The sequence below is a fragment of the Manacus vitellinus genome, unplaced genomic scaffold (assembly GCF_001715985.3).
Source record: "Manacus vitellinus isolate BGI_N305 unplaced genomic scaffold, ASM171598v3 scaffold_36_pilon, whole genome shotgun sequence".
Classification (NCBI taxonomy): domain Eukaryota; kingdom Metazoa; phylum Chordata; class Aves; order Passeriformes; family Pipridae; genus Manacus; species Manacus vitellinus.
This window is the reverse complement of record NW_021940508.1, coordinates 5,944,758-6,011,527: the sequence shown is the minus strand read 5'-3', so window position 1 is coordinate 6,011,527 and position 66,770 is coordinate 5,944,758. Positions and strand designations below refer to the sequence as shown.

Genomic DNA, 66,770 nt, shown 5'->3' with positions numbered 1-66,770 from the left:
CCCACATCCCTGCATTCTCCAGCAGAATAAAGTCCTTTTCAGGCACAGTGTCTGTGCTGCATCATGCAGAGACCTCCCTTCCCTTCCCTTGTGTGCACCGTGTTACTTTGGGGCGCTGGGCATCGAGGGTGCTGGGGATGCTCCAGTGTCACAGATATAGGCACAGGAGAAGCTGTTTAGGGCAGATGGGCCCTGGTGCGTAGGGGGTGGCTCGAGACAGACTGCCCTGCTGCCAGTGTTAACTCATGCCTCCCTGTGCCAGCATGCAGCCAAGCAGGCCGCCGCCTCCGCCACCCAGACCATCGCTGCCGCGCAGCACGCCTCCTCCTCCAACAAGAACCCTGCTGCCCAGCAGCAGCTGGTGCAGAGCTGCAAGGTAAGGACTGGGCCTGTGCTCCTCCCCATCCCATCTCCCATCAGCCACAGTGGACAGACAGGACCTTGGGGTCCTCACTCAGGCCCCCCAGGAGCTGATCCTTTGATTGCCAGTCCTGGGTTGGATCCATCTTCTTCTGACCATGGTTCTCTGGTGACCGTTTTTCTCTGGCAGGTGGTGGCAGAGCAGATCCCAATGCTGGTGCAGGGTGTGCGAGGAAGCCAGTCCCAGCCAGACAGCCCCAGCGCCCAGCTGGCTCTCATTGCTGCCAGTCAGAACTTCCTGCAGGTACCCACGCTGCCCAGAGCTTCCCATGCCAGCTCTGGCATTACAGCTTTCCTACCATGCCTGGCCCTCCTAAGATACTGGAAGACCTTCTGTATATGTTCAACTGACATGCTGCATGTTCATCCCCTTTTCACTGCTTTTTGTTTTGGCCTGACAGCCTGGTGGGAAGATGGTAGCTGCAGCCAAGGCCACTGTCCCCACCATCACGGACCAAGCCTCTGCGATGCAGCTCAGCCAGTGTGCCAAGAACTTGGCTGCAGCTCTGGCTGAGCTCCGCACAGCAGCCCAGAAGGTGAGAGGCTGGGTCTCCCATCCCACAGCAGGAGAGTGCAGCTGGCTGTGCAGAGCAGGAGAGGACAGTGGGGATAGCCCGGTGGCAGGTCGTGTTATCTGCCGCAGCCAGGTGGGCTCAGTGGTCACCTTCTCACCTTCCCTTCTGCCCCATCACAGGCTCAGGAGGCGTGTGGACCCCTGGAGATAGACTCTGCACTGGGTCTGGTGCAGAGCCTGGAGAGGGACTTGCAGGAAGCCAAGGCAGCTGCCCGCGATGGCAAGCTCAAGCCTCTGCCAGGAGAGACGGTGAGGGCACAGGAAAGGGTAGCTCAGGGTGATGCAGGGTGGACTCTGGGGGAGCTCACCAACATGTCCCAACTCATCCTCCTGCAGATGGAGAAGTGTGCCCAGGACCTGGGGAACAGCACCAAAGCCGTCAGCTCCGCCATCGCTCACCTCCTGGGAGAGGTGGCCCAGGGCAATGAGAACTACACAGGTACTGGCCTCAGCAGCAGGGCTGGAAGAGGGGGCACTGAGCTGACGGGCACTGACCTCTCCATCCCCACAGGAATCGCTGCCCGGGAAGTGGCCCAGGCCCTGCGCTCGCTCAGCCAGGCTGCCCGTGGTGTGGCGGCCAACACCTCCAACCCTCAGGCACAGAATGCCATGCTGGAGTGTGCCAGCGACGTCATGGATAAAGCCAACAACCTCATCGAGGAGGCGCGAAAGGCAGTGGCCAAGCCTGGTGACCCAGAGAGCCAGCAGCGCCTGGCCCAGGTGGGGAGAGCGGGTGCCCCAGTGTGCCCTGTCAGGCTGTGGAAAGGATGTGAGGCTGGCTGGGAGATGGTGACCACTCTTTGCTTCTCTGCAGGTGGCCAAGGCAGTGTCACAGGCCCTGAACCGCTGCGTTAACTGCCTGCCAGGGCAGCGTGACGTGGATGCTGCCATCCGCATGGTGGGAGAGGCCAGCAAGAGGCTGCTCGCGGATTCGGTGAGCCAAAGGGGGAAGTCTTGTGATGCAAGGCAGTCCAACTGCATCAGATTCCTCTAAGCATATCCCCAAGCATGTGCCATATATATTTTCAGCCTCCACCTCCATTCACCTTGCTGCCCCTCCTAACCGTTTGCCTCCTTCCAGTTTCCTCCCAGCACCAAGAGCTTCCAGGAGGCACAGAGCCAGCTGAACCAGGCAGCTGCGGGGCTCAACCAGTCTGCCAACGAGCTGGTACAGGCATCACGTGGCACCCCTCAAGACCTGGCCAAGTCCTCTGGCAAATTTGGGCAGGACTTCAATGAGTTCCTGCAGGCAGGAGTGGAGATGGCCGGCCAGTCCCCGGTGAGAGTAAATGCCTGTTGTGGTGTCCTGGGTATAGTGAGAGGTTTGGGATGCCTGAGGAGGTGGCTGACCACAGGCAGGGAGGCCAGGCAGTGGTGGTTAGTGTGGCTGTGGCCAACGCAGTTGGTGGGATGGGGTCTGGAGCTGTGCAAAACCACAGCAGCAGGGAGAAGGTGGCTTGAGTTGGTTCAGTGAGAATTGCTGTCGGTGAAGAAGTTGGGTGAAAGGAACTGGCTCAGCTTGAAAATCACCAGAGAAGATCCAGGGTGGGTATGGACTTTGGAAACCTGCTGCAGATAACACTTCTTGGCTCCTTGCAGAATAAGGAAGACCAGGCACAGGTGGTGTCGAACTTGAAGAGCATCTCCATGTCCTCCAGCAAGCTGCTGCTGGCTGCAAAGGCTCTCTCTGCTGACCCTGCAGCCCCCAACCTCAAGAATCAGCTGGCAGCAGCGGCACGGTAGGAGGAACTGCTGGTCATAGCAGTGAGCCTAGGTGGTGAGGCAGGCATTGATCCATGTGTCTTTTTCTCATGTCCCTGGCAGGGCTGTGACCGACAGCATTAACCAGCTGATCACCATGTGCACCCAGCAGGCCCCAGGCCAGAAGGAGTGTGACAATGCCCTGCGGGAGCTGGAGGTGAGAAACCACGTCTTGACAAGACAGTGGAGAGGCTGAGATGGGGGGAGGGAGGAGCGCTGCAAGGGGCAGGAGGGAGCAAAGAGGAGTGCAAGTGAAGGATGCAGAACCTTCCTCTGGATGTGACACCCTTATCCCTGCAGACGGTGAAGGAGCTGCTGGAGAACCCCACCCAGACTGTCAATGACATGTCCTACTTCAACTGCCTCGACAGCGTCATGGAGAACTCCAAGGTGAGCCCTGATGTAGGAATGGAAGTTTGAGGAAAGACAAGAGGATTTGGGAAGGATGTGGGCGCAAAGGGAAGGTGGTTCCTCCTCCACTGACAAAGCACAGTGAGCTCTGATCCTGGGAGCACCGTGGTAGCAGTGGATGGTGTCCATAACCAGTGTGTGGTGTGTCCTGCAGGTGCTGGGTGAGTCCATGGCTGGCATCTCCCAGAATGCCAAGAACAGCAAACTGCCTGAGTTTGGGGATTCCATCAGTGCCGCCTCCAAAGCTCTTTGTGGGCTGACAGAGGCAGCTGCCCAGGTAAGACACACTCAGTCCTGAGCATTACCCCAGGTGCACAGTTGCTGTATGCACCCCACCCCTGCCCTTCCAAGCCTGTCCCCATGGGACAGTGCTGCCAGGCTCCTCTGCAGCCTATGCCTGCTCTGAGCTCCCCTGCTCTGTGCAGGCTCTCTCTCACCACCTCTGTCATGCTCTTAGGCTGCCTACCTTGTGGGAGTGTCAGACCCCAATAGCCAGGCTGGACAGCAGGGCTTGGTAGACCCCACTCAGTTTGCCAGAGCTAACCAAGCCATCCAAATGGCCTGCCAGAACCTGGTGGACCCTGCCTGCACCCAGTCCCAGGTGAGTGTGGGGTGGGGCACAATTACAGGCATTTTCTTGCACGAAAAGAAATTGTATGTCTAGTTGGAAGAGCTGCATCCCAAGAGTTAGCCAAGGTGGTGGCTGGTGTCTCATCAGGCCCCATCAACTGCACTAGGAACCAGCTGGCAACTTCAGTGCAATGGTGACAGTCCAAATGCAGGGCTCTGTGGGCGTGCAGGACCTTGGTGATCCTTCTTGAGTCTCAGGAGAGACTCCTGTCATCACTAGTGCCCCATATAGGGTGGGCGGGAACAAAGAATTGTGGGGGTAGGGGGTCATGGTGGATCCTGCCTTACTCTGCTTTCCCCTGCAGGTGCTGTCAGCAGCCACCATCGTAGCAAAACACACCTCAGCCCTGTGCAACACGTGCCGCCTGGCCTCCTCCCGCACCGCCAACCCCGTGGCCAAGCGCCAGTTCGTCCAGTCGGCCAAGGAGGTGGCCAACAGCACAGCTAACCTGGTGAAAACCATCAAGGTGCGGTTTCCCTTCTGAGGCACTATGGTGGGGATGGGAGTTAGGGCGCAGTGGGGGTTGGATAACTGCTCTCGTCTCTCCACACCAGGCCCTGGATGGCGAGTTCAATGAGGAGAACCGGGAGCGGTGCCGTGCTGCCACTGCCCCTCTCATAGAGGCTGTGGATAACCTGACAGCCTTCGCCTCCAACCCGGAGTTCGCCACCGTTCCTGCCCAGATCAGCCCAGAGGTGGGATACTGCAGGGAAAGGGAGGATATGGCCTGCCTGTGACAGGCTGCTGTAGGGTAGAGAGGAGTTGTGCCTTCCCCAAACTTGGGATGGAGTCCCAGTGTGGGGCTGGTGCACTGAGGGGTTGCAATTGGGAAGGTTTTCAGCAAGCCTTGGCCTTCAAGGAGCTGGTCCAGGGTAAGAGTCACAGGAGACTTCCCATGCACGGTCCCTTACCTCACCATCCCATTGTCTCCCTGTGCAGGGGCGCAGAGCCATGGAGCCCATTGTGTCTTCAGCCAAGACCATGCTAGAGAGCTCCGCCGGCCTCATCCAGACTGCCCGTTCTCTGGCTGTCAATCCCAAGGACCCACCGCAGTGGTCAGTGCTGGCTGGACACTCACGCACTGTCTCAGACTCCATCAAGAAGCTGATCACCAACATGAGGTGAGCAGAGTCGTGAGTGAGCATTCCTGAGGATGTTTTGGCTCATCATCTCCTTGGCCACTGCTGGTGGGGGGAGGCCAAGGGATGGGATTTTGTCCTGCCTGGGAGCTGCTCCTCCAATTCTCACACACGTTGATGGGAACACATGCTGCTGTGCCCAGGCTATTATCACAGTGGGTTGCCCCAAAGCCCAGGAGAGGGGTCCTGCCCCTCAGCAGCACCAGCTGAGGCTTGGGGCAAAGGTATGGCATAGCACCTGCAGCACTTGCCTGATCCATCTGTCACACAGGGACAAAGCTCCAGGACAGCGCGAGTGTGACGAGGCCATTGAGGTCCTGAACAGATGCATGCGGGAGGTGGACCAGGCCTCCCTTGCTGCCATCAGCCAGCAGCTGGCCCCCCGAGAAGATATCTCCCAGGAGGTGGGTCAGGGACATGCTGTAGCAAACCTAATGCGGTGGGCGCCCTTTCCCCGCCTCTCAGCAGCATGCAGACCGCAGCCCTGCTGCAGCCTCACACAACACCCTCTCTTTGCACAGGCTTTGCACAACCAGATGATCACAGCTGTCCAGGAGATCAGCAACCTGATCGAGCCTGTGGCCAGTGCAGCGCGAGCCGAGGCATCGCAGCTGGGGCACAAGGTAACCGGGGTGTGGAGGCTGACAAGGCACTTGGTGCATGGGGAGGGGAGGTACGAGGCAGCTGGGGCTTGAAACTGCTGTTGCTAAAGCTACTCTTCTCTATAGGTATCTCAGATGGCTCAATATTTTGAGCCTCTCATTATGGCAGCCATTGGCGCTGCCTCCAAAACGCCCAACCACCAGCAGCAGATGAACCTCCTGGACCAGACCAAAACACTGGCTGAATCCGCCCTGCAGATGCTGTACACAGCCAAGGAGGCTGGTGGGAACCCCAAGGTGAGCATGGGCCTGTGAGGGACATGTCTTAGTGGTGAGGGATCCTTTTGGGGCACATGGTGCACATGCATGTACCAGACGTGAAAACCCCAGGGTGAGTGTGCAGCATCCCTGTTGGGAGGGGAGCCTTACCTTACCTCACTCTGGCTCATCCTTGCAGCAAGCTGCTCACACCCAGGAGGCTCTGGAAGAGGCTGTGCAGATGATGAAGGAAGCAGTGGAGGACCTGACCACCACCCTGAATGAGGCAGCCAGTGCTGCAGGTGTTGTAGGAGGCATGGTGGACTCCATTACCCAAGCCATCAACCAGGTGAGGGGAGCATAGAGAGGACCTGGCCAAGGCTGGGGTGGGGGAGAGAGGAAGAGTAAGGGTCAAACCTTACAAGGCAAAGACCTTGTAAGCCAGAGCTGGAGTCAGAATCTCCTGATGGTCTCTTGCAGCTGGACGAGGGGCCCATGGGTGAGCCAGAGGGCACCTTTGTGGACTACCAGACCACAATGGTGAAGACAGCCAAGGCCATCGCTGTGACTGTGCAGGAGATGGTGGGTGCAAACAAGCCTGTCACCGCAGAATGCACTGCCTGCCACCCAGACAGGCAACCACCCTCCTTACCTTGTCCAACTCTTGCTCTGCTTCCATCAACAGGTCACCAAATCCACCACCAACCCAGATGAGCTGGGCACACTGGCCAATCAACTCACCAATGACTATGGGCAGCTGGCACAAGAGGCCAAGCCGGCTGCTCTCACTGCTGAGAACGAGGAGGTGCGAGCATGGGGGGTTGCTGGAATGTGGTGTGAGGCAGAGCAGGAGCTGCTGGGGTGTGAGAACAGAGGATAGAGACACTTGAACCTCCCATCAGAGCTGGGGGCGGCAGCATTCACACCTCCCCTGAAACATAGTGTGGAAACATGGAGCAAAGCCGTGTTTCCGTTTTCTGACTCCTGAGTGGGAGGATTGGGAAAGAGGAGCTGGGTGGCTGGTGGTTCCCAGCGGGTATCACAGATGCAGGGATAAGTTCCCTGCTTACTCTGTCATGCACACGTTCCTCCCAGATTGGCTCCCACATCAAGCGCCGGGTGCAGGAGCTGGGCCACGGCTGTGCCGCCCTGGTCACCAAGGCTGGAGCCCTGCAGTGCAGCCCCAGCGACGCCTACACCAAGAAGGAGCTGATAGAGAGTGCACGCAAGGTTTCCGAGAAGGTAGGTGGTCCAGAGGGAGGGGTGGCAGCGTGGTGAGTTGGGAGGGATGCTAGATTGAGCCCTGTGGCCTTGGAGCCACCATGCTAGGTTCTCCCATGGTCCTGTTGGCTTCTGCTGGCTCTCAGCCATGCTTGCCCTGCCCAGCTGATGGGGTGAAGGATGGATCCCCCTCTGCAGGCACCATAAAAGCAGCTGGTGCTTGTGATGGGTGAGGTGTCCAGGTGCTGCTGACGTGCTGATGGCTGCCTGCCAGGAGAGTCTGATCTACACACTGGTGACAGCCCAGGGCTCTCCAAATCAGTGTTGGACAAAGCGTTTGTTGTGTCTCCAGCCAAGCTTGCAGCTTGTGCATTGTGTCCAGCAGTCAATCTAAAGAGCACTCTTCTGAATAACAGATGAAAACGTAGCTTAAAATCTCTAGTTGATAGAGTAGCAGTGCTTGTAAGCAAAATCACAAAAGCAAAACAAACACTTGTCTATCATGCCTGGCACATGTCTGCATGCTCAGGGCATCCTGCAGGTCCTTCCTCTCCACAACTGCTTTCCATTAGGAAGCTTGTTCTCCTGTGAGTGCTTGCCCAAGTACAGAAAATGAGTTTAACAGCTAAAGAAGAAACAAGTTGTGTTGTTCTGATGCCTGTTATGCAAATTTTACTCGTTTGAAAGCTACCAGAGTCCAGTATCTCCTGGACCAGCAAACACGATAGGTGCAAGGTAAAAATAAATAACTGGAAGCTAAGAAGGGGTGCCCAGATCAAACATTCCCAGTTTTTCTCCTTGGTATGGAGTGACTCCGTCCTGGGAGGTGTTGAAGGTGTGTGTGGTGAGGGTTCCCTGAACCTGCTCTGCTCCCCCAGTCACTCTACTCGTACCCCACAGGTTTCTCACGTGCTGGCAGCTCTTCAGGCTGGGAACCGTGGGACACAAGCCTGCATCACAGCAGCCAGTGCTGTCTCTGGCATCATTGCTGACCTTGACACCACCATCATGTTTGCTACAGCAGGAACCCTCAACCGGGAGAACTCAGAGACCTTCGCTGACCACAGGTACGTGAGCGCCTTGTTCAGCCTCTGCTCAGCCAGAGACCTCCCATCAGGCTCTGTCCTGTGATCTCCTGTATTTCTGAGTTGTGGACCAGCCCCAAGGAGAGCTCCAAGCTCAGGTCATGCTGGCTCTGTTTCCCCTCCAGTTTGTACATATAAAATGCAAGATCCACAGTCTCTCTGTCCCCAAGGACCATGTGTGCAGTTGTTCTCCCTGACTCCCTTCTTCACCCCAGGGAGGGCATCTTGAAGACAGCCAAGGCGCTTGTGGAGGACACCAAGGTGTTGGTGCAGAACGCCACAGCCAGCCAGGAGAAGCTAGCCCAGGCTGCCCAGTCCTCTGTGACCACCATCACCCGCCTGGCAGAGGTGGTGAAGCTGGGTGCTGCCAGCCTGGGATCTGAAGACCCAGAAACTCAGGTAAGGAGGGGGTGTGTGGGCTGAGTTCCAGCTTGCTTGGAGGTGTTGAGGGTTGCAGGTGTCATGTGGTGATCTGGGCTGGATCCCGTGTGTTGTGGAGAGGATGGGCTGGACTTTGACTGGTGCTGGCTGAGCTGGACTCCCTCTGTGCCTTGTGGTGCCTAAATCTCACTGCTGAGCCACCTGAGTGTGACTGTAGCTAAGCCATTCCCCTGGTCTTGCTCTCCCCAGGTGGTCTTGATCAATGCTGTGAAGGATGTGGCCAAGGCACTTGGAGACCTGATTGGTGCCACCAAGGCAGCTGCTGGCAAAGCTGGGGATGACCCTGCTGTCTACCAGCTGAAGAACTCTGCTAAGGTCTGTGCTGGGTGTGATGAGAGGGAGGGGAAGAAGCAGGAGGGCTGGAGAAAAAGCAGAAGAGTTTTCTGCCTGTCTGGGGGCAGAAGCACAACTTGGGGGCAGTCAGGACTAAAGAGGAGGAAGGGGCACATAAAAGGTGGGATACAACATGCAGAGCAGACATTGGTGGGAAAACAAGATGAGACAATGTGAGTGGAGTATGGAGACAGAACCATTTTGGACCAAACCACGAGAAAAGGACAGGTAGTGGCAGCAGGCCAGAGCTTGTGTGAGGATTCACCCGGTTCTCCTTTTTTCTTCCACAGGTTATGGTGACAAACGTCACTTCCTTGCTGAAAACAGTGAAGGCTGTTGAGGACGAGGCCACGAAGGGGACACGGGCGCTGGAGGCCACGATAGAGCACATACGCCAGGAGCTGGCCGTGAGTAACAGCCAGAGGTGGCCGTGAGTAACAGCCAGAGGTGGCTGTGAGTAACAGCCAGAGGTGGCCGTGAGTAACAGCCGCGGCACTGTGGCTGCCACCCCACTCTGCTGCTGCCCTGTGCCTCACTGCCACCTCTCCCCTCGCAGGTATTCTCCTCCCCTGTGCCTCCTGCCAAGGTCTCCACCCCAGAGGACTTCATCCGCATGACAAAAGGCATCACGATGGCCACGGCCAAAGCGGTGGCCGCTGGCAACTCCTGTCGGCAGGAGGACGTCATTGCCACGGCTAACCTGAGCCGCCGCGCCATCGCGGACATGCTGCGCGCCTGCAAGGTGGGGCAGGCAGGGGATGTGTGTCTAGCGCGAGTTTGTGGGTGGCTGTGGGTGCCAGCAGGGATGGTGCTGGATGTGTCCCTGTCTCCGGGTTTCAGGAAGCAGCCTACCACCCGGAGGTGAGTGGGGACGTGCGGCAGCGGGCGCTGCGCTTTGGCAAGGAGTGTGCCGACGGTTACCTGGAGCTGCTGGAGCACGTGCTGGTGGTGAGTGTCCCCATCCCGGTTCCCAGGGTGGGCAGAGGCTGACCAGGTATTCCCCAGATCCCCAAGGTTCTCTGGGCTCTTCACCCCCTCCCCCTGACATCTTTGCACAGCTCCCTTCACTGCTTGTGCTGGCACAGCATGTGGCTGAGCCCCTGCCATGGAAGCAGATGTCAGAGAGCTCAACAGGCTCTGAAGAAAGGTATTTGTGTAACAACAGATGGAGATTAACTGGCCATAAACAGATGGAGGCTGGAAATTCAACAACACGGTAGCAAAATCCTGTAAAAGTGCAGCTTCCAGTAAAAGTGGTGGGAGTAAAAGATTTCAGGCAGTGAGAAAATAAAGCTTATTAAGGTCACAGCAGTGTGGGAGATGGGCACGTGTGGGAGATGGGCAGGCACGTGTGGGACACAGGCAGTGCCTGCAGTGGCAGCTATTATGACTGCAAGCACCCGCTGCACTGTTGATCCAGTCTTCCTCTGACTGAGTCCTCCCAAGGACTTCAGCTGCAAGATTAGTTTACAAGAAGCAAATTAAAACTAGCAGAAAAGAAAGGTAGAAAAGATCCAGTGAGATCCTTCCAGCAGTTTGCATTCTTGGCAAGATCACAGAAGTGGAGTTGGGCACTGTGGGGATACACATACCCAGCCCATGGAGCTGTCAGATCCCTCCCTTTGTCCAGGGTCAGGACAAAGATAGAGGGCGAGTCAGCTCTGTGTCAAGGTTTCACTAAGCTGGTTAGTGAGAGTCCAGGATCACTAGATGCAAGGTGGTGGAGCCCAGACTCTGGTTTTCTGCAGGGAAAGCCCCTTTAGGCAGAGGATAACCAGCACTGGCAGCAGCAGGAGGAGGTGGGCAGGAATCAATGGCTAGAAATGGAAGCTGAGGCAGAGGAGAAGTCAAAGGGTGGTTTTATTCAAGGGAGGTAACCACTGGGGTACAGTTCCAAGGGGAGCAGTGAGTTTTCCGTCCCCTGCATCTAGATCAAATATCTATCTGGAAGATGCTTCAGGCACATGTGAATCATGGCAGCCAAGGCTGGAGTGCTGAGCAGAAATTCTCTGGCTGACCTGTTGTTAACAGATGATTAGGCTAATGACTTAGTGTGGCAGTGCCTAAGGTCAGTCTACTTGCAGGAGCACGCCATTTCCCTGTATTTTGGGTGTTGCCATCCTGCTACCATGCAACGTTTTGAGTATCATACATTGGTACATCTCTTAAAATGGTCACTGGAGGTGCATCTTAGCTCATAGCCTCCGGGGTGCCTTCAGCTCCAGACAGAGACCATTTAGCAGTTTTAAACACGTTGTCAGAGCAGACAGCAGACTTAATAATCTGGTATTTAGGCTGGATGTGCTTATGAGGACAAAGTGGCCCTCACCATGTGTCATCATCTCAGGTACTCCGAGCCACATGCAGCTGTAAAGACTGCTGGAAGGGCTTCATGCAAGTCCAGGATAAAGCCATGACTCCCCCAGCCTCCAGAGCACTCTGGTCTGTGAAGGCAGGAATGGAGCTCATGGGCCCTGTTTATCAGAGGGCAGCAGGTTCCTGGAAAGCCACAAGCAGGAAGGATCTAGGGGAGTGGGAGGGGAAGTGGCAGATGGGGTGCTGCCTCATTCCCCAGCAGCAGCAAGTTCATTGCTGTACATTGTGTCCCCAAGGGAACCAGTATCTTCCATGGAGCATGAACAAGCATGGTTAAGGTTCAAGAATGAGGGATATTTGGCTCAGGCTGGGAAATGTGGCTCCCGGCAGAGGAGTGGGAAAGCCTGCATGTTTCACTGGGGAGGGGAAGGAATTTGAACCTCCATGGGGACTTGGTATTTGGTAACAATGGGTCTCTCCCTCAGAAAGCAGAGAGATCCAGTGGCTGAAAACTGCAGTGAAGCAACTGAGAGTGGGGAGAAATGAGGTGTAAAGGGGGTGAGGAGGAGAGCTCTGAGTGTATTTGGCTCCTCCAGCCATGAGAGCCTCATCCAGGTGCCTGGTCTTGCCCTGCCCTGTAAGGCTGAAGTATGAGCTGACGATGGCAGCACAGCTCCCCACCCAGAATCTCTGATCCTTCGTTGGCATCTCTCCTTTTGGCTGCCCTTCATCCCTCACCGAAAAACACCCACCTTCCCCTGCCCTCCCCATGCCCCAGCCCCAAGCGCCCGCGTGTCCTGGCTGGGCTGTTCACTGCTTTCTTTTCTCTCTTCTCCCTCCCTCCCTGTCAGCCGGTGAGTAAGGCAACGTTGGGGTGCCTGCTGGTCTCTAACCTCAGCATGAGCCTTGCTCACGGCTTGTCTGTGTGCCCAGCCCAGTGCTGGGGTGGCACTTGGTGTGTGTCCACAGGGACCCCGTGTCCATGTGTTTGTGTGTGTGTACTCACACCTGCTCTAGCTGGTGGGCAGCTGCTGCCTGTGGGGTGCGAGTTGGGCCAGCAGTGAGCTCTGCTTGTTCGTACAGACCCCATGTGTGTGCACACATGTGCTGTGGTGTGTGCATGTGTCCCCCTGAGCTGGGTGAAGGACCCTTAAGGCACTGCCTGCCACCTTGTCCCAATGGGGCCAGTCTTCCCAGGCTGGGACGTGGCTCCAGGGTATCCCCCTTTGCCCAGCTTGTGTTTGCAGACAAATCTCCAAAATGGCAGGGTGGGGGGAAATGCTTCTGGAGCTTGAAATGATTTGCAGGAGAGAAATATTGGAGTGGGTAACTGCTGAATGCAGGAAGGCTTGTGCTGAGGGTCTTGTGTCTGCGAGATGTCCCAAAAGCTGTGGATGTGGGAAGGCCGTGGGGAAGCTCATCCCGTCGTGGGGCAGGAAGATAATAGCCAGGGTCACTCGACAAAGCATCTCAGACAGTGCCTGATGTGTACAGATGTGGGAGGGTGATGGGGGATCCCACCCTCCTGCTCTGAGGAGCACACCCCAAACAGCCCTAGGAAGTCTCCCCGTTTTCCAGGTGCTTACATCTGCTCCTTCCCCGCAGATCCTGCAGAAGCCGACTCACGAGCTGAAGCAGCAGCTGGCAGGCTACTCCAAGCGCGTGGCTAGCTCTGTCACCGAGCTCATCCAGGCAGCCGAGGCCATGAAAGGTAAGGAAAGATCCTGCTCAGAGGGGCAGGACCAGGGGCTGGGATTAGGGTGGAGGGCTCAGCAGCTGATGGAGGAGGTAGGGCGAGTCAGAAATGAGGCTGCGCACAGGGGTAACCTGCCTCGCTTCCCGGTGTTCCTAGGGACGGAGTGGGTTGACCCAGAAGACCCCACTGTCATTGCTGAGAACGAGTTGCTGGGGGCAGCAGCTGCCATTGAGGCTGCAGCCAAGAAGCTGGAGCAGCTGAAGCCAAGAGCCAAGCCCAAGGTAACAGTGCTGAGCCTTGTCTGACCCTGCTCAGCTTGAGGTGGGCTGGGGCTCTCCTGCCTGTGCTTTAGCCAGGTTTGAAGTCCCATCTGACGGCTGGCCCCTCTCTCAGTACTCCCACTGCCTCCCACATCCCCAGCTGGACCTTCCTCAGGCAGCCCACGCCCTGCTGCACCCCACAGGCCTTAATCCAGCTTTGTATGTGCCCACTCAGCCCCCTGCAGCCATCATCCTGCTCTGCTCCGTCTGTCCCAGCACCCCTGCCTAGGGCTCACACTCTGCTTTTGCCTACAGCAAGCAGACGAGAGCCTGAACTTCGAGGAACAGATCCTGGAAGCTGCCAAATCCATTGCTGCAGCCACAAGCGCCCTGGTGAAGGCAGCCTCAGCAGCCCAGCGGGAATTAGTGGCCCAAGGAAAAGTAAGGCCATAAGAGGGGAAGAAATAAGAAAATGTAGGGCTGTGGTGGGCTCTCTCTTCTCCAGGGGCTGCCTGTAACCCTCATGCCCCATGACAAGAGGTGCACAGGGTGCTAAGCCTCAATCCTCTCCTTCCTTACAGGTGGGTGCCATCCCAGCCAATGCAGTGGATGATGGACAGTGGTCCCAGGGTCTCATTTCAGCTGTGAGTATCAAGGTCACACTCAGGAGTAGAGGGGGACCTTCCTCTTGGCTCCTGCTGCAAGGATGAGGATGCTCTGCCCTTGTGCTTTTCCTCTGGAGAAGCAACCATGCTTCTTGCTCCCTCTCCCCCGTGCTGAGACATGGCATGGATGCTGGTTCTTGCCATCCCATGCCACACAACCTCCTTGGGGCCGATTAGGGCTCCTGTACCCCCCCTGACAGCCTCTCTCCCCACAGGCACGCATGGTGGCTGCTGCCACCAACAACCTGTGTGAGGCTGCCAACGCAGCGGTGCAGGGCCATGCCAGCGAGGAGAAGCTCATCTCGTCCGCCAAGCAGGTGGCTGCCTCCACAGCCCAGCTCCTGGTGGCCTGCAAGGTGAAGGCTGACCATGACTCAGAGGCCATGAAGCGGCTCCAGGTGAGTCCCAGGGCTGCCCCTCCAGCCCCACCTGCCTCCTCCCAGTTGCTTGAGGGATGGATGTGAGTGGACTGTGGGTGCTCTCCAGGGCTCGTGCTCCCTGCCTGTGTGCCATCAGCAGGGAGTTCATAGGCTCCAGGTTGCTTGGACTTGACTGCTGGCTGCATACTAGGTGTGTGAGTGGTGCTGGGCTGCTCGACCTGGCAGCATTCAGGGATGATGAACTGGCACAGGAATGCCTGAAGTGGGTGCACTGCATCACTGGCATTTGAGAGGTTAATGTTTGGGGGGCATGTTTTGTAGCACCCTTAATTGTCAGAGGCCATGGCACAAAAGAGGTTAATGCCCATCCATTTTGGGGTTAACATGGGGTCTCAGCACCTCTGGGGCCAAAGGCTGGGGAGAGTCAGCAGGGCTGCCTACCAGTCCCTGCCCCACTGCTCGGACAAGAGCCAGAGCCTGGCTGGGAGCAGCAGAGCCTGAAATGGTCATGAGCGGGTGGCAAGGCAGAGAGCCATGTAAAGGAATCCCTGCCTGCAGCTCCCAGCACTCTTGGCTGCCTGTCCTGCCTGTTGGCCCAGCCTGGGGCAGGGGTTCCTTCACACCCCCGGGCAGCAGTCATACCCTGGGGCTGTGATTTATGCTGACACTCCCCACTTCCCTGCTGCAGGCCGCCGGCAATGCTGTCAAGAGAGCGTCGGACAATCTGGTGAAGGCAGCTCAGAAGGCAGCTGCCTTCCAGGACCACGATGAAACGGTGGTGGTGAAGGAGAAGATGGTTGGGGGAATTGCACAGGTGAGGAACAGGGCTGCTCCAGTGGGGCAGGAGCAGCTCTGGGTGCCACCACAAGCTGTGTGTGCCTGTCTCAGGAGTGTGTCCTGCCATGGGTCACATCTCCAGAGAGCCTCACAAAGATGCTGTGGATGTACCCATCCCGCCCAGCACCCAAACAATATGACTTCACCTTGTCCTGCCACAAGTAGCAGTGGGGGATGGTGCACACTCCTTGGAGTGTAATGCCCTGGGTTCTCCTTGTGCAGCACTGACACTATCCCAGTGTCTGTGACACACATGTGAAAGACAGAGCATTGAGTAAGGAATGAGACCTGCCTGGTACTGGGTGCCACAGGTCCCAGTGCTGCCTCTGTGCAGCTGAGATCCGCTACAGGGCACATGGGGCTGAGCCCTGGAAGCCGTGCTTTTTTGTTTATCTCTGGAGTACCATGCTCCCACCCCAGGGACAACAGCCCTCATGCCCAAGGAGGCTGTGGCTGTGACGGGAGGGAAGCAGCAGCCAGAGAACCTGGCTCAGGGGTTGGCATGGCTGGAGCAGAAGCTCCAACCATCCCTGTGGGAGGGCAGCTGTGACCCCAGGGCTCTCTCCCGTCAGATCATCGCTGCCCAGGAGGAGATGCTGCGCAAGGAGCGGGAGCTGGAGGAAGCGCGGAAGAAGCTGGCGATGATCCGGCAGCAGCAGTACAAGTTCCTGCCCTCGGAGCTGCGGGACGAGGAGCAGAACTGAGCCGCACGCCCTCCCGCCCACTGCACAGACTGCTGCCCGCCCGCCTGCCCGCTCCTATTTAAGACGACCCGCCTCAAGCGGAGGGCTGCTCGGGCTAGACCAGAAGCTCTGCCCACACCCACAGTTGCATGGGACTAACCAAGCTGCCCCTCAAGCTAGGCCGCCCGCACCAGCAACTCCGCTTTTGCCTGCCCAGCCCAGCCTTCCTATGCACACCCAAGGCACAATCAGAGCGCTCGGAGGGACTCGGTTGGGGTGGGAGCCGGGGCTGCACTGGCTCAGGGCTCACCTGCCAGCCCCGGGGTTTGGGCCCACAGAGCTCTCCACTGCAAGGGGATATTTACTTGTGCCTTCCTCATTCCCACTCGTGCCCCTTTCCTCTCTCTCCTCCGCGCGGGACGGGGAGCGGCAGGGGGCTGGCCCTCTCCTGTGCGATGGTGCAGGGAGCAGCATGGTCCCTCGCTGAGCTCTCGTGCGGAGCTGCCTTTCACCTCCAATGCCTTATTGTTGGCTGAACCTTCCTCTTCAGTTTCCCTGGGAGGCACGGAGGCTCCCCCACGAGCATCCTCTTCGGCCCGGGCCCCTCTGGGGTGCAGCAGGGCTGGAAGCCACAGTGCCTCTGCTCAGGATGGGGGGTGATGCGATGAGTTCACCCCCAGAGCTGTTCTCTGCCTTCCCGCGGAGCTTCTCCCCGCCCGCGGCCCCAGCCAGCTCTGCCTTCCTTCTTCCCAAGTGCCTGCATTGTTTTCCAAGATCTACAGTATTTTTGTAACTTTTCCATTTCTCTAGTATTGAGCCTGCAGCTTTCAAAGTTCATATATTTCCCTGCCAGCTTGTGCCCTGCCCACTAACACCAGCTCTTGCCGGGGTCCTGTAGCCCAGTATCCCACCCCTCCTCGGCTCTGGGACCCCCGTCCCTTTCCCTTTGCACTTGCTGAGGCTTCTCTCACTATTTTGATACTTTAAGCATCCCATATTAAACACTGAAGGAAACCAGCTCCCCCCAAGCCTCCGGGGTGGGGTGGGGGATGCCGATGTCTCCTCGGAAAGATGCATTCATCAATAAAATCTGGTTTTCCTGCATTATTGCCAGCTGGGTATGAACGAGACCCCCCAGGAGACGGGAAGAGCAGGGGGGCCACGGGCGCTTGCCCTCATAGCAAAGGCAGGGGGGAGTGTACCACGGGTGCTTATACAGCATGGAAAATATTTGAGGCACGTCCAGCCCCAGGCACCCGGCAGGCTGGACCCCCGCTGCCAGCCATGTGCCGGCCTCGCAGGTGCTGCCGGGGGGCCACCACCACAGGAGGGGGCCCTGGGGATTTTGTTTCTGGGGGATTTGGGCTTCAGGGAAGGCAGGGGGGTGGGGGAAGTATGTGTGAGTGGAGCTGGGCTTCTGGCCCCATTCCTGCTGCCAGCCGAGTATACCCCTGGGTAGGGTGCTACAGGGGTGCAGGTGGGGGACCCCCAGCCCCCAGTCACTAGTGGACCAGTCTTTGGGCCTCCACTGGCAAGGCAGAAGTCTTTGGGCCTCCACTGGCAAGGCAGCGGTCTTTGGCATGGTGTGGATCTGGGAATGTGGCTGGAGCCCTCCCGGCTGCCGGCGCTGAGCTCACGCCCCGAAATAGCCCCCCGGGGCCAACCTGTGCTGGCAGCAGCTGCCCCAGCGTGTCCCCACCTGTTCCCACCCCATCACTCAGCAGAGATTTGGGGGGCCTGTGTGGTGGCGGGGCAGGCAGGGATGCTGTGGGGTGCAGGGGGGATGTGGGCAGGGTGGCACATGTCCCCTGCCTCTGGGACCTGTTCCTGGCAGTGTGAGCCACAGGCATCATCAGTGGCAAGGGCAGCATCCTGCAGTATCTCAGCCAGTGACCCCTGTCTCCTTGTGGGCACGTCCCTGGGGGTGTGGAGGGGCTGTTCCCCACCGAGACACTCAACCCTGGCCAGGCTCCAAGGTGGATTTGTGGCTCTCACAGGCATCCCAGTCCTCCCAGCTGTCCCCTGACAATCTGTGATGGCCTGACCCGGCAACAGGCTCTCACCCAGGTACTAGCTGGGCATGGGGCCCTTCTGAGCAGCCAGCAAGGACACGGGGCACAGCATGGCAGCAGCCCCAGCCTCATCCTCACATCCTGGGGTCAAGGGAGCTCCAGCACCACCAGCACAGGGCTGCAAGGACATCCTCTGCCTTTTCCTCCAGTTTGGGTGCAAGCAAGGGGTGGTGGCACAAACACCAGGGGAGGGACATGGGGTGTGATTAACCCCCCATCCTCTAAATCTCACACATCAGTTAAGGGGTTATTTTGGTAGGCAGGTTAAGGCAAGGACATGCAGAAGTTTGGAGCTGGGATGACAGTCATGAGGTGCCAGAGCCTCTGCAGGAACCCAAATCCAGCTAAGTTGAAGGTGAATGGGGAAGCCATGTCCCAACTTCCTGGGGAGCCCAGGAATGGGGTGAGAGGCTGCAGCATGGATTGCACCTGGGAAGGTCCCATTAGTTTTCAGGACAAGCCTTTCCTTGGGAGTAAGGTCAGACTGTAGAGTGAGAAACGGAGGGTATCATCATCCTTGGAGACCTTAGCCCAGGCCAAGCCTGGGCATGGGGCAGCAATGGAAGGGATGTGCACCCACACCCCTCTGCACATTCTTGTCCCAGAGGTTACCCCAGAAGATGGGCTTAAGGGCCTCTACACCTGGATGGTTCCAGTTGTGCCATCAGACACCTGGAGCAAAAGGAAGGGGGCAGCAAGGGAAAACAGCATCCTTTGGGGGCACATCTGAGGGCTGGCCTGGCTCCAGGGCAACTTCCTGGCTGCTTGCACCATGCCCATCATTGTCTTTCTCCCATGGGCTGAGCCCACGGAGTTGCCCCAGGCTGAAACATCTCGCAGAAAACCAATTATTCTCTCCCGGGAATGATGGGAGACGGCTCTTCCTCCTCCCCTTAGAAGCCGCATGCTGGCAGTTACAGATTCTCCTTGTCCAAATATGTGCCTAATTCGTCAGTACTAATTGTTGCTCTCCAGAGTCCAGCAGTGGCTCTTCTGCTTTCCCCATGAAGCCAGCAGCCCCTTGGTCCTTAGCTGCTCCCATCCCTCCTACACCCCCTACCACCTGGGCCTGAGGGCTCCTAGAGAGCCACTTTCTCCAGCTCAAAAAATTTCTGCTCCTCTCTGCTTGGAGCACTGGTGCCGAAAAGTTGCGTCAGTCAAGGGCTGGCTGAGGCCCAGGGGCAATGGGCTGGGGGAGCCCGTGCACCCCTCATGTCCCCATCCCATCCCAGCCTCCCCACGTGCCACACAGCTCTCGTGGCCCCTCCGCCAGTTCCTTCCAGCCCCCCCCCTCCGACCCAGAGCCCACCCTGCAGCTGGGAATGTGCCAGAAGCATTTACGATCGTTATTAAAGCACAGGTTATTTTTGGAGGAGCTGGGATTTGAACGGTTTGCATTTTTTTGCCTGTGGAATACAGTTTATTTAGAGCAGAAAGACGAAGAGGGGCAGCGAGCTGCCCACATGCTCTGTGTCACCCTAAAATGCCACCCTCTGGGCTGTGCATGTGCCAGGTGTCCCTGAGAGTGCCAGGGACAGTGGCACTAAGGTGCAAGGCAGCAGGGAGGTGGGTGCCGAGAAGTCTACACAGAGCTGGGGCCCCCTTGCCCCATCAGCAGCTGGATGGGGATGTCAGGGGTTCCATTCACTTCTCTCCTGGGGGATTTTCCCCATGTGGGCAGTGCCAGTCCACTGTGTCCCTCAGTGCAATCATAGCCCATGGTTGCCCCTGAGTGCAATGACAACCTAAATATGTCCCCAAGACTTCAGTGCCTGACATTCCCAAGTGCCATGCCAGCCCTTGAGATGCCCCTAAACCGGTGCCAGCAAGCAGGATCCCTCAGGCCCCACGTTGCAGTGACCGGGCATGTGGTTACCTGTGGCAGTGTCAGCCACGTCATGTCCTCTCGCGTGGGGACTGCTTTGACCTTTGACTGGAGTCAGTGCCACCGGCATACCCCTAGCTCAGTGCCCCAGGATGTCCTTTGCCCAATGCCACTGGGGTTCCCCTGGCACAGCGCTACGGAGTGTCCCTCAGCCAGTGTCCCTGGGGTAGCACTAGGGCATCGCCCCGAAGTGTGCATCGCCCAGTGCCACCGGGGTACCCGCAGCACAGTGACCGGGGTGCCCGGCGCCGGGGCCGTGGCAATGCCCTCCGGGGGTGCTGCCCCCCCGTCCCGCTCGGTTCGAGGGCCAGTGGCGAGCCTGTCCCTAAAAGGTGCTGGCGTGAAACGGCGGGGGAGGCGCCGGGGCCGACCCTGCCAGCTCGGCCCCCTCCCCAGCTTTTAGACGGCGCGGCGTGGGCGCGGAGCGCAGCTGCCGGTGCTGCCCGCCGCTCCCGGTGCTCCCGCCGCTCCGGCTGCTCCGCGTCCCGCGCCGTCCCCGCGCCCGCCGCCGACCCACCGCCCACACCATGGAGGCCATCAAGAAGAAGATGCAGATGCTGAAACTGGACAAGGAGAACGCCATCGACCGCGCCGAGCAAGCGGAGGCTGACAAGAAGCAGGCGGAGGACCGCTGCAAGCAGGTGAGTGTCCCGCGAACTTCTCTGGCATTGCCTCGGGACCCTCTGCTCTAGGGGTGGCCAGCCCAGGGGACCCCATTCTGCTGGGTGTCCAGCCCAGAGACTCTCTGCCCTAGGGGTGTCCAGCCCTGGAGCCCCTGTCCTGCTGGATGCCCAGCCATGGGGACCCCATCCCTCTGATTGTCCAGCCTTGGGATCCTCCACCCAGCCCCAGGGACTTCCTCACAACGGTTGTCCAGCCTGGAGTCCCCTGTCCTAAGGATGTCCTGCCCCAAGCACTGTGCCCCACTGGGTGTCCTGCTTGTGGATCCCAATCTAGGGATTGCCAGCCCCAGAGACCTTACTTCACTGGGACCCCATCCCAAGGGGCCTCACCCCCTATAGGCCTGTCCCTGGGGTGCAGCACTTCAGTCCATTTTCCCTGAGCCCTCGCACTGGTCCCCCCAAACATGGCTTATCTCAGCAGGACATCCCAGTGCCACCTCCCTATTCCTGTGCCAGGGAGAACCCTGGGGACTGCAATACTCCCACCCCACTGACACGGATATAGGGACCCAGACTGGCGTTCCCCAGAGCTGTGTCCCCAAGTCAGGAGCTCTCCAGTCCCTTCACAGGGAGGGAGACCACCCCCCCTTACACCCACCAGGCTCAGGCGTGCTGGGGGGGACAAGAGCATCCCAAAGAGATGTAGATCCAAAGCTGACAGAAGGAGCATGTTCATGTTCTCCTGCTGTGCCCCCACACCCTGGGTGTCCCCAGGAGGAGGGTGGCCATCCCCTTCCAGCCTTGCAGACACCACCATCCGTCCTGACCCTTGTCCTCTGTCCTTTCCCCAGCTGGAGGAGGAACAGCAGGGCCTGCAGAAGAAACTGAAGGGCACTGAGGATGAGGTGGAGAAGTATTCCGAGTCTGTCAAGGAGGCCCAGGAGAAGTTAGAGCAGGCAGAGAAGAAAGCCACAGACGTAAGTAGGCACGCCAGCAACTCCTCCCCCGTGCGGGCGGGCGCTGGACCTCGGCGGAGGGGGCGGCGGTTAAAGAAAGAGGGGGCCCTTATATGGAAAGCGTCCGAGGGGAAGACTGTCAGGATCCCATTCCTGCGATGCTGACACCGAACCGGGCTGATGGGTCCTGTGAGGGGTGCAGGGGCCAGGCCAGCTGTGGTGGGCAGCGCTGGAGGGGCTGATCCTGTCTGGAGCTTTGTGGGCAGCTGACAGCCTGGCTCCCCGAAGCTAATGGGGACAAGTGTCCAGAGCTGTGTCACAGGTCCCCAGGCACGCACCTCCACAATGCTCTTAGGAGAACTGTGGGGCTTAACAGGCAGTGGCAGAGCAGGGAAATGGTCAAATCTCTTACTGTGCTTAGCTGCTGAGTGCTGGCTGCAAGGAAAAATGTTTGGAGTGCATGGAAGGGGACTTTGGGTGGGATGCGGGTGCGTGGATTTGGGGTCCAACGTGCCACCTTGTACCCTGGGAAGGGCAAGGCCAGGAAGAGTTTTATTTAGTGCCATGACTGATGTCTCTCCTGGGAAATAGATCCCTCTGGGGAGATGTTAGGAAGGTGTTGAAATTGGCTTGTGCCTGGCCAGGATGAAGGGTGGAACAGCTGTGTGCGGCCACGGGGCCGCTCAGGAATGGGGTATAACGACCTGTGGTGCCACACAGGGTATTTGACACCCTATAAATAAATCCTCCTTTTGATAGTCAGCCCTTCTTTGATGAAAACTAACCCTGGAAACTGGAGGAGAAGCTAAAGGAGAGCCATTTGGAGCACAGCCAGCAGGGCATGGCCAGGCTTTTTAGGATTGAGAAAAAAAAATTCAATCCCAACTGGTTTATGGAGCTAAATGAGGGAGATGTGTCAAATCTCTGAGGGGGACACTGAGGATAGGGTTGACCAGACAAGGACAAGCAGCGGCAACATAAATCCCTGTGGCAGCCCAGAGCCCCTGGGCAGTGGCCAGGGGGTCCCCCAGACTTGTTTACTGATCCAACAGACCTGCCCTGGTTTAATTAGATACTTAACAAAGTAGTTAAAACATCAAAAATCCTCTGAAAGGGCACATTTATCCTGGAATGGGGCAGGCATGCCAAGCTGGTCAGGGTGGCTGCTGTGTGCAGTGGGGTTCACACTGGTCTGATTGGATCTGTGCTGATGTGGGACAGGGCAAACTCAGTGTGGCTGAGAGTGGATGGGACGTTTCCAGTGTGAAACTCCGAGGAAGGGGCAAACGGTGGCACTGGGCAGATGTCAGCTATGGGATGCAGAGTGATTTGCTGCTGACAATGCCATCCTGGGTGGGGAAGGTGTGTTTCCCTGCTCTTGGTCCACAGTGGCTGGGCAAGTCTGTGGGCTTTGACATGGAGAATCCCATACCAGCAGATACAGCAGACAGAAGCCACCAAACACTTCAGGGAAGGGCCAGAGCAGGAGCCATGGTGAAGGAACAGTGTCAGGCTGCAGGCTGGCTGCAGCAGGACTGAGGCTCTATCACCAGCACAGCCACCCCAGGTCCATGCCAAAGCCTAGACTGGCTGTACCATGTGTGGGGCTCTGGGAGTTACCAGGTCCACGTGCCAGGGACCTGGATGTGCTGACAGCCCTTAAGTGCCAAGGCTGGTGTCATCTCCTCCCTGGTGCGAGGTGCAGAACAGCTCCTGGCTTCAGCAAGGAAGCACCCCGTGGCTGCTAGGATAGTGCTTGCCTGTGTCTCCATCGCTTGGCCAGGTCAGGGCCCACACCAGTGATCCAGACAGCCTCCTGCCCTTGGCTAAAAGGTCAATGCCTTAAAAGAATAAACACCTGCCCCATTCCAGCACTGTCCTGGCACTGGATGACAGCGCATAAAGGCCATGGGGATTGCACTAAGGAGTGCAAATATGATGCCCCAGGCACTTGAAGAGGGGGCAGATGGTGCCACAGAGCAGGGAGTGCCTGACTCCTGATCAGCGACTCCACAGTGCTGACAGCGCCTTCCCAGCAGCTCTGCAAGGCCACTGTGGTCCCATCACCTCTTGTACCCAAGAGGGACAGCCCATGGTGCCCAGGTCAAGATGTGGGCAAGGGCTGTTGGACACAGTACAGCTGAGACAGCGGGTTTAGCCAAAACAGCTCCCTCCATCCCCCCACATCCCCGGCAGTGGCCTGTCCCCAGCCACCTCAGAGGAGCCTAGGGAAACTCCAGCGTTCCCAGGCCATGATCCCAAAAGCTTCATCCATGTTCCCGCCCCAGCTGCACTCCCCGGCCAAGACTTTGCTCTTATTTGGTGATTCCCCGAGCTGGTGGGAGGGAACGGGACTCTGCTGGGAAGTGACTGCATCTCGGGGTGGGGCCACAGCAGGAGGCACCTAGCCTGGCCACTGCGGGACCAGAATGGCCGCCCCCCAGTCTGTCCCCCACATGCCTGCAGCCAGCTCATCCCTGCCCCACTGCTGCCAGGAATCCTTGTTTCTGCTCTGGGCCCCATGCCCCAGCTTGGGAGCACTCTTGGCACCCAGGCATCAGACTGGGAATGGGGCAGGATCAGCTGGGCCCAAGGCCAAACCCATGGCCAAGCCCAAGGCCTTGTGCTCCTAGGGGACCCACAGCATTGCCTCTTCCAGTGCTGGTTGGCAAGGGGACACAGAGCTGCAGAACACAGACAGCAGTGTGGCTGGGTCACCCCCAGGACCCCTGGCCCTGGAGCTGATGGCAGCTGGTGGGGTCATCCTGGGAACTGACATCCCTGGAGGCAGGTGTGAAGTGCAGTAAGGGCTGCCTGGGAGCTGTCAGAGCTTCTTAAGGGAGGATTGAGTGCCAGCCAGGCTTTTCCTGATGGATCAAGACATGTGCCCCAGCCGGGATGGAATGTCAGGAGCTGGGGGACTGGCCTGACCTAGAGGACACAGCCCCTAGGGCAGCTGGGTTGTGCAGGGGGCTCCATGTGCCCCATGGAACTCTGTAGGGTTGCCAGCCAGGTCCTCACTTGAAGAAGCAGATGCCAAGGGACTGAATGAGATGGATGTTGGGGACCTGGCTGCAGCCCCAGGTACTGCTGGAGGACACCCTGGAGCAGGCTCTGCTTCATACCTCTTATTGACTTTCTACAGGGAAAAGTCTATGACCCTCCTCAGCTCTGCAGCAAGAAGTGCAGAGGGCAGCACTTTGGGAGCACTCATGGATACGCTGCTCCTGTGGCTGCGTGGCCTCGAGGATCAGGCTCCAGCACCCACAGACTCTCTGGACTCTTGGAAATATTTGAATCCATTTTCCTGGGGTCCTCTCCATCGCTCTGGGGGATTTCAGTGGGACTGTACATCCCTGACAGGGGAGCACCATACACCCGGGGCACGGAGGGGACTGCGTACCTGCCTTGGGGGCCACTGTGTGCCCTCCCTGGGTGTACCATGTGTCCTGCCAGTGGGAATTATGCATCTGCCTGGGAGGATGTGTGCTGACTCCGGCTGAGGGGACAGTGCGCTCTGTGTAGAAGCCGCTGTGCATCTCGCCTGGGTGAGGGGCGTGACCCCTGCTGGGGAGGACCACGCGTCCTGCCTGAGGGTCCTCCTTATGTCCTGCTTGGGATGAGGGGCCCTGCGCACCCCTCCCGTTGTGGGAACTGTCCCCTGCCGGGGGTGGGCACTGCGCGTCCTGCCCGGGGGAGCGGCACTGCAGGTCGGTCGGAGACAGCAGCAGGAGAACGAGGAGGAGGAGGAGCAGGAAGGGATGGAGGCAGGGCGGGCGGCGGGAGCGGCCGCTGCCTGAGCGCTTCCTGCCCGAGAAGGGCGGATCCCACAAAGGGCTCGGCGGTGTGGCCTCCCCGCCGGCAGCCCCCGCCATGGCCAGCGCCAGCTCTATCGATGCCGTCAAGAAGAAGATCCAGAGCCTGCAGCAGGTGGCCGACGAGGCGGAGGAACGCGCCGAGCACCTGCAGCGGGAGTACCATATCGAGCGGCAGGCCCGGGAGCGGGTAAGGGCCGCCGGGATGAAAAGGGGGCGCGGCGGAGCGGGGGGCGCCCCGGCGGCTCCCCGGGATGCCCCGGCGGCTCCGGMCCCGCTGCCAGCATCCCTCCCGGCGGGCTGGCCCTGGCCCCCCGCGCCCCTCGCCCCGGTAGCCGGGCTGGCTGCCCGCGGAGCGGAGCGGAGCGCAGGGCGGTTTCGGGGGAGCCGACGGGAGCTGCAACCCAGCTGGCGAGAGCCCCCGGGGCAGGGGGCTTGGGGCAGCCTCCTCCAGCCGCCTCCCTCCTCCGTGGTTCTTGCGCCAGAGAGATGCTGCTTGCCGGGTTCCCCGGGGCTTCCCGGCTGGCGGGGCGCTGGGAGCGGCAGCGGCAAGCCCTGCCTTGGCTCTTCCTGGGATCGGGCGCATCCTGGGAAAGGATCCACTCCCTCGCAGGCTGGCGTGCACAGCTCAGAATCCCATGCCCAGGATCTTGTCTAGCTTCCAGCGGGCTTTGCGGTCCGGGCCGCGGCAGTCGGAGAGCCTTTATCTCTCTAGCCTGTCCCTTCGTGGGGACAAACCATCCCTTCACACAACCACTCTGGCAACGGGATGACATTCCCAAAAGTCAGCTTGTTCGTGGTTTGGCTTTTTAGTTGTTGAGGCTTTTTATTTTCTTCCTTTCTTTCTGTTTCCTATGCCCACTCTTTCTACATTCTCACCATATCAGGAGCGGCAGAGCTGGGTGCGGTACCCAGGTTGTTGTCACTCGGGCTGTGTGCGGAGGAAATGGCCCCTTCCTGCAGCCACAGATCGGGTTCCCCGGTCTAGGAGCTGCTGGAGAGCTCATGTTCCCCAGTGTCCATCCGGGCAGCTCTGACCCACTTTGGGGGTGATTCCCTGGGAAAAAAAGGCTCCCGACGAGGTGAGGCTGATGATGCAGGCAGAGCATCGCCCTGCGGGGGCCAGTCCCAGTTCCCCAATGGGCAGTCTGGCAAGGGAACAGCTCTCAGAAAGCCCAGAAAAAAGGTTGTTCATGGGGCGGAGGTGACTGTTGTACCAGCTGTGGGGCTGGCTGCCCTCTCAGAGAGGTGCTGGCTGCGCCTGTCCCCACCCTGCTGCCTCCTCACAGGGGATCGAGGGTGCTCAGTGGGGCTGTGCAGGGTGACTGCAGAGTGACAGCCCCTCGCTGCTCCCGTGGTCCCTCTGCTTGGCTAATGTCCCCCAGGGCATTCCCAGGCTGGAGCATGAGGCTGGATGGAGCTGGGCACTGCAGCCGGCCAGTCCTGCTCCAGCCTGTGTATAAGCAGGAGACATTATCCCCTGTGTTGGTGCATGGGGCTGCTCCCCATGGTGAGGTCTCATTGCCACCCATCCCTTTTGTATCCGGATGAGGTCTTCCTTGCACTATCCCCCCCACTCGGTGGGAAGCGGAGCTGAGAGCTGCTGAGGCAGCGTTTCCCGACTGTGGCGATGGAGCTGGAGGCCTTTACCAACTGGAAAGAGTGCGAGGCCAGGCGTCAAGGGACTGGCAGAGGGCCAGGGCCACTGCTCCTGGCCAGCCCCAGCTCCCAGCTCTGTGCGTGGGGAGCCTGGGAAAGGGAGGGCTCTGGTCCAGTGGGTCCTGCCAGCCGCATCTTGGCCGGGTGCCAGCCTGCCGAGGGCGACTCGCTCCACTGCCCCCGGCGCTGTGCTGTACATCAGCTGAGGGGGCTCCGTGCTGGATTCAGGCTGTCCTGTTGCACAGGGCCATGGGGGTTCCCGCAGGAGAAGCTCCCAGCTCGGTCTGCCACCTCTGTAAACAGGAAATCCTCAAGCGGCTCCCGATCTCCTTTTCGGGAGCGAAGCCGCACAGGGCATTCCTCCCCCTGAACTCACTTTTCTGCAAACCCCAAATACCGTCCCTGTGACGGCATGGCTGCCACAGCCACCCTACCCCAGGGACACATGGCCTGTCTCTCCCCAGGGCAGGAGCCGGACATGCAAGGACCTGGTGGAGGGGCTGCACGTGCCAGGCTGGGGTTGCAAGGCTGGGAGAAGCACTAGGGATGGGGATAACTCTGTTGTCCCTATGGAAAGGCAAGGGGATGCATGCCCAGCCATCCCATTCCAGTGCGTGCTGGCTTGTTGCACAGTGCCAAGGGGGTGTTTCGGATTGTAAATGCAGAACTAACCACTGAAAATGCTTTTAAAAGTATATATATACATATTTGTGTGTGTATGTGTGACATGGAATGACTGAGGAGTTTCTGCTCCCCCAGGCTGAGGCTGAAGTGGCTTCCTCAACCGCCGTATCCAGCTGGTAGAGGAGGAGCTGGACCGAGCCCAGGAGCGCCTGGCCACCGCCCTGCAGAAGCTGGAGGAGGCTGAGAAGGCAGCTGATGAGAGCGAGAGGTGTGATGGGAAAGGACAGTGGGGGTGGTATCAGGTGGGGGTATTGACTGCAAGCAGCCTGCTTAGTTTTGCAGTGAGGTCCCTCTGAAAGGACCTCATGTGGTTTATGTTGGTTTTCCTGCAGACTCCAAAGGGAGAGAGCAAAGCCACAATGCAAAGAAGTCCTCCAGGCACAGGCGTTCCTAAAAAGACTGAAATTTCCAGAGCATAAAATCCTGATAAAATTTACCTGGTATTTATGAAAACACCAGACTGTACCCGAAGACAGAGGAAGCTAGGAACATATTTTCTTACCCAGAGCAGCCTCCTGTGCTCAGGGTCTCAACAACAGCCCAGGAGGCAACATCTGTGCCTGGGAACTAAGTTCAGATTTGACAACAAAACAGCCTAATTCAAAAGCAGTGCTACAAAGTGTGGGTTGTCCCATCCTTATGGCAAGCAGGTTTCCCGGACAGGAGCTGTGCAGGCAAGGGCACTCAGGTTTGTGGGAGTGCCTGGACACGTCACAGTGTTCCAGACAATGATGTGAGCTCTTCCCTCCATTGGCAAAGACTAGTTTGAGCAACAGCATCTGAGTGAGAGGAGAAGAGTCTGCAGGACTCCCTTCTGTGGGGGTTCACAGGGTTTGGTAACCCTGTTTGTGAACATCACCCGGAATGAGAAAGGCTTTGCCACAGGATGTTCTCTAGCATTTCCTAAAGGCTGCTGGCCTGTCAGGCTGTTTTTGTGGAGGTTGTGGCTGGCTCATCTTCAGCTGCACACTTTTTCACCCCTACAGATTGGGTTCAGGACCTGCCTGATTGAGGGCCACCACAGCCACATGTCCTCACTCTGGGGCATAGCCCTGGAGTCAGCTCCACTGTAATTGTGCACAGGAGCATTTTTAGGGTACTGCTAGTGACCCTACTGTGTGGGTGGCCAGCAAGTGCCAAGCAATGTCCTATGTCTCTGGAGGATGGTGAGGTTAGGGTACAGTGGACAGGCAAGATGTGCGGATGCCACCTTGACCCACGGCAGTAACATCTTTTGGCTTGGTCTTTCCTCAGAGGCATGAAGGTCATTGAAAACAGGGCCATGAAAGATGAGGAGAAAATGGAGCTCCAGGAAATGCAGCTGAAGGAGGCAAAGCACATAGCGGAGGAGGCTGACCGCAAATATGAGGAGGTGCATACCCCCTTCCCCAGTCCTGACCCCCTGGCAGCACCCAGAGCCACCTCCTCGCAGCCCTGTGCCCCCAGCTGGGGCAAGCACAGGGCCAACATATGCCTCTTTCTCCCATCAACAGGTCGCCCGCAAGCTGGTGGTCCTTGAGGGAGAGCTGGAGCGCTCAGAGGAGAGGGCAGAGGTGGCAGAGAGGTGAGCAGGGCTCCCGGCAGGCAGTGTGCAGGGGTCCCACACAGCCCTTGCCCCAAATCCCTGGCAGCATGGGGATGGGGATGACCCTCCTTGGGAGTGTCAGGGCCTGGCATTGGGGTGGTCCTTGGGATTGTAGGCTGGGGGCAGGGGGGTGCCAACCTACCAGCATCACATCCTTGACCCTGTTCTCTGCTGTCCCCCCACCCCGGGGTGCCCCTCTTTCACCCCAGCCGAATGAGACAGTTGGAAGAAGAGCTGCGGACCATGGACCAGTCTCTCAAATCCCTCATTGCCTCAGAGGAAGAGGTACTGGGGCAGGGGTGCGGGGCGATGTGCAGCAGCCCCCCTCTCTCTGTCGCTGTCTCTCGAACCATGCGAGCCACCTCTCTCTTCTGCACCACTGCCTCTACCACTGGCCTCCCCTCACCTCCCTCTCCAGCAGGTGCAGGCTGGGCACGCTCCTCCATCCCTCCATCCCTGCTTCCCTTGGCAGGGCCGGTGAGAGCCCGGCTGGTGGTAATGCACGAGGTGTCCGTGCAAGGAAGCACAAGGAATGGATGAACAGATGCGTCCTGGCAGCTCCTGCTCGCAGCGGCTCTGCTCCTTGTCCACGTGCACTGAGTCTTCTCCTCTCTCAACTTGTTTTCTCTCTTTCTTTCTTGCTACCCTGTGCCCGTTCTTTCTGCTCCTGCTCTTCTCCTGCCCTCTGGCCCTGCTCCCCCCCTCCTGCCGGCCCTGCTTGGGATGTAGTAAATGTGGTGACCTAGAGGAGGAGCTGAAAATTGTCACCAACAACTTGAAGTCCCTGGAGGCCCAGGCTGACAAGGTAGGACCCAGTGAGGCTGTTGAGGCTGGGTGGAGTGCGTGGGGTGTGGGGGTGCTGTGATCTCCTGCTAGAGTGAAGGACAGATGAAGGTTTCCCCTGGGGCTCACAGGTGCCTGTCTCTGTCTCTGCAGTACTCTACCAAGGAGGACAAGTACGAGGAGGAAATCAAGCTTCTAGGGGAAAAACTGAAGGAGGTAAGGAGTATAGGGCTGCCACTGCATCAGTGCAGGCATGAGTTTGCCACCCTGAGTGGATTTTGACCCCTTTATGCCTATGTCCTCTCACAGTTTCCCAAACTGCAGCTCTGCAGCATAGCAGGTGCCTGGGTCTGGGATGCCCCTCTATGAATCTGTTCTGGTTTAGGGTGTGAGGCTCCATGGGGCCTTTGACTTTTCTTGTCCATTGCCTTTACCAGAGGAGCGCTTGTGGAGAAGGGTACCAGAGATGCAAATGGGGCAGATTTTGAGTGCAGTGCAGCCTGCACCGCCCCTGCGGTGCCCTGCAGCTCACCCTCTCCCCACTGTGCTTCCCACAGGCTGAGACCCGGGCGGAGTTTGCAGAGAGGTCTGTGGCGAAGCTGGAGAAAACCATTGATGACCTAGAAGGTAAAATGTCCCCGCCAGCCCTGTGTTCCTCTTTCCCAGGGCATCACTTGGCCACATTGTGCCCCTGGTGGGGCTGGATAGGGCTTGGCCAGGGTGAGGGGGTGGGTAGGGGTTCAGGGAGGTGGGAGGCTGGATGCCATGGTGTCTGGTGCAGGAGTGCAGAGCTGGGGTGTGGGCTCTGCCCTTGGGTGGGGAATGGGGTCACATCTATGCCGCCTGTGCCTGCATGCTCCTGCTGCCCTCAGCCCGCCGCTCACAGCCACTCTCTCTCTCCACCTTGTGCCCCCCACTCTGCTCCACCATCTGCCCCCTGCCTGCTCCCACCTGCAGATGAAGTGTATGCGCAGAAGATGAAGTACAAAGCCATCAGCGAGGAGCTGGACAATGCACTTAATGACATCACCTCCCTCTGAGCCCCCTGCTGGGCACCAGCACTGCACCCCTTCCCCACCTGCCTCTCCCCTCCCCAGCTTAGCTACTTGCCTGCCTGACCGTCCCACCTCTCTCCCCACCCTCTCTGTCCTCCTCTGTCCTTCCTAGCCTGTGCCTGTCCGTCGGCTCCTTTGGGACAGGAGCCGGCCCAGGGTGTTCCCGCTGTACCCCTCTTTGGGGAGACAAGATGTAGGTGCTTAGAACTGTTTGGTCAGGGCAGGCCAGCAGCTCCATGGAGTCCTACATGCTGGCTGAATAGTGCCTGTGTAGCAGGTCTGTGCCATGGTATTGCCCAACAGGGATCAGGGCTGTGCCTAGAAGCCTTTTGCTCCAGCACCTCCCTCCTTGGCTCCCCAGCAGCAGAAGCACTGGGGACCCTGCAGCTCCGGGGATGGGGGGCCATCTCCCCCCCACATACTCCCAGCAAAGCCCCTCGGTGCTGCTTGCTGGCCCCAGGATGGGGATGACCTGCATTGGGGAAGCGGCACCTCCACTGCCAAAGCTCAGGCCTGGGGGATAGAGGGTTGGGCCCGACTGTGCAGTCACCTCCTTCCCTGGCAGGCAGGCAACCCCCAGCTCCTCCCTCACCCCGCCTTCTGTCCTTTGCACATCGCTCTTCAGTTTGCATCTCATGACTTTTCTTTAATGTTCTGTCCCTTTGGTTTAATGAGTTGGTTTCAATAAAATTTCAACATTGGTTTCTCCTTTGTTTTCTTCATGCCACTCTATCCCTCATCTCCTGCCTGTCTCACGTGGGTCCTGTCAGCGGTGTGGTAGGAGGTGGTTGCAGGCAGCTCGCGGGACCCCCGGGGTAACCATGGCTGAGACCCGAGAGGCTCCTGCACTGCCAGGCTGAGTGGAACAGGGCCCTTTGTGCTGACCCCAGTCACCCTCTGGCTCTCATACACAGCTTTCCTCATCTCATGCCATCTTCTCCATGACTCTTTTGGAGGGAAACACGAGGGTTAGACCTGGTCCTCTCCATTCGCTGTCTCCACTCCCAGACATTTCCTGCAAGCAGCAATCTCAGCCCTGTTATGTGTCCTGCATCACCTTCCCTTGGTGAAAGAGCTGGTGCTACCCTTCAGCAGTGATCTCTTGTGATCCCTAAATTTGTCCTTGATACCCCTCCTCTTTCCTCACCACCATACTGTGCCCCAGAATCCAGTTCTCAAATTGACGGATCTACAGACCTGTCCCTGCGCCAGTACTCCTCCTGCCAGTCCAGCTGGTCTCTGCTGCTAGCTGGGCAGCTGTGGTGTTTCCACTGAGGGCTTTGGGGAATGCTGTCTCTTTTCACTAACTCGCTTTTTTCTCTCTCTTTCCTGTGCTGCGTTGACGTCTCCATTTTCTCTAGAGCGCTCTCAGCAGGAGGCCGAGAAAAACCGTGTTCTCACTAACGAGCTGCGGGTCATCCTTACTGAACTTAACAACTGAGCTGCCCAGAGCTCCTGGCCCCGGCCCAGCCTCCCTGCCCTGTTTTGGCCAGGCTGGCTCAGGGCTGGGAGCCCCTACCTGCTCCCCACTGGTGCAAGGCGAGGTGTGAAACCTTGGCTAATCCTCACAGGGGTAACTACCCTGCGTGGGGGGGGACAGGAAGCCCCTCTGGAGCCTGATTGTTTTTTTTGTGGGAGAGGAATAAGGTTTTTTTGATGGACTGGGGTGCCCACTTGGTGATGGCTGTCCTCTGGCATCAGCCTGGCTCTGCCAGGGAGGGAGGTGGTGGTTTGTATCGCTGCTTTCCTCCCCTTGTCCCAGGAGTTGATGGGCAGCCTCTTCCTCCTCACTCTGGTCACCCCAAAATGTGCAAGGAAGATCCTCTCAGAAAGGGGTCCCTGCAGGGTGCCAGGATCGCTGGGATAGGAGCTGGGGACCCAGCAGCACCCACTGACCCAAACTTGGGGCAAAGGACAGGGAAGAGACCAGCAGGGTGCACTGGGAGATGGGGCTGGGTAGGCAGAGCTCTTGTTCCATCCCCATCTCGGGGGAAGGAGGATGCCATTTGGCAGTGAACACCAGAGGAGGCTGCCTTGGCAGCGGGCTGCCTGGCAGAGCTCATCCCTGTAGCCTTGTTAGCTCGGCTCCTTATCTTTCTGTTATCGTCTCTGCCTGCCCTCCCAGGCTGTTATGAGGTTGTTGTCTCACTCCTTTTCTTCCCGGAGCACTGCTGGGTCATGCAGCAGGCACTGGCTCTCCGCTTTCACTGGCAAAGGGTTTGTGCATGTGCCCACAGCCAGCCAGTGCTGACGCCTTGGGGCTGGCCAAGTAATGGTCCTCACCGGCGGCACGTGCGCTGCAGAGGGCTCAGCCATGGGCCACGGGCACCGTGGGAAGATGGAAATGCTGAAGAGCAGCAACTGCCTGCCCCAGTGACCAGCCCTGACTGGCCTGGGTGCCCTGGCAGGTCCCAGAGCGGCTGGACTCATCCCTGCCGGAGATGGGGTGGTTTGTGTGGACTCTGCTCCACCAGGAATGCCCCATCCGGCTGGAGGCCACTGCTGTACTGAAATGTCTGTCTGTGTGCGTGTGTCTGTGCTTGGTGTGGTGTGTGTGGGTCCGGCTGCACCTGGGTACCCTTGGGTTGTGTCTGTGTGTGTGTGTCTGGGTGTCCCTTGCATTCACAGAGAGCCTGGCCAGTGCCAAAGAGGAGAACGTGGGCATCCATCAGGTCCTGGACCAGACCTTGTTGGAGCTGAACAACCTCTGAGCTGCCCTGGAGAGCCCCCATCCCTCTTCCCTACCCAACACGTGCACCTCACTGGCATGCTCAGGACATCATCAGCTGAACTGCATCTTGGCCAAATCCACACATCCATTGAGAAGGGAAGCCCTGCAGCCTTACAACATGGCTCAGGGACATCTTGTCTGTGCACAGCCTGACTGGCTCTGTCCTGTCTTCATGTCCAAATATTAAAGCAGTTTGACAAGATGGCTGGCTGCATTTGGTCCTTGTGGGCGGGCACAGGCACTGGGAGGTGGGGTGGGGGTCTCCCTGCCCAGTTCGTGCAAGGAGGCTCTGCAGGGGCCCAAGTCCACGGCCAGCATATGGATATTCTCTGTGGCTGTGGGGGGCTCAGAATGATAACATGGCTGTGTTTCCTCACTTCCATCACTTCCTTGGAATGCAGAGGAAACCTCTGCATCTCAAGCTCAGTCTAAATTCATCATCCTCTTCAAGTAGAGAGTGATAGACTATGTCACTGGCATGCCCCCTTCCACATTCTGCTTGCTATCTACTTGGCACCTGGGGAAGCCACAAGGTCTTTGACCTGTCCGTGGAGTCTGCTTCAGGATTCCTGTGTATGACACTGAGGAAACATACAAACACATGACCATGCATGCACATGTTATTAGTTATTGGGGTCTGCTCCATGTCTGGGATTAGCTGCTCACCCTGTGTAGCAGTTGCATTTTCTATTACCCTTGACTGAGGGATAGCTGTATAAGCTAGCAAACATCAATGCAGCAGACAACCACTTCCCAAAGTGTTCAGGAAGTTTCCTCCTGGCTTGCTATATTTTCTCCAACACAAATTGAAGAGAAGCCAGATGTGTCTCATCGCTGTCACCAAAACAGGCTGGATTTCCTGGGGATGCCCAAAGTCATGATCTAGTCCTGCCCTTCGCTTTGGGCCCCTCCATGATGTGTGCCAAGCCCTGTTGTCCCACGGCACCCAACGGATATCCCTCTAAAAGCACAGCCACATACTGACAGGAAACACAATTCATGCTGACCCCTTGTCAAGCCAGGCCATCGCCCCAGCGAGCGACCGCCAGGGATAGCTTTTGTTATCTGCTTTCCTTTATTTGCTGAGCCTCTCAGCTCAGGAAAGGAGGGTGGTGAGATCGCATCTCTTTCCTGCCCAGGTGCTGCTGGCCTCCTGCCCTCTCCCTGGCCCAGCAGTTTTGTGGTTCCAAGTCCTTCTCCAACAGGTAAAAAAGCTCCCTGCGCATTGGGTGCTCGTTTTCTGTTCATCCTCCAAAGGGTGCAAGGCCTGTCATGAGCTGCAGCCTCCCACCCTGGACCTGGGCAAGCAGGAGGGGAGGACAGTACACACTGTCTTGGACTGCTGAGCTGTTCCTGTGCAAAGGCTGGAGCTCCTCCCTGGGTCCACCTTGTTTTCTTGCAGTGCATCAGCTGAGCCACTCTGTTGTTTAGTCAAAGCACCTTCCAGGTAGGGGATTGTCTGGTTCCAAAAAGAACCAGAGTGTAAAATCACCTTTTCTCTGGAAGCCTGCACCCTGTGCTGCAAACAAGCCTGCCCTGTGCTCTGGTCAGGGTGCGTCCTGGTGCCCAGCCTCTGTCGCCTTCCTGCTGGGACAAAGAGCCCTTTCACACCCACTGTTTTTTCCCCATTAGCTGCTGCTGCCTCCTGGTTTGTACCAGTCCATCTGACTTAACCATTTACAACCCTCTGCAAGGGCTTTTTTGTTCCTTTGAACTGTCTGTGGTTTGGCAATAATATCCTGATATCTGTTCCCAGGTGATGCTCTGCCCGGGAAAGACATGAGCCATTTCGTGGTTCAGCAAAGCTTTGCCCTTCCTCCATTCTTCCACCCATCTCCTTCCCCCACATGGCCCTGCAGAGAGAGAAGGCAGCCAGGGAAAGCCCTGGGAGGCTGGGGAACCGTGGAGCAGCTGGCATGGGAGCTCGACCTAGAGGCATGTCCCCCATGTGCCACAGGCCCACGCTGAGGACTGAAGCGCCTGTCCTCTCCTCTCTTCCTCTATCTGCACATCTCCCACTGAATTTCAACCTTTGGATTTGTTTCTCTTGGCCTGACAGACTGAACATCTCCCCAAAGAGCTTTCAGCCCTGTCATGGGCTGCCACCCCATTGATAAACCACCCCATTAACCTCTGGCAGCCTTTCACCTCTGCCCTCTGCCCCAGTTTTCTTGCCTCTCTGGCGTCTCATTTCATCTCCAAATCCTTCCTGTTCAATATCCTTGAACTACACGCTGGAGGGGGAGGACCAGACAAAGAATGTCTGAGATATTTTGATATGTTGAGCTGTGCAGAGCCAGGCACAGACCACTGTCACCCCTCAGTCCCTCCCTGCATTTACAGCTTGAGAGATTGGGGTGAGGTCCAGAAGAGCCACGTTGTCGAGCTGTGCAGGGTTTGTTGCAAGGCTCTGGGGGTTTTCAAAACAGGTCAGGCAGCCTGAAGCCAAGTGTCACACAAATCCCCCTTCTCCCTGTTCCCAGATTGATATTAGGGACTTCTCAATGCCAGCAGAGGACAAGGCAGCTGGAGGGAAACATGGACACCAAAACCACGTGGTGCTGTCTCATTTCCATATGAGTTATGAATGCCCCACATGCAGTGCTTGGTACTGCACTACACACTGGGGCTGTGCTGCCTGTGAGGGAGTGTGCAGTGAAGGAGGATGTGGAGCCCCTGCTCCACATGCTCAGGGGGGGTTGGGACCAGCACTGGAGCACCCCTGCAGCAAGACAAGCCTATAGCAGGGTGACAGGCAGCAAGGGACCCTTGGGGAGCATTCATTGTATTGGTTTAGTAGTTGCTGGCCTCAATGTTGATTACTTGTCTTTCAGAGCAAAAGTAAATAAAAAGCACCTGTTCTCAGGGTTCTGTTATGTGATGCCTTTCTTGCAGGATGTCTTCTCTATGTTGATGTTTATTGTCCTTGTGGACTGGGCTAGGATCACCATCTTGGTGCACTTCACAAATGATTTCCTCTGGGCCAGGTGGTCTGACTCTGAGCTGTTTTGCAAAGAAGTTATGAAACCTTAGGCAAACTTGTGCCCCATTTCCTCCTCTGGGATCCCTTTTGCCAGGGCATGACTTGGCCCTGCAAACCCCAGCGATCCAGCCAAATGCCAGTAGTGTCCCTGGAGCGAAGATCCAGCCTCCAACTTGCTGGCTGCAAGGGCCAAGGAGTGGGCTGGAGGGGCAGTGCCCCAGGGTTTTCCCAGGTTCAGGAGAGCCCTCTGTGTGCCACACTGGAGTGCTCTGCTGCGGATTGTGCCTCTCAGGAGCAGGGCCATGAGTATTTCATGAATAGATGCTTTGAGCCCCAGACCCCTCAGAAGCTTTGAGCCTGGCTGCAGGTGTGCCGAGACAGGCACGGGGGCCAGTTCAGCACCTGCAGAACTCGACATCCAATGCACTTGTCCGAAGTCTTCTGGGGGAAGAAAGCGTGTTGCATGAGGGTGTGGGTGTCAGTAAGTGGGAGTGGGTCCCGAAGTCCCTTTCTTTGTCAAGTCTCCTTTGGGTTGAACACACAAGTGGAGGGAACACAGACTCACAGAGCCACTGAGGCTGGGACAGCCTGCACACCCCAGCCCTGGTCCCTGGGTGGCCGTGGGGACAAGGCCAAGCTCCCCGGGTACAGACTGTGTTCCCACACAATCACAGGATGCCCCGAGCTGGAAAGGACCCACGGGGACCATCAAACTCCAGCTCCTGCCTCCTGCACGGGACACCCCCAACAATCCCACCACGTGCCCGGGAGCGTTCTCCAAACGCTCCTTGCGCTCTGTCAGGCTTAGCGCTGCGACCCCTTCCCCGGGGAGCCTCTTCCAGCGCCAGACCCAGCTCCGCGCTCAGCACCTTCTCCCGATATCCCACATTCCCGCCCGCGCGCCGTGACGTCACCATCTGATCCCGCCCACCGCTGTCAGGCCACGCCCCTCCCGGCGCGGCCCCTGTGGCCGCTTCCGGCGCGCGGGCGCGCCGCAGCCGTGACGTCACTGGCCCCGGAAGGGCGGCGGAGGGGGAAGGGCCGCCGGGCCCGTCCGGACCGAGCTCCGCGTCCCGTGTGTCCCGGCCCCGTGTCCCGCCGACATGACGCTCGCCGTCTTCTTCGGGTGCACCTTCATCGCCTTCGGGCCCGCCTTCGGCCTCTTCCTCTTCACCATCGCCCGCGATCCGCTCCGCATCATCATCCTCATCGCCGGGTCAGTCCCGTGGTGGGGGCGCTGACGCTGCTGTGGGGGCTGATGTGGGGCCAGGATCGGTGCCGGGAGCGGTGTGGGGATCACGGGGCACAGGGACCAGTGCTGGTGCTGGTACCAGTACGGGTGTGACAGGGGTGCTGGTACCAGTATGGGAGTGAAAGGGGTGGTGGTACCAGTGTGGATGTGACAGGAGCACTGGTACCAGTGTGGATGTGACAGGGGCACTGGTACCAGTGTGGATGTGACAGGAGCACTGGTACCAGTGTGGATGTGACAGGAGCACTGGTACCAGTGTGGATGTGACAGGAGCACTGGTACCAGTGTGGATGTGACAGGAGCACTGGTACCAGTGTGGATGTGACAGGAGCACTGGTACCAGTACAAGTGTGACAGGGGTGCTGGAACCAGTACAGGTGTGACAGAGGTGCTGGTACCAGTGTGGGTGTGACAGGGATACTGGTGCCAGGATGGGTGTGACAGGGGCACTGGTACGAGTGTGGGTGTGACAGGGTGATGGTCCCAGTGCCTGTACACGACCAGTATGGTCCTGATGGGGCACTGGTACCACTGCTGGTGCTGATACAACATGGGTGTGATGGGGGCACTGGTACCACTGCTGGTAGTGGTACCAGTATGGGTGTGATGGGGTGCTGGGACCAGTGCTGGTGCTGGTGCCATATGGGTGTGACAGAGGTACCAGTATGGATGGTACCAGTATGGATGGTACCAGTATGGATGTGATGGGTGCTGGTAGCATGAGGGGCATGAGGCATGTGACTGGTACTGGCTGAGGCACCCTCATGGGACAGTACCTGTGCTGCTGTGGCTCAGTGGGGTCACCAGTATTCATGCTGGTGCTGTTCTTTGCATGACAGGAGCACCAACATTGTTTCTCTTACTGTCACAGCCATCGGTACATCATGGACACCAGTACCTATAATACCAGTACCAGTGGAGGGTTGGGAGTGGTACTGGTGCGTGTGTGCAGCTGGGGCACTGGCACCAGTATCGCTGGGACCAATAGGGTGTGGTACTGCTGCTGGCATGAATATGATCCTGGCACAGGTGCTGGTACTGCTTTGAGCACAATAGGGGCACTGGTGCCAGTTCTGGTGAGTGGTGGAGCAGGAATGCAGGCACAGCACAGCATTGGGACCAGTACAGGCACCACCTGCCCGGCACTGGGACCAGAACAGCGCTGGTGCTGGTGGGAGAGCAGGCAAGGCTGGGGCACAGCTACCATGCCAGTACCAGCACAGCGGGGTGCAGGATGGTCCTGATGGCCCCGGCATAGCCCCAGTGCCAGCAGGCTCTGTCTCTTGCAGGGCTTTCTTCTGGCTGGTGTCGCTGCTGCTCTCGTCCCTCATCTGGTTTATCGCAGTGAAAGCCAGCGACCCGCGGGATGAGCGGCTGCAGAAGGGGCTCCTGATATTTGGGGTGATGTTTTCTGTGCTGCTGCAGGAGGCCTTCCGCTTCCTTTACTACAAGCTCCTCAGGTAATGGCGTCTCCCCTGCTGTGCCAGTGCTGCTGGATGGTGGTCCTGGCCGTGGAGGGTGTCACATGTTGTCTGGGAGCTCCTGGGCTGGGGGCGATGTCACATGTGGCACCAGTCATCTCGGTGCTCTCTGGGAGTGCATGGGTGGCACCTGTTCTGATGTGTTGACCTCAGTGGGTCTCAGGTAGTGGAGCAGAGCAGCCCTAAGGTCTGGAGGACCTGGTGCCCGGACCAGCCCGGGGCACAGTCTCAGTGCAGCCTCGGCAGCTCCCGGCCTCCAGGGTGCCACTTGCTTGGAGTGCAGGGTTTGTGCTGCCAGCTGAGCACGTGCTGCACCCTGTCCTGTGTGTGGACAGATGGACAGACACTGTGCTGGGGCTGTGCAGACAGGCATGGGCAGGTAGTGCTGGGGTCAGCATCCCTCATAACCCCCAGCTTTCCCGGGTGGAAGCTGGGAGCAGGCCAGGGGAGCCGGGGCTCGCAGTGCTCCCTGCGGCAGGGCACTGTTGGAGGCAGGCAGGCAGAGGGTAGCAGTGCTCCACGGAGCAGCCTCTGACACAAACCACTGCTTGTGGATCTCCAGATCTAAACTCTGCTGCCCTCCCCGGGCTGAGGAGCTGTCTGATGTGCTCACCCGCCACACCTCTAGCTGATAAAAATTATGAAGCCTCTCCCAGTTTCTCTCCCCAAAGAATTTTTCCAGCTCCTTCCTTGTTTGTCAACATCTTTCTTGGAGTATAAATGCAGAGATCAGGTGCAGCCTCCCTTGCCTGCACTGGAGCTGCTTTCCATGTGGGGGTGCTGCTGCTTACCTTACACCCGATGTCCTGCTCACCCCAGCCCTGCTCTGCTGGGCTGGCTGGCACCCACATTCCTCTGTGGAAAATCTTTCTGTGTGGCTTCACGTGGTGTTCACATGTCTGGTTTGCCTGGTGGTACAAGTCACACGGATGTTCTCCGTGGTGGATGTTGCAGCTCGAGGTGGGGAGGTTACCAGGAGGATGACATAGTACAGACTGAGTACTGCACCATGCCTCAGGAGATGGCTGGGCTGTGTTGGGCTCCACTGTGCTCTCACCCCACAGGAAGGCTATCGAGGGGCTGGTGGCCCTCAGTGAGGACGGCTGCTCCCCCATTTCCATCCAGCAAATGGCATATGGTGAGTGCTGTGCAGAGCAGGGCACCCTGACCGCAGGGCTGGGCGTGGTGCTGGGAGCAAAGGGAGATTTCTCATGCCAGAGCTGGCTGGGAGGTGCCTGGCGTGGCCCCTAGGAGGCTCAGGGCTTGACAGTGTCCCTGTCCTGGCAGTGGCTGGCGTGGGCTTTGGTCTCATGAGCGGCGCCTTCTCCATGATCAACCTGCTGGCGGATGCGTTAGGGCCTGGCACTGTGGGCATCCATGGGGATTCGCAGCTGTACTTCTTGACCTCAGGTGAGTGACTGGCAGCCTTTGCTCATGTCTCTGCCCCACTGCAGAGGCAGCAGAGCCAGGGGGGATGAAGTTTTCCCTCCATGCTGTCCTCTCCATGCTACACCCTCACCCATCTGAGCCCCTGTCACATCTGTTTGTGCCAAACCCTTCTTTCTGTCCCCTGTGACCCTCCCTGCTCTTCTCTCCCATCTCTCCTCGAGTGTGGGAGAGATGCTTTAGCTCCTCCCAGTCTAGCCCAACATTATCTCTACTTCCCCATCGTTCCCCAAGCCTGCAGGCCAGGTTAGGGTGGGCAATTCCCTGATGACACCTCTCTGTGCTCCCTGCAGCTTTTATGACCATGGTGCTGATTTTCCTTCACACCTTCTGGGGGATCCTCTTCTTCCATGGCTGTGAGCATCGGCGCTGGTGGGAGATCGCGGCGGTCATTGTCATGCACCTCATTGTTTCGGGGTCGGTGAGTAACTGGGAGCAGAGCTCTGCACCAGGACCTGTATTTGGGGTACTGGTCCCCATGCTGGGGGGAAACAATCTTTGGCACTAGCGAAGCAGCTGGCCCTTCACAAACCAAATCCTGGAGTTGGTGTCCTCTGTCCCACTGCACTCGTTGAGGCGGCGACACTGCCACACATCCTATCCCTCCCCCTCTCCTGCCTGCTCACCCTTCTCTTCTCCTGCCTCTCTCCGCAGTCATTTTGCAACCCCCTGTATGTGGGCAGCCTGGTGCCCTCCTACATGCTGATGGCTGCTGCCGCTGCCTGGGCTTACCTACTGTCGGGGGGATCTGCGCAGAACCTGCGGCGCTTCCTGCTCTGTAAGTCCTGCTCCGTAAAGGGCATAGGGACACCGTGGGTCCTGCTGGGTACCAGGACTCATGCTGGGATGGCAGGAGGTTGTCCCTGTGGCTGGAACAAGGACATCATCCCCTTGTCTCCCAGACAAGGAGAAGCAAGTGGTTTTTGGGGCCACAGTCAGGTTGTTGCCTCTCCTGGGAGAAGTGGAGTCAAGTGTTTGGTGAAAACTGACCCCTTCTCCTCTCGGTTCCTGCAGGTTTACGGAGCGGAGCCAGCCCCCAGCCAGGATCCTGAGGCCCTGCAGGATGTTCCTGTCCCCAGCCACCCCTGCCCTCCCCTCCTATCCTGGTGGCAGGATCAGCCATCACCTTCTCTGCAATATCTTTTCTCCTGGACTCGGGGACCCTGGCCAGTCCCAGCAGGGCAGGCGCTGGGGTCCGGCTGTGGCAGCCAACCTACCAAACAACCAGTGTGGCTGGGACTGGCTCACTCCAATGCCCCTTTGGGAGCCCCCGTAGAACAGCTCAGTTTTGGGGGGCCTGACTCCACTGGCCCTGCCGTGTGCTCAGCCCCAGTTAGCTTGCCTGTGAAGGATGCTACCTTGGACTGCTGGAGTCTTGAGCCCAAAGAAACCCATCGCTTCTCCCCCCGCCGCCGCAGGCGTGGTGCCCCCCGTACCCGGGCGGGGCGCCCGCATTGCCTCCTTGCTGCAGGGTGGAGGAAGGGGCTTTGCAAAGTGCTGCCGTGCTCTGGCTCACGGCTGACCCTTGTGGGGCTCCTTTCTCCACCTCTTTGCCCAGTCTTGCTACCGCAGGAGCCACGGCCCAGGCGCTCACCTGTGGTAGCGCAGTGAGCTGGTATCTTGGTACAGCAGGATGGTGCTGGGGGACCCAGGGGTACTGAGAGCTCACAGGGTGGGAGGAGAACGGGGAGAAGGCAGTATCCAAAGGGCCCAGTGGACATGGAGGGTGGTGGAGGGCTTGGGAGGAGATGCAATGCCACAGCTGTTGCCGGCACAGATTTGGGAGAGGGTTCAAGGGACCATTCCAATGGATCATTGCCCTCTCCTGTTCTTGGGGATTTTCAGGCGGGTACCAGCCCTGATTCTGTGCCACAGGGCTGGGAGGGAGAAACTGCCATCGGGCTGAGAAGGCAGTTTTATCCATAGTGGGCTTTTATACCAATAAAATTAAGTACCACAGAGAAGTGAGTGCTGTGTGTGGCCATCGGCACTGCCCGTGTGGGGAGGGTACAAGCAGTGGTGCCAGTGGCTTATGCTGGTGTGACTCAGGGAGAATGGTCTGGCAATTGCAGGCCTCATGTGCCTGGAGGGCTTGCTCCTGCTCTGTTCATCCTAACAGGGGTTAGGCTCTAGGTTTACAACTTTGAGATGGAGGCTGCTGAGGGCTGGAGTCTACAGGTTCCTCTCCTCTCCCAGGCCTTGGTTTTGCTACTTGAGCCACCACAGAAGGTGGGAGGTAGCCCTGAATCTGGGGCTACTGTGGCTAATCTAGCTCTGATAGAGCTGGAGGTGATCTGGGTGGGGGCTGTCCAGCAAGCAAGCAGTGGCTCTGCCACCTGCAGCTCTGCCTTTCTCCAGCCCTACCAAGCTGTAGCTGTGTTTTTCCAATGCTTTGCACAAATAAGAGGAGGAAGAAGTCCCAGAGTGATGGAGGGCAGGGCTGGGCTGTACAAGAAGCCTTGTGCTGCTTACTCTGGAGCTCTGCCCAGCGCACAGAGGCTGATGCTGTCTCTGCTGGTTGGGAAGGGGTCCCTGCATACCCTTCTCCACTGTGGATCCAGCTACACCAGGGTGCTCTTTCCTGCCCCACAGCTTCTCACAAGAACAGCAGAGAGGTCTGGTACCATGGGTGGCTTTTACTTTGTTTTTTCCTTTTTTAATAGTTTTTACCTTTTTTATAACAAAAATATCTGTTGGGGTCAAATGCTTCCCCAGGCAAACAGTCCATGTGGGCAGCCTGTGCAGCCAAGGGATGCTGGAGCACTGGTTCATCCTTGGCCCGGGGTGAGAGTGAGGGGAGGTGGGGTGGCAGCTGAACCGGTGGAGCTGGCACTGCCACAGAGGTGTGGAGTTTACGCAGTGTTCTCGGTGCTGGCTGCGGTGTAAATGACTTTGGACTTGGTTGGTGAGTCCAGCCTGGTGGGGTAAGAAAGAGGGGGAGAGTGTTAGACCAGGCAGAAGGTCTTACTGCCTGAGACCACCCTTAAGCCCCCTTCTCATGCCCTGGACCAAGGCCCCCTTCTGCATGTCCCCATGTCTCACCGTGCATTCTGGCTGCGGTGCTTGTAGATGTACAGCAGGAAGGCCAGTGCTGTGACAGCAAAGAGCACCCCGAAGAGCACGGCCAGCACATCCCCTACAAGCCAAGCAGAGCCATGTTACACTGGGAATGGTCCCCAGCAGCTACTGTCTGAGTGAGACGAGGCAGAGAGCAGGCTGGTGGCCCCAAGGCAGAGAGGGCACAAAGGAGCAGCCTCGACTGAGCACACTTACCTGCATGAAATGAGCTGGAGTGTCCTTCTGCAAAGGAGACAAAGACCAGAGGGTGAGAACCAGCAGCACGGATGCGAGCTCTGCCCTGCAAAACCCACTGTGGCTGCCTGCGCCCCAGCTCAGAACATGGCTTCCAGGACCCCAATTCCCAGGCAGGTACACCCCCTGTCCACCTTCTCCTCCTTTGTACCAGCCCCTCACCTACCTGCTGTTGCTGCTGAACCGTCACTACCTGTAAGAGAGACAGTACAGTCAGGAGGTTGCTCCAGGTGTTCGGGGAGGAAGTGTCAAGCCTGCAGGCCTTCGGGCCCCACTGCCAAAGCAGGGCTGCCTGAAAGACTCCCCATCACCCATGAGCAGGCCGGGGACAGCTGCCTGCAGCATCCCCAGGAGCTCACAGCATCTTGCTGCAGGAATCCCAGCCCTGACACCCTGGCACAGAAGCATCAAGGGAAGGATAGAAAAAAGGATCTCTGAATCACAGCCCACACAGAAGCTTCGCTGAGCTCAGCCAGAAGCCTCCCCCCACCATTGCTGTTTCCACCAGCTAGGAAACACAGGCAGGGTGCCGAGCACTGCAGCACCCCATGACTCTACCAAACCCCACAGGAGACCCTGGAGAGGGACATGGGGTGAGCCCAGCAGGCGGTGACCATGGGGACAGTTGCCTGTGGCTGGATGGACAGCTCCCCCTGAGGAGGAGGCAGCCGTCCATTGCGGGCAGGGCACCAGCATGGGGATGGTTTAGTGGCTCTACATGCAGGGAGGGAGCTGTGCCGGGCAAATATTTACCCAGCGTAAGAGCATAACTTTTAAAGAGCTGCACAGTCATCTGTACACGGCTCGGGTATCGCGCGCAGAGTGGCACTATCTGCGGGTTGTATCCAACTGCGGGAAAGCCACCACCTTCACCCAGCTCCCAGGGGCAGGAGCGGTTATCCTGAACTGGGAATGACAACAAGCATGGGCGCAGAAGGTGCAGCTGCAAGCAAAATGAGACGTGACCCCCCAGCACTCCACCTCAGTCTCACTGGCCCCAGGGGTAAAGCAGGCAGTTAGCACTGACGTGGGGAGAAAGCCCCAGCAATCCTGTGCACTCAAGACAGGGGATCAGTGACCTCATCCAGAAGTACTGGGACATTGCCCTGGCAGTTCAGGAACAAGGGCTTTGTGGCTTTGTTGTAGTGGGGATTTTTGGATAGGAATAGCAAATAAGGAAAAGGAAAAAAAAAAAAGGTAGAGCTAGGCAACTCCTCCCTTGCCCCAGCATGGGCACCTGGAGGTTTTGAACAGCTTCTGCAAGAAAGTAGTAAAAGAAAGGCTTGGAGGTAAATGGAAAATATGATAAAGTATCTAACAGGTTTACCAAAGATAGAGCGTGCCAGCCTAACCCGATATCCTTCTTTGATAAGTGATATTCTAGACAAAGAAAATGCGGTAGATTTTATCTCTCCTGGCTTCAGTGAAGCATTGGATGCAGTGCCACATGGGAAACTGCTAGCCAGGCTGAAGACCACAGTGATTAAAAGCCTACAGCCATCAGCAAGCTGGCTGTAGGTGGAATGGTGAGGGAAGTGCCTTGCACCACACTGTGTGGTTACTGAGGCCTGGGACAAAGCCTGTGTGCTGTTCCTATTAGTCAGCTCGACACAAGGTGCAGGAAATGCCACCAAAACAGAAAAGAACAGGATGTTGAACAGAAAAACCCCTGTGACCTCAGGGAACAGCAACGGGTAAAAATTCATTGATGCAGTGCGATAGTCACACCTGAGGATTAAGAGTAAATTCTACTCATTCCTGGAAACCACCAATGCAAGAAAAGCCTTCAAGGACAAACTGAGGACAGGCAGACAGGGCTGCCTCAGGCAGGGGACTGTGTGCCTGGTTGGGATGTCTGTGTGGCCCCACTGGCAGATTGCAGCCTTCAGGAGGGGTCTCCAGCACTGCCCTTCCTGCAGGGTTTGGATGAAGGGTGCTTGCTGCAAGTTTGTGCCACCAACAGCTCCTACTGAATTTATCTGTTGCATTTGGGACTGAAGGAGCTAGCTGGGATGCTAGGACCTGGATGTTTGCTCTTGAACATACATCCCCTAGTCCTCCTACTGTTACGTCTGCAAGACTAAGGATAAACTAAGTTCCTAGAAACAATCTTTCCCTGGTAGGGTGAAAGAAGTGCAGGAACAGAGGAGAGCAGGACCCCAAGACCACTGCTGGGCAGGTCTAACCCAGGCAAATGCTGCACTTTTGTAAGAGGCACAAAGCACTGATTCCTGCTCCTTGCCCCGTCTCTGCACCCCTGCAGCTGGGCACAGCCTGAGCACGCTCACACACTCCTTACCAGGAGTGTGCTTCTGTGAAGGCAGGGTGGTCTGGAAACTGGCCAGCACCCATCGCCCGTGCAGGTCCTGCACTGGCCGGTAATTGTTCTGCAGGAGATCGCTGTCATCAGTCCTCAGGCTGCTCACCAGGATTGACATCTGGAAGGAGAACAGTGTGAGCAGAGCAGCATCCATCCCCCCTTTGGGAGCCAGATGAGCTGCAGGGCACCAGCACAGATGGTGCACGCTTGCAGGGAGAGGCTGGGCAAGACCTAGTGTGGAGCTCATTGCCCTGACAGACCTGGTCACGAGAGAGCTTCATGGTCTGGTTGAAGATTGTCCACTTCACCGTCTGGTAGCAGGGAGGGGTGGTCAGAGAGCCATTGTAGTGGAAGTAGAGTTTCAGGTTGTCAGGCAGTAGACCTGCAATGTTGAATCCGGACACCAACACTTGCTGCCCTGGGAGAAGAAACACCATAGGAGTGACCTGCAATCCTTTGCAGGACAACAGCATGGAGATCATGGGCAGCCCGGCACTGTGTGTGCCACTGGAGAAAGAGCAGTGAGTTTCCCCTGGAGGCATGTGGGAGCAGAGGGCACCTTGGAGCACTGCTTCCATAGGAGCGGTGCAATGCTCCCCTTCTCATGTACACACAGCAAATGCCTGCTGCAGCTTCGCTCTGCCAGGCAGTGGGTTTCTCTGCAGGGCTGCAGCCCCTGAGACAAGCACTACATGGGACAGGGCCTTACCTACTCCTTCGACTTCGTGGAGATGCTCAAGTATCTCCTGATAGTATGGGTTCTCACTTGGCCCAACCTGCAACACAGAGACTCCACAGTTATGGCAAGGACAGGGGCTGAAGGGAGACCACCCAGTGATGGCAGTGCCAGCAAGGAGGTGTCACTCTCTGTGAGAGGCAGCTTATCCCCATGACCCCTTCATTCTATCAGCACTGCTCTGCCCTCTCTCTCCCCTTCTTCCAAGGTGCATTTGCATCTTTGACAGTCCTCAAAACTGTGCCCAGCTCTGCCACCCCAGCCCCACCTTCCCCCTGCTGATCTATGGGACTCACCTCCAGAAAGGCTCCCAGTACAGCCAGGCCATCTGGGCGAACCATTGCCTCCTTAAAGCTGTCATACTTGGTGTTGTAGTGGACCACGTGGATCTGAAAGGGAAACATGCAATCCTAATGTAGGATGGGCACCGATGGGAGATGCTCACCACTCACAGGGCTCCAGCCTTCTAAAGCAAGGGCTGGGAAAGATGTGCACATGTGACAAGCACCCCTCCTGGGAAGAGAAAATGCTGGTGAGACCAAGGAAATGCGCTGCTGCAAAGCAGCCAGCAGGAGGGTCTGCTTGCAGGAACTTCCCCAGCCAGGGACGGCAATGTCCTGCATACCAGGGGCTCATACTGCAGAGCTGGTCTCAGTTCGAGGACAGCAGCTAGAGAAGGAGGGATAAAACCAGATGGGAGCTGGCAGAGCAAGAGGACAGTGTGTACAGAGTAAACAGTCCCTGCAGCTCCCAAAGCAGGCCGCTCACAGCCTCCAGGGGAGCTGGCTTCCCCAGCTGGGGACCGCCACAGCTCCTGCTCCATCAGCCCAGGACGAGGCTGCAGCGTGAGTCTCGCCCAGCACCAGAGCGTGGCCTCTTACACTGAACTGCATTGCTGCAGAGCTGCCTGGGCTCCTGGCCGGGCGTTACAGCCTTCGTCCAGCGACAACGAGAGCCATGGGCGAGGAGCATGACAGCCCTCCAGTGCCTTCCCTGCCCAGCACCGTGAGGAAAAGGACTCATCCACCACCACGAGGGCTCCTCACCTCGGCACCAAAGCGTCGCCCGTCGACGGTGTGCTCCGAGCCAGGTGCCAGCAGGGATCCCCAGTGCAGGTGCAGCTGCACGGCTCGGTACTGCTGGGCATAGCCACCAGTGATGGCCAGTGACTCAGGCAGCTCCAGGACAACTGCAGAGGCAGAAGGAAGATGTCAGTCAGCAAAACACAAAGCCCAGTCCACCCCACAGGGACACAGAGGAAATGTCTCAAGTGAAACAGTCACCCTGAGCTTGTGGAAATTGATCATAACAAAAAAACCTTGCTTTCCATCTTTCATGGGGCTACGGGCAAGCCTGCCAATGTGGCAGGGCTCAGCTTTCGACTTCAGATTGTAGGACACTGCAGTAAATACGTCAGCTTCGAAAACAGCTGCTATGAAAATGCTGGAAAGTGAAGAGCCCCTCTGCAAAGACTCCCGGGGCCAGCTCCAAGGCAAATGTTATCCAACAATTTATTCAGTAAGTGAGAATAATATAAAGAGACCATGGACAAAATTCGTAGAGAAAGATATTGGCAGAGTGGTGAATACCTATGAGAGCAGGGCAGCTGGACAGAAAGCTGCGGAGCTTGGCAAGCTGAGACCTTTCAAATAAGGCAGCCTGCGAGTGTCTGACAGCACTGGAGCTGGTGGCATGGAAGCATTAAATATTTTTAAAGCACTTAGAGCTCAAATTTTTGCCTCTTTGGATACTGTAAATTCATATTTCATTTTTCTTTACTTCAGTGTGGTTTATCCAGCTATTTTGGACTCACGTTGCAGTGTGGCAAAGCTAAAGCTGAGTTACCTGGATGTGAGGCAAAAACATCAGGAGCATCCCTGGACCCTGTGAAAGGCTGTCTTATCCTTCTAAGCATGTCTTCCTAATTTTTAATATAAATTCTTTTCTTTTCTCCTTTATAGGTGAAGTGGCCCTTAGTAACATCACCAAGCTAGGGCACAGATTCGGAATTAACCACGTAGCAGGGCTGTGATGAGTCATTTGCCATCTCGAGTTCCCTGCCACTGGGTTCAGAGATAGAAAACTCAAACACAGGAACTGGGAGACTGCTCTCTCCCTGTGAATTTATCTGCTTTTACCTTTCTTTTGTATAGCTGCATCATTGCATTCCTTCTCCCAGCTACCTGAGTCATTTTCAGGCCCTTTAAAAAGCTTATGCAGCATATAAACTTTATGTTACCAAAATGAGTAATTGTTCAAATATCTTACTGGACTGGCAACTTTTTATTTATTTATGGCTTTTCATAAAGCAGGCAAGTCATTGCCACAATAAATAAAGGCATTTTATAAGCATGGGAGAAAGTACTTCCCCCCTCCCCAGTGAAAATGCTCTGTCTGCTTTTCTAAACACCAAGCAATACCAGATGCCAGGGTGTCTAAAATAGCAACTACTGAGCTCAACTAGCTTAACTCTGCAGGCACGTTAGGGCAGGAGGCCACAATAAGAGCTCTGTGCATGCACCATGCAGCTGATCGGACCATGCACAGCGAGTCTGACCTCTCAAATTTGCTGTACACACAGGTCAGCTCCATCTCGCTTGCTACCAGGGCAAGGAGGTGCCTTATCTCACCATCAGCAAGTTCCTAAGTCCCTTTCTCCACAACCTTTTCTTAGCTTAGCGACTGGCAAACACCAGCGTGCACAGAACAGTCTGCTGGCTCCCAGAAAAAGCTGGTAGCAACCAGGTCAGACCATCCCCAGAGGGGAGATGAATGGAAAGATGTGGTTTTCCTCCATATCTGGCATAACGTGGCTGATACTAAAATAACATAAGTTGTGTCCAGACTTTCCAAAAACCATTCTAAAATTGGAGAAAGGAAACAAAAGATGTATAAAAATTTCTTAAGATCTTGAGACAGCATCCTTAAGCACAGACTTGAAGAAGTTGATCAAGGTTGAGTCCTAAGAGACAAAGGTAACTTATAGGCTAAGTCACATCCAGAGACTGATGAGTCCTTTGAAAGCGAAATGCAGGGGAGGAACCAGTGGCTGCAAACCTGTGTCAGAAATACCAGGGACACATTTTAAAAGGAAATGTGGAGTTTAACAAATTTCTAGAGCTAGCTCCCAAAGGGTCTGGACATCTCCAGGTTTCTCCCCTCATCCAGGAAAACACATGGACTTGGCTCAATGCTTCCCTTTTGGCTTTGAAGGCAACATGACTGCAGCCTGCAAGAGTACCTCCTTCCCAGAGCCCAGGGAAAGGGCATCAGAGAAGCCTGGTCCTGCTGGGAGAGTCTGGGCAGCCTCTGCTTGTGTTTCTGCTTCTGCCCCGCCTTTGCACCCACCTGTGTGCCCATTGTTCTTCAGCACAAGCTTCTCCTTGGCAGGCAGGCTGTATCCAGAGAGCTGGATGGGCCGCAGGTCAGGGCTGAAGATGGTCTGAGCTGTGTCAACATTGATGGGTGACTGCGAGGTGCCCCCACAGTCCGGGTAATCTGTATCCCAGTGCTCCCGGTCTGGTGCAAGAGGGAAGAGAGGGGCTGTCAGTGAGATCACCTGGGTAAGGAGACCACCAGAAAGAAGGTTTGGGGGGTGGTGGGGAAGGGGACGGGCACTGGCCAGGGAATTATCCATGCACATAAGTTTAGATTCCATGAAGTTAGCTTGGGAGCAGATCCGTGCCACCATGTGACTGCATGCAGCTGTACCAGGAAAGGTCTTGGAGCAGGGTGAGCTGCCAGGAAAGTCTATTTTTGGGGTGTTTAGGAAGAACACACGAAGATCATTTACAAGTGGACTTGGCAAACTGTGGAGCTGCTGCCCTGCAGCTCATCACACACTTGCTGTCTTGCACAGCCTGGCCTCTGGCAGGTATCACCCACCCTGCCATTTGAGCAAGGTACCACCGTGCTGCTGGGCTCCGTGGCAAAGGGCCAGCTCACGTGGCCGGGGTGGCTGACAAACAGTGCCACAGCTGGGATAAGCATGGCTGATGCCCAGAAAACTCCCTTTGTACTGCAGAGGGCTGCTTCTAGTGTATCATGGGCCAAAGCAAACCCAGGCTTGTCTCCAGGCCAGACACTCGCAGGACCTCCTGTAAAGATGGAGCTGGGCATTAGCAGGTCCAAGCCAAACCCCAGAGTGGTGGTGCAGAAATAAGGGGTGCATTTGTGATAGCACTGCAGTGATGCCCATCATGGGTGCTGTGGAGAAGCCCCCCAAGCCATGATGGGAAGGTAGGGACAGGCAGGACAGGGAGGGAGGATGACAGAGGGCAGAGGTGAAGGCAAGCTAATCCCTGGGCAGGTCAAAGTCCCAGCAGGGACTGCAAATCCAGCCTGGAGAGCCCAGCCTGTTTTCCTGCGTGGCACAGGATCAGGGGAGCTCCCATGCAGGGAGGAGCCCTGCCCTGAGGGGCGTCCCCCCACTCCCAAGGAGCTGGGGAAACCCTCCTTGGAGCTGCTGCTTCCTGTTGAAACCAGAGCAACCCCTGGCTCTTCAGCCCATCCGTGCCTGGGTTCGGGCACTGTGTCAGGGTCAGGCAGGAGTGAAAGGTGAGTCGTGGAGTCCTCTAATCATTAACCACGGCTGGCTCAGGCCCAGGATCTGCCGAGTGGTAGGAAAAAAGCAGGAGTAACTGTAGGGTATTTACCTTCATAGCTCCAGTGACTGTGGCCTTGAAAAAAAAAAGAAAAGAAAAAACCACATGAATGGAAGGTAAAGGTTGTCAGCAAACGCAGCTCTGCCAGGCAGCACTCTCAGCCACAGCAGCAGGTCACGGGGATCCCACTGCCTTCAATCCCGCTCCCTGCCTTTTCTTTCCCACTCCTTCTACCCCGGCAAATGGTACTGCCTCCTCAGGGCAAGGCCAGGTCCCCTGCAGTTGGTGGTCAGAGGGAAAACCCCAGGGCCTGACATTTTGTCATCATCCTTATAAAGGAAAAATCAGCAATATTGGCTTCCGTCACTAAGCAGCTGTACCAGTACCTTGGCAGCTACTCTGGAGCAGCCAAAACGTCCCATTGTCCCAAGACAAGGCATTTCAAAAGTGCAGGTCCCACATCACAAGGAGTTTGGGCAGCAATTTGCACTGCACCATGCAGACACCCTCCTCCCACTGGAGAAAGAAGCCCTGGGACTCACAGCAGAGGAAAAAACGAGCACCAAAACATTGTCCTTACATCACTGAGTGCTTCTACCATGGGTACAGACTGCCACAAGAAAATGTGCCAGGCCAAATGCTCAGCTCCTGTCCCAGCAGCCCTCTATGGTAGCTCACTCGACCACCGAAATGCCCACACAGAGCTGTATAAAGGCCCTACCATGCAAAACCTTTCCATAGCAAAAGCAGGAGGGAGGACGGGGGGAGTCCGTGCCGGGACCTCTGCGTGTCCTATGTCACCCATGGGGCATACAGTGGCCACAGCAGGGCAGGACAGGCCCTGAGCTTCCCAGCTGGTGACGTGCCCACTGTGCCGATCTAGAGGGGGCAAAGCCCTCCTGGGCAGGTCCTGAGGGTACAACAATACTCAATAGGGTGACCCTCACACCATCAGTCTTCTCCAGAGCTGCCAGCAAAGCTGGATTCCCAGCATGTCACTGGAGCTGGCCTTAGAAGTGCACAAGAGCCTTTTCTCAGATGCTCTGACCAAACATCTTGGCTGTCGCCAGCCCTTCTAGGCAAACAGCTCCAGGCAAAGGGATGTGGGGCTCAGATTTGCCACAAACAGGGAAACATGGCCCAAAAAGATTATGCACCTGCTCTGACTGGCACAACAGGTAATTCATGGGCTCCTCCTCTGACTTGTCCTTACCAGCACACTCCTCACTGCAGACAGGCTGTTGGCACATCCCAGCCCACAAGGGCAGGAGCAGAGGGTGCCGGGATGGGACAAGTCTGGGGCAAAGGGGGGCATTCATACAGCAGCAAGGACATGGAGGAGCATTTAACAAGTACGGTCCAGCACCAATACCATCTCTGTCCCTTGGTGGGGCCAACTGCCTGCCAGGCTGGCTGGGACACAGGAGGGGCTCAGCAGGCGTTGGTTCAGTCCCCATCCCTGCCGCTGACAACAGCTATCGACAGCCACTTGCTATTAATAGGAGTGGATTCCAGCTCGGGGGTGAGAAAGGAAGGGAGAAGTTTTCCCAGGCCCAGATGTCCCATGCAAGGCCCCAAGCGCAGCAGGACCCTGCCCTCCTCTCAGCAAGGATCCAGGCATGGGTACTCCTGGGGGTGTTTGGTGCATCTGCTGGAAAGTGAAGGCCACAGCCAAACTCGGCTGGAAAGTTCTGGAGGGTGTTTAGGGGTGCTATGCTTTGCAGGGATGGGAACAGATCTTGAGGCTTCCTCCAGCTTCACTGGTGACTCACCTCTGCAGCATTTCTGACTCTCAGGAATCACTTGCCCAGGCGCTGGTATTCCTAAAGGCATAGGAAGAAGGAGCCACAAGCAGAGGATAGGGCAAGCCACAGCTGCTTGCACCAGGCAGAAACACGTGTGCCCCAGGACAGGCTACAGTGCCCTCTCCATGCCTCCCTGGCACTGCCCTGGGATGCACCCAGCTGTGCTACAGCAAGCTGAGATCCATTCATCCTGCCCTCCTTGTTCACCCAAAGGTAACCTGCTCCACAGACACTGATTATGCACCAAAATCCAGAGAACAGGGACCTTCATCTGGAAACACCCTATACCTTCTCCCACTTTGCTTCTCTCTCCTGCCCCTTCTGGCACTACCTACATAAAGTGGACATGCTTTGCACATAAGAGCCACACTTGCTGATTCCTAGGCAGGATTCCCCTCCTGCAGTACAAGGGTCCCTAGCAGCATGGGGAGCCACCCCAAGGAGCACTCACATTGGGACAGTCCTGGCACAGGTAAGGCCCAGCACCCCAGGGCTGGCACACGGCTCACTGCACATGCCTCAACTGGCACAGCCTGCCCCAGCACCCCACTTTCTGCTCACCTCCAGGGACTCTGCCTTGACAGAGAGCAGCTTGAACATCATATCATAGATTGAGCAATAGCACCGTGCTGACACCTGCCCTGCTGTGTCAGCACTGTGCCACCCACCCCAGGTTCCCACATTCCCCAGCACCCGCCTGTTCCCACAGCCATGGGGGATCCAGACCCTCCTCACAGCCTCCTACCAGCTCCGCTCGGCAGCTTTAAACACCCCAAAGGCTGCACCCAGGAGTCAGTTCGATCCATTCCAACACAACAGACTTTCTCAGGGGTGTCTTGGCATCAGAAACAAAAGGACCCAGGAGCCCTTATCCTGAAGCTACCTGAGTGTGTTTCCCCATCCCATGGGATCTGGGTGCAGTGATGGTGAAGCCAGGCCACCCCCTCGGGGAGGCATTTCTCAAGCCCGGCGGTGCAGGGTTGGGTCCCCTTGGCACACTCACGGAGCGCTGTAGGAGGGCACCAAGACAAGCCCAGCCCTGGAGCCTGGTCAGGCTCTCAGCATCTGCCCCAGCCTTGGCACGGGTCAGAGGAGCCCTGCACTACTCCGATCCCTTCCACATGGGGGCATTTGCAGTCTCGCAGCCCTTTGCCATGAACATTAACCCACTGCCCTGCCCAAGCGCTGATTTGCATAATTTCATCTGCCTCCCACACTTCCCGCTGGAGCACGTCTTCTGCCTGGAAAAACTGCATAGTGCCAGGTCTCCTTTCTACTGAACTGCTGCCACTCACCACAACAGACGTGGCTGCACCTTGGCAGTGGGTCTTTGCATGCCCAGCCCTATCTCTGAGCACTCACAACCCCAGCAGGGACTGCAAAGCACTCCCAAAAACGAGGGGGGAAACAACCTTGGTGATGCGATGAGCACACCGGGAGACAACATGCAAGAAGAGGACTGCTTGCAGGGGTCCTAGCAGGAAAACACAGGAGCTACCTGCCCTTGCAGGCAAGAACACCTCCATGCTCAGCCCCTCCAGTTCACCTATTAACCACCACCCCCTTTCCTCAGCAGCCCACGATCCAGCCAAGTTTCCCACGAGTTTCTCCCCTTCACTCCCTCCCTTTGTGCTTTCTCTTGCTGTTGCTCGCTCCCACTCGAGCCCTCCCATTCTGAGATACAGGCAGTGCTGCAAGTGCCAGCTCCCTTCCCTCCTTGACATCCAACACCGTCCAACAACACTTTCCTGCCGAGTTCAGGCAGACGCTGCCATTACCAGCGTGCTGCTCCGCATGTCCTGCAGCCCGGGAGGAGGGGTAGGAGCAGCTTTTGGCAGGGTGAGGAGCCAGCACAACCACTAACTGCAACAAATCTCACATGGGAAAGGCACCGATGCATCAGGCTGCTCACAGGAGAGCTCACCAGAGGCACACGGCGATGGACTGTGCACCTGAAGGACTCAGGATCATTTGCACAGACCCAGAGGGCAGCCTCGGCAGAGCCAAACAATAAGGAAGGAGCCCAGAAGGTTTGCCCTATACATCTGCACTCCCCATCCTCAGTCTTTCACATTTTAGGGGATACACTGCTTGAGGCTGCTGCAGGGCACCTAATAACACTGAAACAAACACGTGTACTGTTCACAGTATGGATGCTGCATGACAGCAGTGCAGACGTTGGTGCTGCCTGCTTGCCTTGAACTCTGGAATTCCGATGGCTTGTGTGTGGCAGGCAGGGCAGCGGGCTCACTTCTAGCTCTCTTATCAGCTGTGATCAGGCACAGGGCACGCTGGGATCCTGCCAGAGCTTCTTCTCCCCTTTGACCCAACTCTCAGCCATACCTGGGGCAAAGCCCTGTGAGATGAGTTCAGTTTGCAGATGCCAGGTAAGGACTACCTTGCTGTGCCCTGTCTACAGATCAGTCCCAGGCTGTGAAGAGACTAGTGGAGCTCATGGCCCAGGAAAGACAGTAAGGTTATTCCTGACGGTCAGTAAGGCAGGAGGTATGAGGACACACAGAGATGCACAGAGTGCAGGTTGCAAAGTAGAGTTCAGCCACAGCACCCAGGTCCCAGCCTACAAAACACATCCAAGCACCGTGTCCCTTGAAAGCAATAACCTGACCAGGGTAGCTGGGCTGTGCCACTGTGTTCACACTGCCCATGACCAGCTCTCCAGATCAGTTTGGGGCAAGCATGGTCTGGTCTGGGCAGGGTCTCTGCAGGGTGGGTGCATACCTCAAACACCCTTCTGCCAAGCCCCACAAGAAGTCTCTTTATGGGAGGGCTGTGCCATCCCAGCCCTACCTCTGCCCTGGTTTCTCCATCCAAACACACACCCCATGCAGCGCCCATATCCTTTCAGGACACCACCCCATGTGCTGCCCATGGGGGCACTGATCCCTCCCAAGCCTGCACTAAAACCCCTTTGTGTTTATAAACTCTGACCCACTGCAAGCCTTTGGGATCAGCCTTTAATCTGCCACTAGTAGCACAGGTTGCTGCAGGGATTGTTCTTTGTTCTCCTCGGGGAGGACTGCTGGGGCTGAGGGGCCCAAGACTACGCCAGTTCGCTCCCAGAGGGGCAAGGATTTGGGTGGAGGAAGGCATAGGGCAGGCTTTACTCCAGGGCATGTTCCTGCTCACTCTGAACCCAGCTGCCCCAGCAAGTGCTGGGGGAAAGAGGAAACAATTACAGAGTGCTGGAGAGAAAGGGCCATCCCAACAAAAGGGATAAAAATGGGGAAATCCCAGAGGACAGATCAGTGCTTGGAGCTGGGGAAAGAAATGAATAAGGAATATTAGGCAAGGAAAATGGGCTCAGCTGGAGGAAAAGGAATGAGCAAGAAGTATCGGGGAATGAGCAAGAAGTGGACACAGAGCAAGACACATCTGAACAGGAGGGAGAGGAAACAGGCAGCAGTCAGAAAGGGAGTTACAGTTTCTGAAAGACACAAGTAACATGAGACTCGGGTCTCTGGGCGAGCCAGAGGCTACTCAGGGAGCAACCCCATGGCAAAGCTTCAGTGTCAACCCCCAGACATGTGCTGAGTGCCCAGGGCTGGGGGGACACCACCCCTACCTCGTCCACAAGCCTCAAGAAAGTGGGAACCAGCTCATCGCCCAGTAGAGGTGCCGAAACACGTACCTGGCACCTGGCAGGAGCCTTGGAGGGTTCCAGCCACAACCTGCTTCTGGACTCCATCCAGACCTTCACCTTCTAACACTGGTATGGCACGGGCCAAGTTGTCTGTTCTGTAGCTACCTCCATGCCACCGCCTTTCCCCCATCTCCATCCCAACCTCAGTGTTCCCAACCACCAATCCCAAACCCCACGCAGTGTCCAGCAGCTTGCTGCCAGAGCAGCGCACCAGTATGCTGAACGCAAACACCCTCCCACTCTGTGGCTGGGGTTACTTCACCTCTGTGGCAGGGACCATCTGCATCCCCATCTCTGTCCTGTGCTCAGCCCAGCAAGAGAAGCTCGAGTAAGAAAAGTGATTCATTGCAATAACAAAAGCAGCTCCTGGCACCAAACAATTCCCGGTCCTTACCACAGGGCTGCTGTCCTGGCACAGGTCAGGACAACTCCTTACCAGAGGCAAAACCGAGGACACTCAGCTATGAGGCTGAGCCCGGGAAACAAACCTGCGGGCAATGCAGGGACAAGAAGTGTAGCCATGGACAGCAGTGTCCCAGTGCAGCGCTCAGCTCCACGAGAGCAAATCCACAGCACTCGCCCAAAACCCCTGCAGAGCGCTGGCAGCGCCACTGTCTCCGCTCAGAAAAGGTACCAAGACCAAACACCCAGGACTTTTCCCTTGAAACTGTGACCCCGAAAGCCCCCACACCGCCAGCAAGGGAGGAGGAGGGGCACCACCTCGCAGCCCTGAGTTCAAGCACGTCCCCCATTCCCCATCGTCAGCCATGGGGCAGCCCCCTCCAGCAGCGCCAGACTCCGTCCTCGGTGGGCTGCAGGGGGACAAGGTGGATGCAGGGCAGCCCAGCAGACATGCTGCGGGATAAAGGGGACCGCTCGGCGTTCACCACGCCGGGGTGCGGGACTGGAACCTCCGGGGGATCTCCGGGAGCAAGCAGGGACTGCTTGGTGCACAGCGCTGGTACCCCCGCCCCAGGAAGCCGTGAACCCCCAAGTTTGATGCAAAAGGGACTTAGTAAGAGAAAAGGGCTGCTCACAAAGCGAGGGCTCAGCCTCTGGGCAGAGGTCGGGCCGGCCGGGCCGTACAGGAGTTGGCGGGAGCAGGGACAAAGGCAGGGACGTGCTGGGAGGGGGGGCAGCGCCCGCAGCTGGGAGATGCTGGGGGGACACAGCTCCACAGGGGCACCTCACACTGGGGCTCACCTGGAGCCCTAACAACGGTGCATCAGGAGGTACAACACCTCCCCCCTCCCTCCCCCAAATCAAGCAAGGGGAGAACTCCCCACCATTGGGGGCACCACCCTCTCACCCCAAAAAGCATCGGACATCTCAAATCCAGCACCACTTGCATTGGGGCGCCCCACACCATCAAGAATTCCCAACCCAGCAAGATGGGGTGTAGGAGGGGAACCCCCTGCATCTCGGCACCCCATACATCAGGGACCCCAGACTCAGTATTGGGGTGCTCCACGCGTCAGGGTGCCCAGGGACCGGGGAGCCTAAACCAAGCGCTCCGAGGCGCACCGTGCACGGGGACCCCAAACGCAGCCGCGGGGTGCCCCACGCCTCGCGGCGCCCCGCGCGCGGGGGGACCCCCGCTCACCTTTCCCCGGGGAGTGCGGGGACCCCTCGCCACCGTGCTTCTGGTCGTGGTCGCTCTTGGAGCTGGCGCGGCCCAGGGCGGGCAGGAGCAGGAGCGGGAGCAGGAGCGAGACCCGCAGCGCGGCGCGGCTCATCTCCGGCAAGTGCGCGGGTGCGGGACGGCGGCTCCGTGCCTGCCCGCCCGCCCGCCCGGCCGCACGTAAGTGAGAGCGGGCGGGGAGGAGGCGGCGGCTCTGACTCACGCCTCCGTTACCTTTTATAGGGGCTGGAGGCAAAGTCTGCAGCCGCATGGTCCGGCCAGGTGAGCCGTCCGACGCGAGACTCGAACCCGCGGTTCCTCGCAGGGGTGCCCCTACCTCACCCCAGCCCCCCGCCGGGACATGCGGTGGACCCTGGGGCGGGGGAGTCCAGTCGGATCCTCATACCTCTCAGGCAGGGGTGTTCCCACTCCTCAGAGGTGGGGTTGGCACCCCTCAGTGGCGAGTGTCCCTCTTCCCCAGCAGTGGATGAAGGACTCCTTAGCCACAGGTGTCCCCTCTTCTCAATGATGAGTGAAGGGTCTCTTAGGGGTGGGTGACCCCTCTTCTCAGTGATGGGGTTGGGACCCCTCAGCCATGTGTGTCCTCTGTCCTCAGTGACAAGGTTGGGATCACTCTCAGCCATAGGTATCCCCCTCTCCTCAGTGATGGGGTTGGGAACCCTCAGCCATGGGTGTCCAAACTCCTCAGTAGTGGGTGTCTCCTCTTCTTAGCAACTGGGTTGGCACCCCTCAGCCATGACTGTCCCCTCTTCTCAGTGGGACCTCTCAGCCATGGCTATCTCCTCTCCTCAGGGGTGGGTGAGGGACTCCTCAGCAGTGGATGTCCCCTCTTCTTATTGATGTACAGTTAAGAAAAGCATTTATTTCTATGGAGGCTAGAGGATGACACAACTCTGCTTCCTGCTGCTCCTCAGAGGTGGTGGGAAGCATGTGGGTGGTCAGTGCATGTATATAGTGTACCTGTGTACCAAAAAGCTGAGAACAAGGTCCTGCACCAGAAGTGACTGGGCACATCAATAAGAGATTGTGGTCTGGTAGATGCAAAGGGATGCACATTTGATGCAATCAGGGATGCATGGCACGAAGGTGGACTTTAATCAGCTAATGGAACTCCTAGAAGAGACCAGAGAGTCATGGTGATGTCAGCTCACCGCTTGCCACTAAAAAAGTGAACTCAGTGTCAGATTATCAAGAAAGAAACAAAAACCCAAACCAAAACAAAACAAAATCCACCCCATCCTGCTCTTGCATAAATCTTGGGTGAAACCTCTTCTCAGTTATTGCCCACAGTTCTGTTTCTCCCATCACAAAAGCATCAGAAACAGAAACAGCATGCTTGGGGCCCCAGGCCTCTTCAGGGGCAAGGGCAGTTTCCACATAAGGAAGGAGCAAGGCAGGAATAACTTCCCAGCCTGGTGTAATGAGCTCCGTGCTCCCAGTGTCCCAGCTCGTATTGTATTGGAGAGCAGAGAATGAGCACTTACTTCCTCGGGATAGCTGATTTATAGCACAATCAACCAAAATCACCAAGCAGGAAGTTTGAGTTGAACCAGAAAAATATTTTTCCACGTGGTGCAGAAAGGAATGGGGGAAATCCTATTCCTCAACATGCACTCTGTGCACACACAAAAAGGCGTCAGACAAGTTAATGGGATATTGTGCCTTGCACTGCCAAAGTCCCAGCTCCGTGCCGTGCCCCATGGCCTCCACGCCTCTGCTAAACTAGTTTTGCCCAGCTGTTTCCCAGCCCACTGGTCATCCCAGCACCTTCCTTTGTGAGTGTGCCCAGGGTAGCCACGTGAATACGTCTACATCCACTGCAAGAGGGCTCAACATCCGTCAAGCGGTACAGAAGATCCGGCTGGGACTGGATTTTGTGTTGAACAGAAGGAACCTCTCCCAGAAAGCTGGCAGGTGGGAACACAACCATTGGCAGCATGGCACCATGGGCTTCTGCCATGAGCCGTGCCAGAGATGGTCCCTTGCTCCTGGCCACTCTGGAGAACCCTGCCTTCAGTGGTGACCTCTAGGTAGTCTCAGTGCACTCCTAAATTCAGACTTTATCAAGTTCCTTCCAACAACAGATAAACTGAACCATAAGATAAGAAGATAAGAAGATATTCATTCATCAAGGCTCAAGGAAACAGGACTGTGGAGGGAAGACAAACCATAAACCACAATTTTAATGCTCTCTCCTGCTCATGTTCCTGTTGTTTGTCTTATTAATGGTCTTTATCTTGAAGGGAAATTAAGAAGGCAGTTGTATATGGCAGAGTAATGACAGGCTCCATCTGTTTCTTTTTCCGAACAAGCCCCATGCAGTCCCCACCTCACACCTGAGTCAATCCATTCTGCTTGTTTCTCCAGAGAGGCTGCCCTGTGTTGACACTGCACAAATTGAGTACTCGTGGAGCTGTCACCTTTGCTGCCCTGACTTTCTTAGGTTTCATTGTCCTCCCTCTCCATTGCTCTTCCAGGATGAGTGTATCGTATCACAGCAGCTGTAATCACACGTGTCTTCTTTCCATCTATACAAAGTATAACTTTGTCAGCTTTTTTGTAGAGATGATACCTGGCAGATGAGGACACTGTGTTATAGTTTAGCTAAATGAAATCTCTTTCATTTGGCTAAATGAAATCCTCTTCATTTAGCTAAGCTATAACACACTGTTAGAATGAAAGGTGACTCCATGATCAGAGCATTTGGTCTGGATGTGCCTTCTGGGAATTCAGGGGATTGTAGACCACAGCTCCATCCTATGACCCTTGCAGACCAGGTAGAAGAGCACACAGAGTTTGTCCTCCTGTACAAGTTTCACATCACTGCTACCTCCTCACCAAAAGCTCTTCCCCAGGATTCTCCGGTGGACTTATATCAGAGGAGATCTGATCGGATGGATTCAGCCCAACATTGTGCTCTTCTTTGCTGTGACGTATCTTGAAAGGCACAACACCAAACCTCTGCTCAGCTCAGCACAGATCCAGCCCGAGGCACAAAACACCGGCGCACCAGGGAACTTCTCTAATCCTGCACGGCACAAGATGCACTGGGCTGAGATAGTGTGGGTGTACTTCTGGAAACACTGGCTGGTCTTGTTTTAGCTCCAGTGCTGTGGGGAGGGACGAGCTCTGAACGCTTGTAAAAGGGTTTATTCTCAGGAAAAAGTTGTCCTTCCCAGGAAAATTAACTCATGCTAAGGAAAGGCTTCGATGTCTAGAAGAATCTTGGCACTCTGGGCCTGATTCAAATTTCTACCAGTAATCTTTTCCCACGGGATATACTAATGAATTCCTGAGCTCATTGAGGGCTTATTGTCTGTTACTTTTAATGTAACAACAGTAGGCACTAGTTTATCAGAGCTGCTGTTGTGCCTATTCACAATTTAGAGTTAAGTTCCCTGGATGACTTCCAAACAAAACCAGGCTGATCCATGCCATTCACTGTGGTGAATCCCAGATACTGGCACCTGCAGTTTTTCTATTTCACTACTGAGATTTGGTTAGAATTCCCTAAACAATAATCTTTCATTTGAGGTGATATTAGATCGCTTTGCAATTGCAATAGTTGCATAAAATGTCTCCTCCCAGTTCTTCTTATTTTCATCTCCACATCAGTACATTTGTTGTGCTGGTACCATCGGCGACCCTCCACCATCCCTCCACCACCACAGTGCACAGCTTGTGTCCAACAAATAACCAGCTTTCAGTGCCTGAGGGTAGGATGGCAAGGAATATTTTGAGGCAAGAGTGTTAATTAGCTTGTTGCCGTCCCTTGATTTTCTAGGATAGAAGTTCATAATTTCAGAGTAACCCAGCACCTGTGCTATGAGGCTCTAGACCCAGTTTGGCCATATCCTGGTCAGCTCTGTAACCAAACTGTAGGAAGCAGGTAGCCAGAGGAGCCAGTTGGCCTATTAGCTCCTGGACCAGGGCCACCCCTGTGGCGTGGCAGCTGCTTTGGAGCTATGAATTCTAGCAGCTCTAATGGAGGTGTGTGTTAAAATACACATTTTTGTGTTTCTATATGTGATTATGATGTATAATATTCACGCATCCACTGTTGCCTATTGGTAAAAGCAACTTGAATAATGGGATACTCAATTTTATTCAAACTTTAAAAGAGTTGCTTCCAAATCTGAATTTCAAAATATCAAAACTTCTGTGGACTAGGAAGTCTGGCTTCAGGTAAGGTCTACATAGAAGCCTCTGGATCTCTGAGTCAGCTTGTTCCAGGTAGCAAAGCAACCTCCCCAGCAGCTGCTGGAACACACCAGCTATAGCGTTGTCCCAGCAGGACAAAAATGTGGAAATTCGGAGCTGGCAAGTACTTCCAAGAGGACTGAGCTGCATCACGATCTCTCCTAAGCAGTGAATATGTCAATCTTTTTAATTGCAGCAAACAGAACAAGAGTTTACCTATAGCTATGTGGAAATTAGCACTGACAGCGCTTGCCTGGGCACTGAGTCTGATCCCCCTTTGTTAAAAAGGAGCTACGTGGCCTCCCTCATGACCTGATCAAGTTACATGTGGAAAGCCGTGGTCCTCCTCCTGCCCTGTGCTTTCTGGGGCTTAGTGTAAAACCTCAGAGTTTTTGAATCTTCTTTGAATTTTCCTTTAAAATGTATTTATTTGTTTCTATATGAAGGCTGTCCTTTTGGTAGCATTTATTGCCTGATGTATTTATAGACAGCAACTCTACCCCTTCTCAAACTGTGTTTTGAAAGTTTAGACAGAAGTCTAAAAAGAGCATAGCTTGTCAGAAAATAAATGACCTTTCTACTCCAGTTCTCATTAATCCTCTGCGCCTCTTCAAGTGTTAATTCATCTTTAGTGAATGTACACACCCTAAGCTGTACATTTAACCTATATAGAAAACACTTCTCTTGCCACATGTGAAACCGCTCACAGTAAGCACACAATCAGGTGGCTTGCCTGCTCTTCTTCTTCTTTTTTTTTTTTTTTTTTTTGTTTTGCTACAGTATTTTATACCAGGAATCCTTGTTAGCAGCTCGTCAGCGCTCGGGAACATGAGTTCTCATGATGCTACAGGCACTCCTCACACCCCTGCTGCAATACCTTGATTTTCAGCCGCACAGCAGCGTTTCCCAGCTTCATGTCATTGGCACGTTCTTCCCGCTTGTGAAGGTCCCTAATGACAGTATTTATGAGTGTGGGTCCTAAATCCCACGTCAGCGTGTTTCAGTAATACCTTCTTTACTGCGCAGGGACTCTTTTCTTAAGATGACCCACTATTTCCCCCTTTTTTTTTTGTATCTTTGCAGTCCTTATCAACTTGGCTTAAATTAATACTGACTAATTTGAAATTACTCAAAAAACTTCTTGAAATCCTTGCAAAGGAACGTAGAATATTTCCTTTGTCCAGAGAGAATCTAGTCTAGCATGCTACAAAAGCACAGAAGCAAATATGTATCCCTTTTTATCCTTTTTCCTGCTTATTACATAACTTCTTCCAAAGATATCAAAATCCCCTTTTTCCACTGCAAGTAAGGTACCTGTACTAGTCTCTTCCTGGGATACCATCTCCAGCTGGACATCAGACCTTCAGGCCATCTATTCCTTCTTTCAGCTCTCAGGTTGCAATTTCCAAGCCATTGGAATACCTGACTCTCCAGACTTTATTCTGGATGGGGTGGCCTGGCCTTATGTTTGCTTTTTGTTTTGTCCTCTGCTTCTGTTCTGGTGTCTCAAAAGGTGGAGGTAGATATTTGTACAATTGTGGAGTCACACTTAACACTTGATATTTAATCTTTACACAGGGCCATCTCCTCTCTGCTCTTGTCCCAGCCTCCTTCAAGTACCACTAAAGAGCTTTTTGTTAAGTGTTAAGAGTTTCCTCTGTAGGATCTCAAAGGGGTAAAATTCTCATGTTTTCCATGTGCATATTGACCTTCAAGTCACAGCATTCTTTGTTGATCGACCATTTTTATTGTTGCTAGCAGATTCTCTGTGCATTCTTAATATCATTCACCATAGATATACAACTACTGAGCTCTGGAGTTACCTTCTAAAATATTTACACATTATTCAGGACACAAGTTTCAGATGGTTTTGTACTGAGCGAACTAAAAATTCCATGGCACTCTTTGTTCCATGCCAAGTCCTCGTGCTTCTCGGTCCAAGTGACTTCATTAACTAGTTCCTGTAGTTTATTTCTCTAACTTCAGGTCCTTGAAATTAAGGATCACGATCGCAAACATTTTTAACCTTCCGCTTTCTGCAATTAAACTTTTACCTCTCAATAGAAGGTTATTTTCCATAAGCAGCCTGTATGCAATCATTTCCCTACATTTAAGAAACAATATTAATGACCATCAACTAAGGCTAGTTCCCTGGGTGTTTAAATTAAGCAAGCAGTGACTGGTGCAAGTGGCTTTAGAGCAAACTGAGTTGTGTTATAGTCACAGGAAACTACTAAGCTACACCCCTATTGTGAACTGGCATTAGGGAAGGAGAAACAATGTTTCAATGAATAAGAAATTACCAGAGTTGAGGATCTTGCCTGTAATTCACACTAAGTTGTGAAATGCTATCTGGTGAAATTTCCCCAGCACTGTAAACTTCATACCCCTAGAAACCAAACATGTTTGGTATTGGTGCTGGCTAGACCTACTCAGACAGACATTGACATCAGGAGCGACTGTGTCATGTACTACATGGTGACTTTCTTCCCTAAGAGCTTCTTCAAAAAGGAGAATGGAGCATCAAAGCCTCTGTTGTGGCCATAGGACGACAAGCCAAATACCAAAAGGAAGGGGAATTCGTGGAACAGCAAGTTAAAAATAACCACTCTGAATAATTGTAACGGTGTCTTATTGACCCAAAGCAGCTAAAACAAAATAGAAGGTACCTGGAATGGAAGACAGGATAGCCCTGTGGCAGGTTAGAGACTTAGAGCTGAAAAAAAAAGACTCATTAAACCATTCTACCTGTCATCACCTTACCCAATCACCCTGGCACTGAGCCTGGCACATGATTCAACGTTCGGCTCTGGGAAACACAGGGTTTGATCAAAAACCTTCAAACAACAGAGCTCAAAACCTTAGAGGGAGTTAGTATTTCCCTTAGAATTCTCCTCCAGCGGATGTTGAAATGACAGGCTTTGTGTTTGCTGTTCCATAGTCTGACCGTAACACTGCGCTGCTGGTTCTCATTCCCCTGTGCTGCGAGTCCAGGGTTCTGAACAGTCCCTGTGTATTATCTCATAATCTTCTCAAAGACCCTCTTAATAGCCACCTTGATAAATTAATGAAACTAAGCCCTTTTAATTTATCTCTGGAGGACACTTTTCCAGTCTTTGAGCAGGCTGTAATTTTTTCCTGTGGCTTCTCCAATTTTCCACCAGTTATTTCAAGGATGCCGACACCAGAACAGGGCCCTTTACATCAGTTACAGACTCACCAAAACTGCTTATGGAGGAGGCATCCCTTCCCTGTTCCCACTTACTGGTCCAAGACCCAGGTTGGATGGGGCTTTGAGACACCTGGTCTAGTAGAAGGTGTCCCCGCCCTTGGCAGGGGATTGGAACAAGATGATCTTTAAGATCCCTTCCAACCTGAACCATTTTGTAACTCGTTCTGATTCATCCTTCTCTGGAAAAGCATTAGCTTCTTCTGGCACAGTATTCTGGTAGGAATTCACACCATTCTGCTTCAACACTCAACACTATTTTCTAACATCTGGATTTCCAAGGAAAAAACTTTATTTCCTAAGCCCATCCTGCTCTCTGGCCATGTGCTTGGCTTTCATGTGCCATATTTTCAAAGGGATCCAGGTAACCCAGGCCTCACAGAAAATCCTCACTTTACCAGCCTTTGAGCACAGCTGGAATTTTGCCAGAGGGCCCTTGTATTAACATTCAAATGAGAGATTACCCCCCACTAGAGCAAATTTCTGCAGAGCTCCTTACAGCCATCCCAGCAGGGTGTTTCTCAAGGGGAAGGAACTG

The 66,770-nt window shown here is 56.1% G+C and overlaps 4 protein-coding genes across 7 annotated transcripts in view; 3 read left to right on the top strand and 1 right to left on the bottom strand.

The window, feature by feature from the left end:
* The window catches only part of TLN1 (talin 1), a 28,332-nt gene extending 12,464 nt beyond the window's left edge, over positions 1–15,868 (top strand). Inside the window, exons 22-58 of one of the 3 annotated variants that reach the window (XM_018077261.3) lie at positions 263–376; positions 551–664; positions 822–956; positions 1,115–1,243; positions 1,331–1,433; positions 1,506–1,714; positions 1,809–1,928; positions 2,076–2,273; positions 2,594–2,733; positions 2,819–2,912; positions 3,056–3,145; positions 3,321–3,443; positions 3,624–3,767; positions 4,102–4,263; positions 4,352–4,492; positions 4,737–4,918; positions 5,208–5,340; positions 5,458–5,559; positions 5,665–5,835; positions 5,996–6,145; positions 6,277–6,378; positions 6,482–6,601; positions 6,892–7,038; positions 7,918–8,084; positions 8,318–8,501; positions 8,733–8,858; positions 9,167–9,283; positions 9,433–9,618; positions 9,717–9,824; positions 12,044–12,046; positions 12,798–12,903; positions 13,045–13,169; positions 13,464–13,589; positions 13,730–13,792; positions 14,029–14,211; positions 14,882–15,007; positions 15,603–15,868. In XM_018077261.3, the coding sequence (XP_017932750.1) occupies positions 263–376; positions 551–664; positions 822–956; positions 1,115–1,243; positions 1,331–1,433; positions 1,506–1,714; positions 1,809–1,928; positions 2,076–2,273; positions 2,594–2,733; positions 2,819–2,912; positions 3,056–3,145; positions 3,321–3,443; positions 3,624–3,767; positions 4,102–4,263; positions 4,352–4,492; positions 4,737–4,918; positions 5,208–5,340; positions 5,458–5,559; positions 5,665–5,835; positions 5,996–6,145; positions 6,277–6,378; positions 6,482–6,601; positions 6,892–7,038; positions 7,918–8,084; positions 8,318–8,501; positions 8,733–8,858; positions 9,167–9,283; positions 9,433–9,618; positions 9,717–9,824; positions 12,044–12,046; positions 12,798–12,903; positions 13,045–13,169; positions 13,464–13,589; positions 13,730–13,792; positions 14,029–14,211; positions 14,882–15,007; positions 15,603–15,734 (4,875 nt within the window). In that variant the 3' untranslated portion in view covers positions 15,735–15,868. The remainder of the gene's footprint in view (positions 1–262; positions 377–550; positions 665–821; positions 957–1,114; positions 1,244–1,330; positions 1,434–1,505; positions 1,715–1,808; positions 1,929–2,075; positions 2,274–2,593; positions 2,734–2,818; positions 2,913–3,055; positions 3,146–3,320; positions 3,444–3,623; positions 3,768–4,101; positions 4,264–4,351; positions 4,493–4,736; positions 4,919–5,207; positions 5,341–5,457; positions 5,560–5,664; positions 5,836–5,995; positions 6,146–6,276; positions 6,379–6,481; positions 6,602–6,891; positions 7,039–7,917; positions 8,085–8,317; positions 8,502–8,732; positions 8,859–9,166; positions 9,284–9,432; positions 9,619–9,716; positions 9,825–12,043; positions 12,047–12,797; positions 12,904–13,044; positions 13,170–13,463; positions 13,590–13,729; positions 13,793–14,028; positions 14,212–14,881; positions 15,008–15,602) is intronic. The other 2 variants (XM_018077262.3, XM_008932044.2) reach the window with 2 other exon arrangements.
* Positions 15,869–20,163: 4,295 nt separating this feature from the next.
* TPM2 (tropomyosin 2) lies at positions 20,164–31,538 on the top strand. The gene is given in 10 exon segments (XM_018077249.3): positions 20,164–20,311; positions 21,145–21,270; positions 27,483–27,498; positions 27,501–27,615; positions 28,662–28,779; positions 28,901–28,971; positions 29,202–29,277; positions 29,929–29,991; positions 30,333–30,402; positions 30,733–31,538. Coding segments are annotated over 10 exon segments (852 nt in total). The 5' UTR covers positions 20,164–20,197; the 3' UTR covers positions 30,816–31,538.
* Positions 31,539–37,547: 6,009 nt separating this feature from the next.
* Positions 37,548–42,687, top strand: LOC103765084 (gamma-secretase subunit Aph-1b). Its single transcript, XM_008932046.2, has 7 exons — positions 37,548–37,760; positions 39,086–39,256; positions 40,342–40,415; positions 40,565–40,687; positions 41,017–41,144; positions 41,378–41,501; positions 41,738–42,687. Exons 1-7 carry the CDS (start codon positions 37,648–37,650, stop codon positions 41,773–41,775), a joined length of 771 nt encoding a protein of 256 aa, XP_008930294.1. The 5' UTR covers positions 37,548–37,647; the 3' UTR covers positions 41,776–42,687.
* A 666-nt stretch (positions 42,688–43,353) lies between these two features.
* CA9 (carbonic anhydrase 9) lies at positions 43,354–58,931 on the bottom strand. 2 transcript variants are annotated; one of them, XM_029961536.1, is made up of 12 exons: positions 58,765–58,931; positions 51,747–51,770; positions 50,440–50,610; positions 48,138–48,280; positions 47,388–47,480; positions 47,065–47,131; positions 46,616–46,773; positions 46,335–46,473; positions 44,202–44,228; positions 43,997–44,023; positions 43,766–43,859; positions 43,354–43,639 (listed from the first exon to the last, which is right to left on the bottom strand). In XM_029961536.1, exons 1-12 carry the CDS (start codon positions 58,895–58,897, stop codon positions 43,576–43,578), a joined length of 1,140 nt encoding a protein of 379 aa, XP_029817396.1. In that variant the 5' UTR covers positions 58,898–58,931; the 3' UTR covers positions 43,354–43,575. The 2 variants fall into 2 exon arrangements, with proteins under 2 accessions (XP_029817396.1, XP_017932679.1); XM_018077190.1 differs by lacking the exon at positions 58,765–58,931 and adding an exon at positions 57,650–57,698.
* Between the last annotated feature and the right edge of the window lie 7,839 nt (positions 58,932–66,770).

Excerpts from the sequence above, each read along its gene's own strand:
- LOC103765084 (XM_008932046.2), top strand. The coding sequence starts at position 37,648 with ATGACGCTCGCCGTCTTCTTCGGGTGCACCTTCATCGCCTTCGGGCCC. Across the intron at positions 40,416-40,564 it reads CATCCAGCAAATGGCATATG|TGGCTGGCGTGGGCTTTGGT; the intron begins GTGAGTGCTGTG and ends CTGTCCTGGCAG. Across the intron at positions 40,688-41,016 it reads GCTGTACTTCTTGACCTCAG|CTTTTATGACCATGGTGCTG; the intron begins GTGAGTGACTGG and ends TGCTCCCTGCAG.
- CA9 (XM_029961536.1), bottom strand. The coding sequence starts at position 58,897 with ATGAGCCGCGCCGCGCTGCGGGTCTCGCTCCTGCTCCCGCTCCTGCTC. Across the intron at positions 50,611-51,746 it reads CAGTCACTGGAGCTATGAAG|ACCGGGAGCACTGGGATACA; the intron begins GTAAATACCCTA and ends CTCTTGCACCAG. Across the intron at positions 47,481-48,137 it reads GGCGACGCTTTGGTGCCGAG|ATCCACGTGGTCCACTACAA; the intron begins GTGAGGAGCCCT and ends TTTCCCTTTCAG.